Source organism: Triturus cristatus, chromosome 11, assembly GCF_964204655.1.
Source record: "Triturus cristatus chromosome 11, aTriCri1.1, whole genome shotgun sequence".
NCBI classification, from domain to species: Eukaryota; Metazoa; Chordata; class Amphibia; order Caudata; family Salamandridae; genus Triturus; species Triturus cristatus.
Genome location: NC_140594.1, coordinates 600148127 through 600220215, shown reverse-complemented (window position 1 = coordinate 600220215; position 72089 = coordinate 600148127).

Genomic DNA, 72089 nt, shown 5'->3' with positions numbered 1-72089 from the left:
TTGTTGCACTTACATTCCAGACGAGAGTAAAGATCTAAAGGTTTACATTAAAAATATTACTGAATTGCATGATGAACTTGTACCACTGGAGGTTGAAGATGTATGGACAAGAATGGGAAAGAAAATAGCTGCTATTAAAAATTTCTTAGCTAAAATAGGTAGTACTTTTATAGGTAAAATTTTGTTTCCATTAACATGTGTGATAGTTGCATTATTAGTGTTAAGATTAGGGTGTATGTGTTGTAGAAATAAGAAAACAAATAATAAAATAAAAAGAGATAAACTTAAGAGAAAAGGAAGAGATCCAGGAAAGGATTTAGAAGAGATAGCCTTAGATGAATGGAAAGAAAGTATGTATAAAAAAGCAAAAAGAGATGAATATGGAGAAACTGAATTATGAGCTATGAGTAAGAAGTCATTTCAAATTTCCGTAAAAGGGTACTAAATTTGGGTGTTGTGTGGTGATAATATCACCAAAGGGGGGATTGCTGGAGTGAGGTTTTCCTTAAAATTCGTATACCTCCTCCATTTTATCGTGTTAAAATTAAAACGAATAACTAATTAATATTGATAGTATTAATGGTTTGCTGTGTTTGAATGATCAACCTTACTAATTAGAAAATACACGTAGGAATCGCATTGGCATGGCTTGATTGATACGTAAACTAATTTTGTACGCATACTAATGTTAGATATTTAGAATTTGCATGTTATATGTTGTTTTTGTGATGTGATTTGTGAATTGTGCTTTTAATGTGAGTATAAACCGCAATGCGTGTTGCTTTTGCTAGATAAATACACACACATAAAGGGTTTAGTGAGGGAATAACATTTTAATAGTCACTTCCATGTATTAATTACGTTTTGTGTTTCTTTGCTTAAGTTGACTTTTCTGGAGTGGCCACAAAATGGCTGCCATCCCTATTTGACCGACAGACGATATACAGAAGTCACTGGGTGAAGTGCGCCTGCGCTAAAAGATGAGCAACAATGACCTCGTCCTGACCCCAGGCAGACTGTACCCGTGAAGGTCACACCGGGATGGGTGCCAATCTTCAGACAAACCAACAATACAGGACTGGCAAGAGAGACTGTGGCAATATAATAGACCATTGTGGGCAGAAGGAAGAGGCAGTGGTACTACAACCATACATGCCAACAGACCCGATTCAGCCAGGAAACGTCCAATGTTTTTAAGCTCACATGGGCTTTATTTGATCTGTCTCCTGTCTACAATCACCTCGTTTTCAATGTAACTCAAAGGGGAAAATTAATACCCCAGTTTTTTTTCAAAATCTCCCTCTTACCAAGTTCAAAATGTTAGCAAGTATGGTACATTGAATCATGGAAGGCAGGAGGAATTGGGGCAGGGACATGGACTCGGATAACAGAGGACAGGAGGGACATGGAGAGGTGCACCAAACTGACCCTACAGGGCAGGTATCAGGGTTTGCAGCAGCACAATACACCACACAGGGCATATGTGGCATATGTGAGTATAAACCGCAATGCGTGTTGCTTTTGCTAGATAAATACACACACATAAAGGGTTTAGTGAGGGAATAACATTTTAATAGTCACTTCCATGTATTAATTACGTTTTGTGTTTCTTTGCTTAAGTTGACTTTTCTGGAGTGGCCACAAAATGGCTGCCATCCCTATGTGACGGACAGACGATATACCAAAGTCACTGGGTGAAGTGCGTCTGCGCTAAAAGATGAGCAACAATGACCTCGTCCTGACCCCAGGCAGACTGTACCCGTGAAGGTCGCACCGGGATGGGTGCCAATCTTCAGACAATGGACTTCCTTAAACTAAAAACTGTTATAATTGATGACACCATGGACACAAACCCGTATGAGAACCAAAATGCCCTGAATGGACAAGTAACTGTTGCAAATTATTAGTAAATTACATCTAAAGAAACATCTAGTGTATGGGAATCAGGAAGAATGATCCTGGTTCCACCAATCAAATTTGTGTAAAAACATGTATTGTAACATTTTGTTGTTGATTTATTATAAAAGACGTAGAATAGAGAGGGTCAGTGCGCTTTTTACCCGATTTCCTGACGGTATGCTGACGGAGAGGACGGTGACACTGCTGGACAGCTGCTTACCAGAGACTTTGGCGGACTGATCAGATGCTCAATTAATTTACGAACTAATTGATCGATTTATGAGCATAGAGACAAAAGATCTGAACTTGACATAGAGGACGTCATTTAGCCAGATTAGGTAAATATGCGAATCAAAATATTAAGTGCTTTATGATTTTCTTATGCGTTATTTAGATAAACATTTCAATTCATCATAAGATCTGTGTCAGGTTATTATTTTAGAAGTGTATTGATGTATACTGTTTAGAAGAATTAAGTGTTGCTCTACCCAGCAACTCAGCTGATCCATGGTCTATCCATGGGAGGAACTACTAGGTTAAAGGTTTAGATCCTGGTGAGGTAGGGAAGAATAGGTGAACTTATTACTCATCAGGGATTTGTGTATTTCCTCCCATTCCAGCGTATGGAATAAAAGGATCCCCTCTCGAGTACCATAGATCTAAAGAAGAATGAATGAATGGTGTTATGGGCCCCACCAGTGAATGAGTGAATGAATGTGGTTGAAGAGATCTGTGGTCTGTGACGTAGAGAGGGTTTTGGTATTCAGCGCTGGAGCAGTTTTTCTGGTAGCAGAATGATGGTTTAGCTATTGTTTTGGGTTTAGTGACGTTTGCTTGTAAATAGCTTATTGATTATTGATTGGTATTGGTTTATGTACTAACACTCTATGTTGAGTCGCGGTGAGTTATATGTTGTTTGCATGGCTTCTGGGATGTAGGAAGTCGGAAGTTTGTAACAGTTCCGTAGTAGAGCAGAGGTAACCGCTGCTCTCGGGAAAGACGGAATTGTTGTTGCCCTGTAAGTACACAGGGGAAACGTGTGACAAGTGAAGTTGAACGGCGCATTGTCTGGGTTCGATTCGGCAGCATCGTCGTGTGTTGCTATTAGAAATATTCTCGGTGTGAGAGAAGTGTGTATGATAGCGAAGGTTACCTGTGAAATTTTGGTCTTTAAGTATCAGGAAACTGATTGGCATACCGATAACGCTTATCACTGAAAAGGTAGTAGGTGTTCTCTGAGCTTGTTAGAAGGACAAAGTAGAGGGAAGCGCTGCTTTGTTAACGTGTGTCATAATTCTGTAGTAGGACAGACTGTTCGCTGTTCTCGGGAAAGACAGGATTCTGTGCGTATGTACTACATTTTCTTGTATTAATGAGTGTGAATGTAAAGGCATTCGGGTTGATTGCGAAACTCTAGCTTTATTTCTAAAATACCAGAGAAGCAATTAGCTAATGCTTGCTAGAAGGGTGAAGTAGAAGGATGTGCTACTTTATCAACGGAAGTAACGATTCCGTAGTAGGGCAGAGGTAAGCGCTGTTCTCGAGAAAGACGGAATTCTCGTGAGAAAGGTCTTTTGCTGTTCTTCTGTTAGCGAATCAGACAATGGAGATGTTTTTGTGTTGTTACTAACAGAATTGTAGAAATTGATACAAAAACTTACTGCGTGGATTTTGTAAAGGAGGGATAGACGAGAGCAGAGCAGAGCTGTCACAGCGGCTGCTGATGTCAGAACGACCACGCTGTGATTGGACAGTAGGTTGGAGGCGTAAAACACTCCGGATTGGTGCGATAGTGTAAAGCCGCGCTAGGAGTGGGGGAATACAGATTGACGTAAAACGCTCCCTGATTTGTGAGTTAGTGTGAGTCGCGCTGAGATTGGAGGATTGTGATAGTGACGTAGATGCTCCAGATTGGTGCGTTAGTAAGAATCGCGCTGTGAGTTGACGGAATAGCGGTACCATTGTAAGAAGACTAAACGGTACACGGAAATTGAGAAAATGTATTACCAACCACTAGAAAAGAAGAAATCGTGGTTTGGGAAAATTAAGAAGTGGTTCATGAAAGATAAACCAGTTGAGACTAGGGAAGGACAGTTACTTACTCCACCGAAAACACCCGCATCTATAATGATTGCGAAATGTTGGTATCATACTTGTATTTGGTTAGATAATTGGGTAAAATACACCAAGGACGATGGAGTCCTGGCGTTTCCAGAACATGGTTACTTTAATTTGGCTGTTTTGAGAAATCTCCGAGACAAAATGATGGACTTAGAACCAAGACCTAGACCGACGCAGTTTGAGGCATTGACGGAATGGGAAGACGAAATGCATGAACGAGAAAGGCAGAGAAGTGATAGGGGTTAATACCGATACATGTTCGGTAGACCATACGGACATGAGACACATGACGACCGGATGAAAAGGTGGCGGAATGCAAGTATGACTGAGGGTATGTTTCCTGTGAGAATGGTAGGAGAGAATGAAGGGAGAAAATGCACAGAGAAAAGGCGTAATGTGGATTTGAGTGGGTATGAAGCGAATGAATCGGAAGATGATGTTCTTGATGATGTGTTTTACAAAAACCCACCACCGTATCGACCAGAACCAGAAGCATTGTCACCAAGTGCCCCAATGAGAGAAACATTACGGACAATTAAAACAGAGACTATGTCACCAGAATTAGGGAAAAGTAACTCCGCAAGAGAAATAGAAAAACAGACAGAAAGTAGGGTAAATGGTGAAAATTCAGTAGAACTGGCCAAAACTACCCTAGAATTAACCGAGAAAATAAGAGAATTGACCAAAAATCTAGAAGCTGTAACAGTTCCAGTAACGATAGGTCCAGTAATGCCCATATTTGAGAAACAAAAAGATACTGAACATTGTTTGACAGTGCCGTACAGAAGCCAAAATCTAATTGAAAATACAGAACGGAGTCAAATTGAGAATCCGTGGGGACCGACAATAAATATGTTTGAACCAAGTGTTTCAAATAATCCATTTGTAAATCAAATTTATGCTGAAAAGAGTAGAATGACAGGGGAAACATTATTAGAACCACAACAGGCTCCAGAACAAAATAATGTAGATTACCCAGTAGGGCCCTCTGTAGAAGAATTAAGCGAATGGCTCAGAGGGCTACAGAGAAAGGATCAAGAATCCCAGTCAATAGATGTGGCCAAATTACGAATGGTATTAGAAGAATTAATAGTAGGAACTATCCCTACTGAAAAATTGAAAAACTATCAGGATGAGGAATTGTTGTTTCTCTGCAAGAGTGCAACGTGGAGAGCGAAAAACTTGCATGAAAGATTAGAGGAAATTGCAAACTAAATGGGAATAGATTTTGACAAAGTAAAAGCACTACAAAAATCGTATTGAGTTGATTTCACTGAAAAGGATATAGAGAACATGAATACTACAGGAAGGATAAGTCAGATTAAGGACATAATCGGTTTGTTGAGAAAATGAGGAGATGTGGACAGATGGAGAAGTAAGTGGTGTAAAAGACGCGATAATACTACAGAAAAGACAGCTTCAGTATTTCCCGTTAGAGAGAAAGAAAAGGTAACGACAGAATACCCCATGAGAGAGATTCCAGGAGGAGGGTATGTACATGTTCCATGGACAAGACAGGACATTTTGTCTTTCACAAATGATTTCCCTTCGACTACGCGAAAAGCCCGTCGAGTGGTACCGGCAGCTAGACAGATTTGTAAAATTGTCAAAGGTATTATGGATAGATTTGAATAGTCTATTTGATATAATAGTACCAGCAGATTTGTGGACAGAATGCAAGCTGATGATAAATTGGCCCACTCGGGAGTATCCTAGGGACCCTAAGACAGGAGCTCCCGAACCAGAAGTAATGAAGAAATATGAGCAGGTTATGGCATTTCTGAAAAATAAGGTACTTCCTAAAGAGACCGATTGGGTAAAAATTGACAGAACCCATCAGGAAAGCAAGGAGTCAGTACATGCATATTATGAGAGGCTAATTCAGGCTTTTAAACAGTTCAGTGGAGATGAGAACCTGAGTGATAAAGATTTGAATCATTTCGTATACAGATTTGTATATGGTTTACGCCCAGAAATTGGTGACATGATAAAGCAGCATACAGTTGATTGGCAAAATAAGAAAATAGATGAAGTTTTGAGACATGCAAAATATTTCAGCGATGAGATTGAGGCAAAACAGCGAAAACTGAAAGAAAAGGCAATGTGGGCACAAGTAAAGGTAGCAGAAAGGCAGGAAGCACAATTGGTCGAACAAGCAAATAACCCAGGAACTAAACCGAGATTTGGCTCAGGAAAAGGGAAAGGTAATATAGAAGAAGCTAAAGAGAAATTCCCATGTCACAATTGCGGTGAGTTAGGGCATTGGAAATCCGAGTGTAAAAACCCTCCAAATACTAATATTGAAAATCGATCGCTGAATCCACAGGTGCGGAAAGAGGTGGGTGGTCAACTGCAGCAACAGCAGCAGGTGGTTACCTCTCAGAATCAGGTGCCAAAACCACCTTTTCCACAGAACAGAAACTCACAGAAGTATAGTAATGAATCGGGTTTCTACAATGAAGAACAGGTAAATAAACCATCACGTGCTCGCACTGTTGCCCAGTATTGGCTGCAACACGATGAGAGTGATTCAGAAATGGGTTATTGACGGTGCCGAAGGGAGGAAGAAGAGTGCGTACTTGGCTCAACTCTAGAAGTAGACCAGACAGGACCATTTGTAGATGGGAAGATTAATGATGAAAACATTACTTTCCTAGTGGACACTGGCGCTACTCAATCTACTGTTAGATCAGCTGATGTTAAGAATCTTCCTCTTTCGGATGAAACGATCCAAGTAGTTGGTGTATCTAACCAACAGTTAAAAACATACCTTACAGAACCTGTAAAGGTTAGTATAGGGAAATTTTCTGAAATGCACCGATTTGTGGTGTGTGACACCAGTCCTGTGAACTTGCTAGGTAGGGACCTGTTGTGCAAGATGAATTGCACTATATTTTGTACTCCAGATGGAATAGCTTTTGAAACACCAGATGAGGATGTATTGTATAAAATGACCATAGCTAACAGGGAATGTGAGAATATTGGAACATATGCAGTATTTAATCCAGATGAACTGCCTAAAGAATTTAAACTGTCTGTAAAAACAGAGGTTTGGGATTTCACTGGAGAAGATGTAGGGCTAATGAGAAATGTAGACCCAGTAAAAATTACTGTAAAAGAAGGAGTAAGTTATCCGAACATTCCTCAGTATAGATTGACACCTGAAATAATTGAAGAAGTAACTCCAATAATTGAGAAAATGATCAAGCAGGGAATTCTGAGAGAGATAATGAGCAGTCCATGTATCTCACCCATAATGGGCCTGAAAAAGCCAAATGGGAAGTTCAGAATAGTGCAAGACCTGAGAAAGGTGAACAAAATCGTTGTGCCATGTTGTCCCATTGTACCAAATCCATCAGTGATTTTGTATCAGATTCCCCATGATGCAGAATGGTATACAGTGATTGATTTATGCCATGCGTTCTTTTCCATCCCATTGCATCACGACAGTCAGCAGATTTTTGCATTTCGGTTTGGAGACCGTAGTTTGGCATGGTGCCGAATCCCACAGGGGTATACAGAAAGCCCCTCAATATTTAATCAATTATTGAAAAAGTCATTGGAAAGTCTGCAAATGCCCGAGAGTTCAGTACTAGTACAGTGCATCGACGACCTCCTTGTGGCGTCGAAAACTCATGAAGCTTGTGAAGTAGACACTATAGCCTTACTAAATCACCTGGCAGATGGAGGACTAAAAGTGTCCCCAGCCAAACTGCAGTATTGTAAGAAAGAAGTACAGTATTTGGGACATAACATTGAAAAAGGATTGAGGAAAATAACAATAGACAGAATCAGAATCATAAAAGGAATGAGAGTCCCCATGACTCAAAGAGAAGTGAGAATGTTTCTGGGAATGGTAGGGTACTGCCGCCAGTGGATCAGCAACTTTTCGCTGATTGCAAAACCTCTGGTACGGCTAACAAGGAGTGATGTAAAAGATCCCCTTGAATTGAATAAGGAAGAATTAGCAACATTCAAACAAATGAAAGATGGATTGTGTGAAGCCCCAGCATTGGGTATGCCTGATTATGAAAAAGAATTTGAGTTATATTGCAGTGAAAGAAATGGATGTGCACTTTCTGTGTTAATCCAGAAGCATGGAAGATTGAGGAGACCGATTACATATTATTCATCGATGCTTGATCCAGTAGCCGTAGGCTTATCTGGTTGTCTGAAAGCAGTAGCTGAAACATGTCGAAGCTTGGAGCAGAGTGAAGGAATCGTGATGGGATATCCTTTGAAAGTGTTTGTACCTCAAGATGTGGCGATTTTTTTAACAAGGAGTCGTACTCAGTACATGACACATAGTCGGCTGACTAAGTATGAGAAAGTCATATTAGGTGCAACTAATGTGAGCCTTGCGAGATGTGTGAATGTGAATCCAGCAACGTTATTACCTGATGCTGAGAATGTGGAAGTGAGAGATGAACCAGATCATGATTATTTGGATGTGCTTGAGTATTGTACGAAACAGCGACCAGACATAAAAGATGTACCTTTGGCAGAAAATGATTATGTAATGTTTGTTGATGGGTCATGTTTGAGAACAGGAGAAGGAGTGCTGAGTGCAGCATATGCAGTGTGCACGGTTGCGGCAGTGTTGGAAGCATCTTATTTAAAAGGAGTAAAATCTGCTCAAGTAGCAGAATTAGTGGCTTTGACTCGAGCATGCAAAATTGGGAAAGGTGTGAGAGTGACTGTGATAACTGACAGCCAGTATGGCTTCGGAGTTGTCCACGATTTTGGCCAATTGTGGCTACAAGGAGGTTTCCTAACCTCAAGTGGAACTCCTATAAAGAATGCTGAAGTGGTTGGAAAATTGATTGAGGCGGTACAGCTGCCTAAACAATTGGCTGTGGTGAAATGTGCTGCCCACAACCAAGGTGAGGATTACGTTACTGTCGGCAACAGATATGCCAATGATATGGCACAGTACTGTGCCAGAAATCAGTATTCAGTCAATCGGGCAAAGGAGAGAGAAATGACTTCCTATTCCTTAATGTTTACTAACGTTGTAGGGACATGGGAAGAAGTGAGACAATTGCAGGAGGAAGCAGGAGATGAGGAAACAAGGCAGTGGGTAAAAGCAGGATGTGAACCAAGGGAAAAGGATCAGGTGTGGGTCTATCGAGATGGAAGACCAGTCCTGCCAGATAGCATGTTGTCTACCATGGCACGGATGTATCATGGCCAGGGACACATAGGGAGAGATGCTATGATCAGGTCATTCTAACAGACCTGGTACAACCCAAAATTCAGAATTATATCAGAGAGTCTATGTCAGAGATGTCTAATTTGTCAGCAATACAATCCTGGAAGAAAGACAGTGGTGAGCCTAGGAACTATAGGCCGAGAAGGAGTGCCTTTTACCAGAATGCAGTTAGATTTCATTGAGATGCCAACATGTAACAGATTGAGGTATGTTCTGGTCATGACCTGCCTATTCTCCAGGTGGGTAGAAGCATACCCGACAAGGAGAAATGATGGATTGACAGTAGCAAAGCTGCTTTTGAGAGAATTCATCCCCAGGTTCGGGTTCCCAGTGACCCTTGAACCAGACAGAGGAGGGCATTTCTATAATGAGATCGTAAAATTGGTCAGTGAAGCATTGAATGTACAACAGAAACTGCACTGTGCCTACCGACCAGAGGCTTCTGGTGTGGTTGAGCAAATGAATAATACAATCGAAAACAGAATTGGAAAAATGTGTTTAGCCACAGGAATGAAATGGCCTGATGTCTTGCCTCTAGTTTTGATGACCATACGTGCAACCCCAGATAGAACTACAGGGTTAAGTCCTCATGAAATAATCATGGGACGTGCAATGAGGCATGCTTACATACCAGTCAACAAACTGATGACGATTTCTGATGACATGGTGCTGGAATACTGTAAAGGCTTGGCTGACGCAGTTCATTCTGTGTTTCATCAGGTTGGAGCGGATGCCACCACCCTTGAAAAGAAGCCAGCCCATGATCTGAGCCCAGGAGATTGGGTGAGGATAAAGGTCCAAAGAAGAAGAAACTGTTTGGTTCCCAGGTGGGGAAAACCAAGACAAGTCATTCTGACCACGACAACAGCTGTAAAGTGTGCTGGACTGAAAAACTGGATCCATGCCAGCCATACTCTGAGAATACCAAATCCAGGTTGCAAGGAGAGAGAGTATTATGATGAATCAGAGTCAAGTACTGAATCAGACAACAAGATAATCCTGAAAGGGGAGAAAACGAACCAAAACAGATTCTAGTTCCCAGAAGTGTCTCTCTGAGAAGAAGACTGCAGATTTCGGACAGCTCAGATTCTGAAGACGAGCAAAGAAAGAAAGGTCCTATAAAAGAACCTAAAAAGAAGGAAGGAAAAGACAAAGAGGAAGCAGTAAAAGAAATTCAAAGAAAGCAAGTCCCAGATGAAAAACTGAGAGACATTCCACCTGAAATAATAGAATTGAGTGAAGAAGGGACAGATACAGAGAGAGAGGGACAGATTGCGGAAGACCCCAGAGGAGGTGTAGGGAACTGCAACATCCAGCTAGGTGAAGGGACAAGTAGTCAGCAGGAAGATTGCGTTTTGGAGACCCAAGGAGGGAAAGAAGTAGGGAAACCAGAACAAGTGGTGGATAAAGAGACTTGTGAAAAGGAAAAGCAAGTTGGGACAGAGTCAGAAGAGAGTGAGAACGAAATACCTGAAGGTCGAGTTCTGAGAAAGAGAGCTTGGAGAAAGGAAAAGAATGAAAAGAATGTCAAAGAAAGTAAATTGAAAAGAACTGTAAAACCAGAAGTTTGGCCGAACAAAATAAAGAGACTAAGATATCGATTGTCTCGAGTGAAATCACCAAGAGCTGAACAGGTGAATGAAGTCACGAGTCAGGGAAAATCAAAGGAGGAGGAAACAGTTGTAACCAAAGAGTCCGGAAGGACAAGAAAGCCTAACCAGAAGTATAAGTTGCCGGAATGGACGTATGTGGCCCTGCCTGAAGAACCCCAAGAGGCAGACAGTCAAGGAGATCCAGAGGAGGCTTTACTGAAAGTGGTTAAAGAAGAAGAAGAATCAGAAATCCTGAGAGTTCCCTTGTCCGATATTGGAGAGGAAGAAGCGGAGATTCAGGAAATTCTGTATCCTGATTGGGAGAAGGAGGCAAAGGACGATGAGATGCCAAACTGAATAAACAGAGAAGCTGTTGATGTGGAAAACGATAATAAAAGAGAAGAAGTAGAAACTAGTGGAACCAAGTAGAAGCTTAGAAGCTTTGGGTTAGAAACTGGTCATAAAGTAGAAGAGGCTAAGTCAAAAGACACGGTCTATTTTAGTAAAGATGGCTAACATAGATGGTAGTAAAAGTAGATGTACATTCATGAAAAGATGGTGTAAAACATGTTGCTGTTGTACAGGATTATTAATGCTTTTATGGAGCATTCTAGCTCTTGTAATATCATTTAAAGTCACAATAGATACAATAGAAGGACATGGTCAAAACAAAACTAACATAGGTAAAATTTCAAAGGTAGTACTGACTGTAGAAACAAACATTCATTTGCATAAAGATAGGTATATTAACGATTTCTCTAATAATGTATTTTCAAAATTATTGTATGAATATGTAAAGACTATGGATGTAAGGGACTGCTACGTCTGTATGCAGTTACCTGCTTCTGTGGCAGAGGGAGTGACTTATCATCACCTTCCAGCTACTTATGGAATAACATGTAGTGTAATAGCTAGTTTAATTTATCAGATAGGGAAATTAGAGTATTATTTTTCAGATGTAGATAACATTTTTGCATTAGTGCCTGCTAATAATAAGCTAAATAAGGTAAAAACTGCTAAAGTTTTAGGTGAATTTTTCTTAGAGACTAGTGAACTAACATTAGAAGCTGTGTTTTAATATAATTTGACATGCAGTTTGCAGAAAGAAGAAAAGACATTTTTGAATATGGTTGAGGAAAGAAGGCATAAGATGCACAAAAAGGCATCAGAAGGAAAGGTTGAGAAAACGGCTTGGGACATAGAAATGGAGAAACATCTGACAAAAGGAGAGTCAACACCAACAATAGCTTTAGATAGGCCTCAGAAAGGAACATTTTGTATAAGAAGGAATCAAACTGCATATGATAATCTTTTTGTAGGTAATAGTGAGTGCCATGATACATACCGAATCATGGGTGGATGGGGATTTAAAGGTGGAAGAGATCCAGTATTTCCTGGAATTTATTTTATTTGTGGGAACAGGGCATATTATCGTTTGCCAGACCATTGGTATGGCACATGTTATGTAAGCCTGGTATTTCCAAAAATCTTTCACATGGACAGAGAAGAGGGTGTAAATAGTTTAAATAGTCATTTAGTGCGTAGAAAGAGAGAATCTTGGGCAGAAATTGTAGGTGACATATTTTGTGCATTGATACCAGCAGTGGGAATAACTCTGAACGCAAATAAAATTAGAAGATTATCTACAGTAGTGGATCGCTTGTCAACAAGCACTGCTAATGGATTCTTATTGGTTAATACTGAAATGGTTGCCATGCGTGCTATGGTAATGCAAAATCGACTTGCTCTTGACATCCTATTGGCAAAAGAGGGTGGAGTCTGTGGAATGCTGAAAGTTCAACATTGTTGCACTTACATTCCAGACGAGAGTAAAGATCTAAAGGTTTACATTAAAAATATTACTGAATTGCATGATGAACTTGTACCACTGGAGGTTGAAGATGTATGGACAAGAATGGGAAAGAAAATAGCTGCTATTAAAAATTTCTTAGCTAAAATAGGTAGTACTTTTATAGGTAAAATTTTGTTTCCATTAACATGTGTGATAGTTGCATTATTAGTGTTAAGATTAGGGTGTATGTGTTGTAGAAATAAGAAAACAAATAATAAAATAAAAAGAGATAAACTTAAGAGAAAAGGAAGAGATCCAGGAAAGGATTTAGAAGAGATAGCCTTAGATGAATGGAAAGAAAGTATGTATAAAAAAGCAAAAAGAGATGAATATGGAGAAACTGAATTATGAGCTAAGAGTAAGAAGTCATTTCAAATTTCCGTAAAAGGGTACTAAATTTGGGTGTTGTGTGGTGATAATATCACCAAAGGGGGGATTGCTGGAGTGAGGTTTTCCTTAAAATTCGTATACCTCCTCCATTTTATCGTGTTAAAATTAAAACGAATAACTAATTAATATTGATAGTATTAATGGTTTGCTGTGTTTGAATGATCAACATTACTAATTAGAAAATACACGTAGGAATCGCATTGGCATGGCTTGATTGATACGTAAACTAATTTCGTACGCATACTAATGTTAGATATTTAGAATTTGCATGTTATATGTTGTTTTTTTGATGTGATTTGTGAATTGTGCTTTTAATGTGAGTATAAACCGCAATGCGTGTTGCTTTTGCTAGATAAATACACACACATAAAGGGTTTAGTGAGGGAATAACATTTTAATAGTCACTTCCATGTATTAATTACGTTTTGTGTTTCTTTGCTTAAGTTGACTTTTCTGGAGTGGCCACAAAATGGCTGCCATCCCTATTTGACGGACAGACGATATACAGAAGTCACTGGGTGAAGTGCGCCTGCGCTAAAAGATGAGCAACAATGACCTCGTCCTGACCCCAGGCAGACTGTACCCGTGAAGGTCGCACCGGGATGGGTGCCAATCTTCAGACAATGGACTTCCTTAAACTAAAAACTGTTATAATTGATGACACCATGGACACAAACCCGTATGAGAACCAAAATCCCCTGAATGGACAAGTAACTGTTGCAAATTATTAGCAAATTGGGAATTACATCTAAAGAAACATCTAGTGTATGGGAATCAGGAAGAAGGATCCTGGTTCCACCAATCAAATTTGTTTAAAAACATGTATTGTAACATTTTGTTGTTGATTTATTATAAAAGACATAGAATAGAGAGGGTCAGTGCGCTTTTTACCCGATTTCCTGACGGTATGCTGACGGAGAGGACGGTGACACTGCTGGACAGCTGCTTACCAGAGACTTTGGCGGACTGATCAGATGCTCAATTAATTTACAAACTAATTGATCGATTTATGAGCATAGAGACAAAAGATCTGAACTTGACATAGAGGACATCATTTAGCCAGATTAGGTAAATATGCGAATCAAAATATTGAATGCTTTATGATTTTCTTATGCGTTATTTAGATAAACATTTCAATTCATCATAAGATCTGTGTCGGGTTATTATTTTAGAAGTGTATTGATGTATACTGTTTAGAAGAATTAAGTGTTGCTCTACCCAGCAACTCAGCTGATCCATGGTCTATCTATGGGAGGAACTACTAGGTTAAAGGTTTAGATCCTGGTGAGGTAGGGAAGAATAGGTGAACTTATTACTCATCAGGGTTTTGTGTATTTCCTCCCATTCCAGCATATGGAATAAAAGGATCCCCTCTTGAGTACCATAGATCTAAAGAAGAATGAATGAATGGTGTTATGGGCCCCACCAGTGAATGAGTGAATGAATGTGGTTGAAGAGATCTGTGGTCTGTGACGTAGAAGGGGATTTGGTATTCAGCGCTGGAGCATCACCTCCACCCTGCCTGTCCACATTCCATGCCCCTATCCCCTTCCTCCTGTCCTCCATGGTCCATTTTACTGCCACACCCTTCTGCCCTCCCTGGTCTGTTGTGCTGCAACTGCTCCTCCTGCCTGCCCCGTGTGGTCTGTTGTGAGGCTACTTCCCCTGAACTCTCTTGTCTGTGCCCAGGTCCTGACCCTCCCTTCTATCCTCCATGGTCCTTTGTGCATGCCCCTGCACCCTCCTTCTTGCCCATCATAGCCATTGTGCTGCCACTAACCCTCCCTCTTTCCATGCATGGTCTTCTGTGCTGCCACAGCCCCTCCCACCTTCCCTGTGTGGTCAGCTAGCTGCCCCTGACCCCCTACCACCTTCCCTCCATGGTCTGTGTGTATGCCATCATAGTCTCACTGTTGCTCTCCATGGTGTGTCTTGCTTCTAGTGCCCATCCTGCCTGACCTCCATGGTCATCTTGCTGCTCCTGCCATGCCCCCTTGACCCCAGCCCTCTGTTTCCATGTGCAGATCGCTATTCCCTCCGTCCTGTCTTATCTGTTCCATTGTAAGGCCCCTGATCCGTCCCTCCTGCCCTTTATGGTCTGTTATGCTGCAGCTTTCTATCCTGTCTGTCCATTATGGTCAGCTCGCTACCATTGCCTCTTTCCCCTCTGTCCTCTCCCTATTGCTTTCTATGGATTGTTGTGCTGCATGCCCTGTGTGGTGTATTGTGCTGCTGCAAACCCTGATACCTGCCCTGTAGGGTCAGTTTGGTGCACCTCTCCATGTCCCTCCTGTCCTCTGTTTTCCGAGTCCATGTCCCTGCCCCAATTCCTCCTGCCTTCCATGATTCAATGTACCATACTTGCTAACATTTTGAACTTGGTAAGAGGGAGATTTTGAAAAAAAACTGGGGTATTCATTTTCCCCTTTGAGTTACATTGAAAAAGAGGTGATTGTAGACAGGAGACAGATCAAATAAAGCCCATTTGAGCTTAAAAACATTGGACGTTTCCTGGCTGCATCGGGTCTGTTGGCATGTATGGTTTTACTACCACTGCCTCTTCCTTCTGCCCACAATGGTCTATTATATTGCCACAGCCTCTCTTGCCAGTCCTGTATTGTTGGTTTGTTGCCCCTGCCCCCTTTCCACTGCCCTCCATAGTTTGTTGTGCTGCCACTGCCCTTCCTGCCTGCCCAGTGTGGTCAAATTGTTGCCTCTGCACCCTCCTACCTGCCTTCAATTTTCAGAGTCTGTGCACCTGGCCTCTGCCTCTCAACAGTATCCTAATGAACAACTAGATTGCTAACATTCTATATTTATTACAAAAGTGTGAAACGTCTGATGTCATCTTGATGTAATCAAAACTGTAATACCTAGAACATTTCCTTGAGAAATTACATATATGAGAGGGTCTTATTTGCATCAACATTATGGTTAGTTCTCTAAAAAACTAAAATGAGGACATATTTTCTGAGTTTTCAAATAGCGAGAAAGCACTTTTAAATTATTTGTTATCTTTACTTTTTTTATCCAGTTGACCACTTGATTAAATGTTGCACTTAGGGGAGAGAGGATATGGTGTTACTTCCAGAGCTGCAGACGTTGCAACTGGGGAACCAGGTTGGAGTTTCTGCTTCAGCTCGACATTCTGTGATTCTGGTCAAATCACTTAATCTCCCCATTTCTACAACCAAAAGGAATTTGTTCTTTTATGATGTAACCAATGCTCATGTAAAGCAATCCAATACCTGACAAGTCTGCACTATATAAAACTGCAAATACACAAAAAATAAAAAGTGTTTTGCACACTTCTGTCATTGGGCTACATGTGGGCTACATCTGGGTGATATTTGTGCTGCATTTGGGCTCTTTTGTCTCTGGTGGCCATCTTGGTAGATTTATTTGTTATGAAGTTTCCTAATTTCCTCATTTACTGCAGTCTCCTCAGTAGGAAATGCTTTCAGTTTTTTACTTTGATTCCATCAAGGAGGTGTTCAGATATGTGACACATTTGCCATAAATTCTGAATGTTAGCACTCTAGTTGCTCATTAGATCACTGTAGTAAAGCTACTGCTCACCAGGGAAGTGTGCTGCTGGTATTCAAAGTGCATGTTTCAGTCTGCATTTCAGAATTTTTTAATGAAATATGAGAGGATTTGAGAAGTTACTCAAAATGTGCCCTAATTTTTCTTTCTGCAGCACTAATCATTCATACTTTCTATGGCAAAATGAACCCCCTCATTTTGTTCCTTTTTAAATTAAATGTTTTAAGAGTGTCAGGGTCAAGATGACGTATCCTGAAGTGCTTGCACAGGAACAGAGATGCTAGTTCCCAACACCCTCTACACGGCAGCCAGAGTTCCAGAAACGTTCACCTGGACTCCGAAACTACCCCGCAGGGGGGAAGGGGAAGTGGATAAAATAATAAACAAAGAAGAGACTGGTCCTGAAACTCCGGTTCCTCACTATTCTCCTCGGCTTCTTCTTATTTCTGTTGTCAGCTCTGGTTAATGAGAACCTTGAAACAAACACGACACTATTACTTTCTACTCCCTTCGACTTCTAACACTCTCTATGTGTTTAACACCTACCCTGGGTTTCAAGCACTGTGCCCCTCTTCTGTATATCTGTCTTGTTGAGTGGTGTTTTCTTTCCTTTTCAATTCTTTTCTGTGGGTCTGGTCACTTCTTGCCGACTCTCTTTCCTACAAAACATCTTTCTATTAATTCTTTCTCTTTCCCCTTGCCTTTTCTATTTGTTTCTTTCTTAACTTAAAAAATAATTATTTTTTAGGCTTACTTCTGGAGTGGGAATATTCTTGCTTGTCCTCTTCTTCTGTGTTTAGTCAAGCTGAGTTATGCTTTCTCTCTATTCGGTTCTAGTACTAAACTTGTCTTTACTTAACTTTTCCTTATTTCTAGGTATCTTGTACTAGTGAACGGTGTTGAGTGTATTTTGTATTATTTTCTTCATCTCTATTTGACTGCACATAAATCTTTCTACTAAAGGGGGTGAATTTCTGATTACTTGAGTAATCAGATAAGTTCTCTATGCAATCTTTCCTGTCAAATACTTTTCTCATTCATCTCTCATGTCTCTCAAATGTACTTAGCTTCGGTCTTCTTTTTTCTGTCACCAGATGGCGCCAAAAGACCTCCGACTATCTGCTCGGGATACTCGAAGATGCATTGAAAGTCTTCTCGAGGGTTGAAGAGAATTTCGTCGTCTTAACTGTCTCTGTAAATCTTCCTGATAATTCTCTTCAGGGGGTTTCTTGGAGCGTAAAAAGGTTTCTGACTTGGAAATCTATTCTGTGAAACCTGGCGCAACTAACTAACTCTAATTCTATTCTCTCTGACTTTTTCCTCAGGAACTCTAATGTCAAGATGCTACTCTCTGAATCTCCTCAGTGAAGTGCGTCGTCCTCTAGGAGCGCGCGCCTCTCAAAGCCTCGGAACACCTGTGGGGAGAAAGACTAGACTGCCGCTTCTGCTTCCAGAGCGGCCGCCATCTTGGAATTCCTCTTTCTTTGTAGTTCAGTCCATGAATGGTTCTTTGCCCTTCTGTTCAATTCTGGGCAGCAGAAAGACCCCAACGTTGCCCCCATTACCGCCTCTTCGTCCTCTGGTGGCCTGACAGTACCCCCCAACAAAGGAGGTCCTCTCATTCCTGGTTTGGTAGGGAATCTTTGATGGAATGATTTCACCAATCTAGGAGCATGAACATCTGACTGTAGTTCCCAAGATCGTTCCTCGGGCCCATAGCCTTTCCAATCTATCAAGTAATAAAGCCTTCCTTTAACTACTTTGGAATCCAGAACTTCTTTCACTTCGTACTCAACCCCTGATTCTAACTGAATGGGTTTTGGAGTCAATTCCCTGCGTAAGCCTGCTGATGCCTTTTTTAACAGGGAAACATGAAAAACAGGATGAATTTTCAATTTAGGAGGTAATTTTAACTGGTAGTTAACTGGTGAGGTTTTCTCTTCTATCAGATATGGTCCTATGAATCTGGGCTGAAATTTCCTGTTTCCTTTTAGTCTGAGATTCTTTGTGCTTAACCAGACTCTATCTCCTTTTTCTAGGGAAGGACCCTCTCGTCTCTTTTTATCTGCATATTGCTTGTATTTCTGTTTTGCCTGTTCTAAATTTTGTTTAGCAGTTTGATGAACTCTACCCAGATGGGTCACCAGATCTTTCACTGCTGGAACGGAAATATCCGTTTGTCTAATAGTTGCATTTGGGTGTCTCCCATAGTTTAAATAAAATGGGGAATAACCTGTCGAGACATTTTTGGCGTTGTTATGTGCGAATTCTGCCGCCCATAACAACTCTGACCACTCTCCTTCTTGCTTCAGAAGGAACAACCTCAAATACTGCTCTAACTCCTGATTCGCTCTCTCAGTTTGCCCGTCTGTCTCCGGATGATAGCTAGTCGAATACTTGGCTTCAATTCCCAATCCACCCACAAAGGCCTTCCAAAAATGAGATACAAATTGTGTTCCCCTATCAGAAATAATGACCTTGGGGACCCCATGTATCTTTACAATTTGTGTAGTGAAGTGGTGGGCTAACTGTTTGGCTGTTGGAATTTCTTTTAGGGCCATAAAGTGCGCCATCTTAGAAAATGCATCTACGAACACTAGAATTGTATTATAACCTAAACTTGAAGGTAAATCCACTATTAGATCTAGTGTAACTGTATGCCATGGGTATGGTGGAGTGGGTAGAGGTTGCAACAACCCCTTGGGGGCCTGCCGTTCCGATTTTCCCTGTGCGCAGATCTCACAAGTTCTGACGTACTCCTCAATGTCTCTGGTCATATGCGGCCACCAATAATGTCTCTTGATCAGCTCTTCTGTTTTCGTTTCTCCTTTGTGCCCTGCCAAAAGATTGTCGTGACATTCAGCCATCACCTGATTCCGTAACTCCGGGGTTGGCAAGTAGAGAGCTTCCTTAAAGTAAGGCAACTGTTGCTGAATGTTTCTTTCCTTGTCTTCCTCTACCCATTCCTGTATTTCCTCTGGGCTCATTCGTTTGAGGATCTGCTCCTTTAAGTCAGAAGATATTGTAGCTCCAATTATTTTGTCTTCCGGAATTATTGTTTGATCTTTGATTTGATTCTTCTGGTCATTTGTTCCCAATCTGGATAGAGCGTCCGCCTTGCCATTCTGGGCTCCTGGTCTATAGGTAATGACAAAATCATAGTCCGCGAAGTACAATGACCAACGGAGTTGTCTTGGTGTTAGCGTCCGGGCAGACTTCAAAAATTTCAAATTTCTGTGGTCGGTGAAGACTGTCACTTGATGCTGAGCCCCCATGAGATAGTGTCGCCACTCTTTAAATGCGTCCTTAATTGCCAGTAACTCTTTTTCTGTTATGGTGTAATTTATCTCTGCAGGTGTTAGTTTTCGTGATCTATAGGCGACTGGATGTAGTTGGCCGGTTACCTTATGCCGTTGGGATAATACCCCTCCCACTGCCAGATCTGAGGCGTCCGTTTCCACGTAAAAAGGTTCAGTAGGGTCAGCATGCAGGAGTATCGGTGCGGTCGTGAAGTCTCTTTTTAGGAGTTGAAAGGCTCTCTCTGTTTCTTCCGTCCATTCGAAACGCACTCCTTTTCTCAGCAGACGCGTCAAGGGTAATATTTTCCGTGAAAATTCGCTTATGAATCTTCGATAGAAGTTCGCGAACCCGATGAAACTCTGAACCTCCTTTACACACTCTGGGGATTTCCAATCTACCACAGCCTTGACCTTCTGCTCGTCCATTTTCATTCCAGCCGGGGATAAAACAAACCCCAAAAATTCCACTTGGGAGACCCCGAATGCACATTTCTCCAATTTTACAAACAATTTGTTTTCTCTAAGCTTCTGTAGCACTTTCCTTACGTGTTCCTGATGTTGACTTGAGTCAGACGAATAGATTAAGATGTCGTCGATGTACACTATTGCGCATTGGTCTATGTACTCACTGAGAACATCGTTGATGAAATGCTGGAAGGCAGCCGGGGCGTTGCACAGACCGTAAGGCATAACTTGATATTCGAACAGCCCAAATCGAGTCCTGAAGGCTGTCTTCCATTCATCCCCCTCGCGTATTCTCACAAGATGGTAGGCTCCTCTAAGATCTAGTTTTGTATAGATCTGCGCTCCCTTCAACTGATCCAATAAAACAGAAATCAGAGGAAGCGGGTATCTGTTCTTTTTGGTGATCTTATTGATTGCGCGATAGTCTATACAAGTTCTGAGATCTCCCTCCTGCTTTTTGGGCACAAAGAAAAGCGGCGAAGATACGGGTGACTGGGATGGACGAATGAATCCATTCGCTAGATATTTATCCAAGTATTCCTTCAAGTGGTGATGTTCCTTTTCTGTCAACGCGTATACCCGACTGCAGGGGAGATTGCAACCTGGCTCTAGATCTATTTTACAATCATAAACCCGGTGGGGTGGCAATTGTTCCGCTTCTGTTTCGTCAAAAACATCGGCAAAATCTTCATATTCCGGCGGAATCTTCTGGGAGTCTATCGCACAGACAGACATCTCCGCTGTGCACAAGGCCTGAGCAGGATTACACTCTCTGGTTCCTTCTTTTGTTTCAAAACAATTTTTTTGACAATATTCGGAATCCATCACTATGGTTCTTGTGCTCCAGTTTATTGTTGGGTTATGCTCCGTGAGCCATGGAAGGCCCAAAATAAGTTGAAACTGTGGTGCGTCAATTAGATTGAATTGAATCCGTTCTTCGTGTCCATCACAGTGAATCAATTGTACCTGTTCTGTATGACTCACTATTGGTCCAGATGAGAGATTCGTCCCATCTACTGCCCGAACCGGTTCACTCTTGGGTTTCAAGATAGCTCGTAACCCCACCTTGGCAGCAAATTTTATATCACAGAAGTTTCCGGTGGCTCCGGAATCTATCATCACTGAAACTTCTGTCAACGTTTCTTGCCGGAACTTGAGTACCATGGATAGAATTAGATGTGGAGCTGAAGACTGTAGAGTGTTAGCCACTTGATGTTCTGTTGGAGTTGACTTCTGATTAGCATCCACCGGTCCAACTCCCGCTACTGGTGGTGCTGCGAGTTTTCCTTCGGCTTAAAGGGGGTCTTCGGTTTTCTTGGACAACCCTTTACAAAATGCCCACTGGAGCCACAATACATACAAAGATTTCCTGCCCTTCTTTTCTCTTTCTCTTCTTTGGTTAGAGGACCTCTTATCGTTCCAATTTGCATGGGCTCCGAACCTTGTTGTCCGTCCACAGCCTTACTCCCTTCTGGCCGAACCCGATCAAATCTCGGAGCTACTGGCCTGAATTCTTTCCTTTTTTCTCCTCTTCTCTCTCCTTGACGAAAGTCTATTTCTAAGACCAGGTCCACTAATTCCGAGATCTCTGTGGGTCTATTAGGTATCTGTGCCAACACATCTTTAAGTTCATCTCTTAGACCTCTATAAAAAACTGCAGCTCTCTTGCTTTCTGGCCAGTCCGTTTCTACGACTAATTTATTGAATTGGGCCAAATATGCTACTAGATCTCGGTTTCCCTGTCTCAGGTCCAATAATTCATTGTCTACTGCTTGAGATATCCTCCGCCTGTCGAAAATTCGAAGAAATTCTTGTTTGAAGTCTTCATAGTTTTGTAACAGTGGATCATCCCGGGAAACCAGAGGCATTGACCAGGACGCTGCATCTCCGCTCAAGTACGACAGAACAAAGGCCACCCTAGACTGCGCATCTGGGAAAATGGAAGGGCGACACATAAAGTGCAAGGAACACTGTGTGATGAATAGCTGTGCCTTTTGTGGGTCCCCACTAAAGCGCTCCGGAGGAGCCAACGGAATAACTGGGGACAATGAATGGATCACTTGTGTAGTTATTCTATTTGGGTCTTCAGTGGATGAGTCTAAGGCGTTCCTCCCTGAGCCGAATGGCTGCTTAACCCGTTGAACTAACTCCGCTGTCTCTTTTCTCGAGTTAATCACCTCCTGCCTCAGGTTTTGGTTGTCTTCTCTCACTGCCACCAACTCCTTTTGAATGGTCTCTAGCACTACTCCCAAGGTCTGTAAGTTTATTCCTTCTGCCATCTCTGTCCGGGTGCAAGTTTACCACTTGGGCACTTCACTCTGTCAGGGTCAAGATGACGTATCCTGAAGTGCTTGCACAGGAACAGAGATGCTAGTTCCCAACACCCTCTACACGGCAGCCAGAGTTCCAGAAACGTTCACCTGGACTCCGAAACTACCCCGCAGGGGGGAAGGGGAAGTGGATAAAATAATAAACAAAGAAGAGACTGGTCCTGAAACTCCGGTTCCTCACTATTCTCCTCGGCTTCTTCTTATTTCTGTTGTCAGCTCTGGTTAATGAGAACCTTGAAACAAACACGACACTATTACTTTCTACTCCCTTCGACTTCTAACACTCTCTATGTGTTTAACACCTACCCTGGGTTTCAAGCACTGTGCCCCTCTTCTGTATATCTGTCTTGTTGTGTGGTGTTTTCTTTCCTTTTCAATTCTTTTCTGTGGGTCTGGTCACTTCTTGCCGACTCTCTTTCCTACAAAACATCTTTCTATTAATTCTTTCTCTTTCCCCTTGCCTTTTCTATTTGTTTCTTTCTTAACTTAAAAAATAATTATTTTTTAGGCTTACTTCTGGAGTGGGAATATTCTTGCTTGTCCTCTTCTTCTGTGTTTAGTCAAGCTGAGTTATGCTTTCTCTCTATTCGGTTCTAGTACTAAACTTGTCTTTACTTAACTTTTCCTTATTTCTAGGTATCTTGTACTAGTGAACGGTGTTGAGTGTATTTTGTATTATTTTCTTCATCTCTATTTGACTGCACATAAATCTTTCTACTAAAGGGGGTGAATTTCTGATTACTTGAGTAATCAGATAAGTTCTCTATGCAATCTTTCCTGTCAAATACTTTTCTCATTCATCTCTCATGTCTCTCAAATGTACTTAGCTTCGGTCTTCTTTTTTCTGTCACCAGATGGCGCCAAAAGACCTCCGACTATCTGCTCGGGATACTCGAAGATGCATTGAAAGTCTTCTCGAGGGTTGAAGAGAATTTCGTCGTCTTAACTGTCTCTGTAAATCTTCCTGATAATTCTCTTCAGGGGGTTTCTTGGAGCGTAAAAAGGTTTCTGACTTGGAAATCTATTCTGTGAAACCTGGCGCAACTAACTAACTCTAATTCTATTCTCTCTGACTTTTTCCTCAGGAACTCTAATGTCAAGATGCTACTCTCTGAATCTCCTCAGTGAAGTGCGTCGTCCTCTAGGAGCGCGCGCCTCTCAAAGCCTCGGAACACCTGTGGGGAGAAAGACTAGACTGCCGCTTCTGCTTCCAGAGCGGCCGCCATCTTGGAATTCCTCTTTCTTTGTAGTTCAGTCCATGAATGGTTCTTTGCCCTTCTGTTCAATTCTGGGCAGCAGAAAGACCCCAACGTTGCCCCCATTACCGCCTCTTCGTCCTCTGGTGGCCTGACAAAGAGTTACCACTTTATTCCAATCAAGATGGCTTCAGGTGTGCAATACGTTTGTCATAAGTAGGACTGTTAGCGCTCCGGCTGTTCTTTAGCACACTCTGGGAAGCTGCAGTAGAACACAAAGGAATCAACTGACAGTCTCTGCCCTTGTTGGATGTACATGTTTTACTGAGAAGGTCAGACTTCATTCTCACATGACTGAGAGAGATAATGTGAATTTACAGAAAATATGCTCTCAGTTTAGCTTATAGATCACCTTCCAAACCTCTGTTGAAAAGCATGAGAAAATAGTTTTCTCTCAAACATGATTCATGATATCCCAGCAGGAGGCTTTTTCACATGGTAAAATCACCTTAGAACACACCACAATTCCTAAAATGAGTATGGTACCATCAACAAATGATTTATAATGTAACTAAAGTCTTAAAACCTTCTATTAACTGCAATGCTTTTTAATGAGGTGCTATCATGTATATTGGTCGCAAGATGGCTGCCAACACTTCTTGGATGAAGTACTGACAGCCAATCAGATCTCACGATGAGATGTGTGGTTAGGCTCCGCCCAGATATATATATATAGGACCCCCCTTTTTTCTCGGCCCTCGCTTGACGAATAACCCCGAGACTTTCAGGGTAGGAGCGGATCAGTGTGCCCCACCAGTTTCGAAAATTTCGCGAAGATTCATCAACCGGCGCCAAAATTATTCCAAATAGAATGTTGCGGAATTCCTATGGATTATAGGTCCTAACTATAACTACCTACTGGCGACTGCCAGTAGGTTATATATATATATATATATATATATATATATATATATATATATATATATATATATATATATATATTATCTACTGGCGGTCGCCAGTAGATAGTTATAGTTAGGACCGTCTTTCCATAGGAAATCTCAAAATTCTATTTTGTATAACTTTGGCGCCGGTTGACGAATCTTCGCGAAATTTTCAAAACTAATGGGGCGCTCCGCTCAGCTCCTACCCTGAAAGTCTCGGGGTGATTCCTCAAGCGGGGGCCGAGAAAAAACACGTTTTCCCCATGCATTTTTCCATAGGACCTTTAGTCGAAGGTACAGCCCGAATGGCTGAACAGAATTACTTGAAATTTGGCAGAGAGGTAGTCCTCAGGTCAGGGAAGGGCCTTTTGCTGGTCTGGTGTCAATCTGTTGAGTATTTCCTGAGAAAATAGCATTTAACAGCATATAAATATCTATACACGCGCACCGTTCTGATTGGTTGTTAGATGTCAGTCAACATTCGAATCGGTCGAAATCAGGAAGTGTCGGCCGCCATTTTGTCTCTCGCACTGAAAAGGACAGGGGGAAAAAAGGTGGAAAACGTGAAAAGGGGGCAGGGAAGAGAGTTCCTGACCCCCTAGCCTTTGTCAGGGGGTCACAGAAGGACCCCCATGGATGAAATAAACATTTTTTTTTTAATAAAAATCGCGGGGTGCGCGCACGGTGCGCGAAGCCCACCGTGCGCGCACGGTGCACGCATGGTGAAAAACCTGAAAAATATATATATATTAATAAATACATAACTTAGCATTTAAAAAACCGTACAAATTCACTTAAAAAACCATAGGTTTCACACACGTAATAGTTAGGAATTAGCATTTAAAAAACCTTGCAAATTCACTTAATAAACCATAGGTTTCACACAGGTTATAGTTAGGTGGACATTTCACTCGTAAAAAAACAATGAAATTCCCCCGTTATAGTTAGTTCTGATAACTATAACTCGCACGACCACCACTCTATCACAAGGATGATGTCATCAGTGATGTCATGAATGATGCCACTGACCATGTCATGAGTGATGTAATATGTGACGTCATGAGCAGTGGATTGCGGGCGCGCGAGTTATAGTTATCTGAACTAACTATAACGGGGGAATTTCATTGTTTTTTTACGAGTGAAATGTCCACCTAACTATAACCTGTGTGAAACCTATGGTTTTTTAAGTGAATTTATGTATATATATATATATATATATATATATATATATATATATATATAGAGAGAGAGAGAGAGAGAGAGAGAGAAGAAGACCACTTAATTAAAAGTAGACCAAGGACACAGCGGGGATTTCTTGAGGAACCCTTTATTCACTTTCATGGCGCAGCATAATGCATTTCTGCTTTCTTAGCCTTCCTCAGACGCCGTTCACCACCAGCTTGCACCTTCTCCCTCCTCAGTTAGATCTTCGGCCCTTCCTTTAATGAGGGAGCAGCTGACCCTGTTAACTCAATGCAGCCGTGGTCAAATGTGAGACCACAGCTCCCAGCATGCAACAGGATGGTAAATACCGTAACAGGGTAAGTTACGCTTCCAGTGAGCGCTGGAATTGCCTTGTGAGGGGGGCCATGTAGTGGCGGGTGCCGTCCGTATTCGCGTCTTCTGGGTTCCATCGGGTCCCCAATGCCCAAGCCACAATCACAGTTCAGGCCGGGCCTTGGTGAGAGACTACAATGAGCCCTCCCCCTCTGAAGTCACAGGCTGCCTCCTGGCAGCAGCCGCTTGCATGGCCTGTTCTCGCGGCGGTCCCGGGATAATCAATCACTTGATTCACACAAAGTTCGTTGCCAGCTGAAACCCAGGACTCTTCACTGGACGGGTCCTTGTAACGTGCTCCTGACAGACACGGTAATGTAGAGAAGAAGGCCACTTAATTAAAAGTAGACCAAGGACACAGCGGGGATTTCTTCAGGAACCCTTTATTCACTTTCATGACACAGCGTAATGCATTTCGGCTTTCTTAGCCTTCCTCAGACGCCGTTCACCACCAGCTTGCACCTTCTCCTTCCTCAGTTAGATCTTTGGCCCTTCCTTTAATCTTTAATGAGGGAACAGCTGACCCTGTTAACGCAATGCAGCCGTGGTCAACTGTGAGACCACAGCTACCAGCATGCAGCAGGCTGGTAAATACCGTAACAGGGTAAGTTACGCTTCCAGTGAGCGCTGGAATTGCCTTGTGAGGGGGGGCCATGTAGTGGCGGGTGCCATCCGTATTTGCGTATTCAGGGTTCCCTCGGGTCCCCAACGCCCAAGCCACATATATATCCTACTGGTGGTCACCAGTAGGTAGTTATAGTTAGGACCAAAGTTTCCGTAGGAAAAGCGTATTTTGTTTTGCAAATAACTTTGGCACAGCTTGTTGAATTTTCACGGCATTGTCAAAACACTTCCTCTTTTTGTTTCAGCTGCTGTGTTGAAGGTAAGGGGTGATCCGTCAAGTGGGGGATGAGAAAAAAAGGGGGGCCCACAACATGTTTTCCCCAATGGTATGTCTACAGGGACCTTTTCTTATTCTGAACACGACTACAGCCCGAACCGCTGAGCGGGATTTCAACAAATTTGGCAAAAAGCTAGACATTGGTCCGGAAAGCGGTCTTTTTGCAATTTTGTGTAAATCTGTTCTGTAGTTTCAAAGATATTTAAGTTTAAAAAATATAGATATCTAGTTGCCCAACAGCCTACTGAGACCCTACTGAAATTTGATTGGCTGTCAACACCTTCAACCAGGAAGTGTTTGCAGCCATCTTGAGACTCGACTTGAAGCCGAGTCCCACAAAAAAAGTACCAAAAAAAACTAAATACCCTGCTCCCCCAAATATGGTGGGGGTTCCCATAGGGACCCTGCTGGGGGATACAAGCATTGTTTTATTTAATTATGTCGTGAACGCGGTTGGATCCATGGATTCTCCTCAACATTTTAAAAAGGGGCACAGGCTCCCATGCCTCTTTTGAAAGATGCCCCCAGGGGGGTCAAATCCCGGGGACAAGTTTATAAAAATATGCAGGGGGTGCACATGCAACATCCCTGCAGGCCGGGAACTGCCACGTCCCCATGGCTATATCATAAATTAGTGTGGGTGCAGCCTGTATCGCCACCTCAGCGGCGCTGCAGACCGCCACCTCCCTGGGGCTTTATGTATTATTGAACTTGGGATAGTATGGGCAGTTAAGAATATAGTGGATGTACACAAAGCAGTGTACAGTATCTTGTTTTACCATTGCACGCGTCCTAATGGTGTTGCTGGGAAGACCTCTTTTGAAATTATGAGAGGTCAGCTTCCAGCATTTGCGATTTGCCCAGCATGGTTAAAAAGTTGGCAAGGTTAAAAAGTTAGCAATTTCGTAGATCTGAATGTTGATACTAAAGTTAAAGCTTCTCAAATGAAAATGAAAACGGTGGTTTGATTTTGAACATAAGGTTAATGTGCCTGAGTGTAACATTCAAGTTGGAGATTGGGTGCATGTTAAGGAACCTAATAATGTACAAAAAGAATTGCCAAAATACAAGAACCTGTTATGGTTGAAGCAGTAAGTGGTTGTGAAGTCAGAATCAGGGGTCATGATTGGTGGAATTTGAATGGGGTAGTAAAAGTTAATAGTGGGAATGCTGAAAAAGTGTATCACACGACGGGAAGTAATGATGAAGGAATTCAAGGTATGTCTGATGAGAGAATCCCATCATCTAAACATCATGGAAATGTTCCGGAGTATGGCAGAGGGAAAAGAAAAACCAGAAAAACAGCAAGGTTTTATACTTAGACCGATCACTATCTTTTTGCAGATATTATTGTTGAGTTTGACTTATATAATCAATATGTATATAACTTTGATTCTTGTATTTTATATTGTGAGTCAGTAGGTTATGGAGTTTATGGAAGGGGGAGGATGTTGTGGTAATGCGTACACGTAGATGTGTTCTATGTTCTATAGTTCTATGTTCTGGAACAGAATGTTATATTTGGATCTGAGAGGCTGTTGGTTCCTGGTGTTGCTTAACTTGAACGTGAATAAATATTCTTCCACAACGATTCTATGGTAATTTGCATTCACAATACTCTTGACCTTCGCCCCAAGAAAATGGTAGAAAAAGAATCAGTGTCCATCCTCAGCAAGGAGGACATGTTCATTGTAATTCAAGAGGCAGAATATATTTTAAAAATGTAAGTACTCCAGGGAGATGTATTTTTCTCCCAGTTACTCTTCAGTCAATGTCATGTTCTGTAAATTAATCTAGCTATTACCTTTTACAAAAATGCACTTTGAAAATTTGAGAAATGTATTTCAAGAGAGCCTGAGTAGCAGTGAAATGTAAATATAGAAAATAATTGAGTGCCATTCATGACGTTATTTTGTCTTGCAGTTTTTTTGAAATTTAGTTAAAAAAGGAAATAAGGAAGCAGTGGTAAACATATGTAATAGTTGACATATGATATTGATATGACAGTAGTGATAGGTTTGATTACTCAATTTAAGCAGGGCACTGAGGGCCAAATTTAGGAAAAGTGTACCTTATCTTTTAGGGCACAGATTGTGTAAATAAAAGTCAAACTTGCTTGTTAGCAAAGTTTTTTTTCATTTGCAAATCACACTGCATGTGTGCATAAGAGTGACACAAAGGTATAGGAACGGCTAGTATCAGCATGACTTGCCTTTGCTATATTCACATGGCTGGAGCGAGCCAACTGATACTAATGCACTCTCTCCTCTTATATGCTTGGAAGGCCAATCTAAAACATAGGGGTGGTATTGCACTTGAGGCCTGGCCTTTCCAATGACCATTGTCAATCAGAAACTGCAGGCACTAAAACTGAGACCACACATTATGACAGGCACTTTTGCCACATAAAAATTCGTAACTCTAGTTTTGTGAATCAGCCTCTGCTGTCCCAGTTCACTGCTTTCGTCTTCTATATAATCGTCAGGAATACTAACACAGTTGGTTCAATAGAGGCAAATGAACTCTACAACAGCTCCCACAATTTACTGCTTTGTTAAATGAAGTAAACAAAAAAGTGATGGTGAAATGTTTGAATCGACCTTAGCCACTTGGATTTAATCAGAGCTGCTTCCCAGTCCATTTTTCTTTTGCCTACCTTGCCACCTCAGATTAGACCCAGCCATTTGCAAATCAGCCTTGGTCCAGCTCAGTTCCCATCAGACTGCCAAGTTGTTGCTCGGATATGAATTTACCTTAAAAACATGAAAAGACAAGAGGCGTTTGGCAAAACAGGAACAAGTTGGTGCAAGTAAATGCAGTGGGCAGGAGAGCATCAACAGAGTTATGTCTGAATACAGCCTCTATGTACAGAAGTTTTGGCCGTAATTATATACAGTTCTTGAGGTACAGTAAAATGATTACACTTTCTTGTAGCATGTAGATCTGGGCCTAGTCATGAATCATAAATATAACCATCTAAGAAGGACACAAGTGGTTCTCGAACTCATGGAGAGCTAGTGTGGGCCAGTGTGTACGTGTCCAGATGTATGGCATGGGGAGCGTGTGATCACTGAGTGTGGTGTGCATTTTGTGTTCTGATTGGCTGAGTGTTCCTAACTACACATGGCATCTGACTTTGTGGTATTTTGGGAATACGTGAAATGTGTTTTATTGGGGCTAATCTCCTCAGACCTGTTTGTGGTGTAACTGCCTATCTGTGGTACCAATCTGGATTTTCCCTCTTTGCTCGTTTGTCTTTGGGCTAAGTGTAACCCCACCTCTGAGCTGTCAATTGGTAGACTTGGGTTTGGGTCACAAGGCCTGTCTAACCACGTATCTCTGCCTTGGGGTTGATGGGGAGGTCCTCTTGTGTGAAATCAACAGCAATGATACAAGTTTGTTATTACGTGTACAAATAGCATGGCAGTCATTGATATCACATTTACCAACATTCTCATTATTAAGCATACATTTTTCATAACATACATCAACATTGTTTCTACTTGTATTGATGTTGCTATGAGTGCATAGATTATGGCGTACATTGACATTGCATTTACTGGTATTGACATTGTTATACGTGCATTTATCATGGCGTACATTGACATTGCATTCACCGATATTAACAAAGTCACAGCCTATCTCAACCGGAACACAAGCAACCCAAGATTGTTTTTGCTTTAGGTGGGGCTCTTCAGTTGGGTCTAGCTTGGTTTCAGTGGCACAGTGAGTATGGAACCCATGTCTTGGGATACCTGAGCCCTGCAAAAACAACAGTTGATGGACAGAATGCAGAACAATGTCATACATTCACCCCAGTACAGAGATCTGGGACTAAATACATCGGGTTTTTTGCTCACCATGCCACTCCAGTTTGAACACAGCCATATACAAATCAGTCTTGACCCTGTGCCTCATGGGAACAGTCCAGCCCGAACTGCCATACCTGAGCCCTGTCACTACGAGGGAAATACCTCTGTACGCCTGTCGACTTAGGCAAGGTAGAGTAAAGCACAGTGCAATTGTCACTGTCTAGTGTGTGGATCCTTTACTTGGCCTGCGTACGTTGAAGGGTTACAGAGGGATTTCCCTTGTAGTGACAGGGCCCTCATGCACCAGCAATACAAACCAGCGGAATTGCACTTTTGAGCTAGATTTAGTCCTAGGTCTAGTGTGTCCCAGTTCCAGCACCCGACCTTTGAAGGGTGACTCCAGTGCTGTACACTCACAGGGTTAGCCTTGTCTCAAGAGGCTCACCAGCAGTACCAATATCAACATATTGCTCTTAAAGCGAGCGTGCCATGTGAGATATATCTACTTACGAGTCACTTATTACCACACCCCAAGAATAGGTTATATTCATCATACCTCTGACCCATGGTACCACGTTGGTTTCATAACTCTGGTCCTTCCCAACCATGAAATTCACAATTTGGCCACTGTACCATCTTGCCATTGCCTGTACTGTTGAGATCTCAATACTGTAAATGAAGTTGAAATGTCATTGACAAATTGCTGCACAAACATCTTTGCATTTGGATGCCCTGACCAATTAAATATATGAAAGTTGTGTGCTTTACATGAATACACATTTTTATGTACTTGAACGTATTATATATTCTCTTCTTTTTTGGTGTGTTCTCACCGAGAGCTCAATACACTCTTCACTTGTAATGTAAAATCTTTATTGTATGACACACTCTTCACTTGTCCTTGTGTGTGTATATAGATGCACCTAATATTTAGATAATCACATGAATAAACTGTTTTTCTTTCACTGGTATGCATTAAATCAGTTTTCCTCAGGGTGTTCAAGGCTTGACAACACTTTATCCATTCACATTGATTCTGCACCCTGATTTTATTGCCAAACATTACTGCAATTCAAAATGAGCTCGAGGTGAACCATTGCTCCTATATATATATTTGGAAAAGAAGTTGAGACAATAAACAAGTCATCTAAATAGGAGAGTAATTGTGCACCGTGTAAATGTAAATGAGTAACAACAGGGGCCAATAGCTTTGTAAACACCGTCTGGTATGTAGAGAGGTCGAAGGGAAGCAGTTTGAAATGGTAATAAGAATATGCTACTGCAAACCTCAGGTAACGTTGGAATTTCGCATGAATTAGGTCATAAAAATAGGAGTCCTGCACGTCCAGACTCATTAAAAAGTCCAGTTGGTAACCAAAGATATGATCATTTTGCAATGTCACCATCATTAATTATATTTTTGTGACATATTTGTTTGCATTCTTGAGATTCAACACAGGTTGGAATTTTCCTCCTGCATTTGCGACTTAAAAGAGGGCTGAAAAGAAGCCGTGAAACTGCTGAGATCAGCACCGACATTTTTGCTCCCTCCTGTAACAGAGCACGAATGTTTAATTCGATTGCTTGTTTTTTCAGATCGGACCCCAGCATCTGAACAAAGAATGGTTCTGTGAGGGCTGGGCTAATTCTATCAAGTAGCCGTCTTCCACAATCTAGAGAACACACTTGCCCGAAATTAACTTTCGCCAGTGATTGGTAAAGTCTTTTATTTTTCCCTCAAACATACTGCAGTGAATGGCATTGCTTTGAGGGTTGCTGCTGCTATTGTAGCTGTTTTTTCCTTGTATCATTTAATGTGGATTATTGTTTAGATATTTGTTTTAATACAATGTGAATTATTGTTTAAATTGTATGCATAATTGTTTACAACTATTTTTTAAAGAACTATGGGGCATATCAACAACAACCGGCGATAATTATCGCAAAGCGCACTTAGAGCTAGGATAATTATCGCCGGCTAGTGTGAATTTTTATCGCTGAGATAGCGTGCTATTAGCAACGCTTATCTCAATAGCGATAAAAATCTACACGCTAACAGGCTAACGTGAGATTATCGCTGGAAACCCAGCGATAATCACACGTTACCTTGTTGATAGGGACAGGCAAACTTAGCCATGATATCCTCCTTCCATAGGATATCATGGCTAAGTCTGAAAATTAGCAGACGTAAAAAAGCAGCGTTAACCGCGGTTAGCGCTGCTTTTTTTGTCTCTAACAGGGTTAGCGACATTTTTGATAATAGGAAAAATGTCGCTTAGCGACATTTCTCCTATTATTTTACTCTGGAACGCCCCCTTTGCATCTCATTAGAGATGCAAGGGGAAGCGTAGAGTAAAAGGGTGCTAACATGCAATTTTGCGTGTTAGCACCCTGTTGTTGATAGGACGCTAGTTTTATCTCTGCTTTTTTGGCTTTTAAAGCCCAAAAAGCAGAGATAAAGCCCTGGTTGATATGCCCCTAGGATTGATGTGTAAATGGTGATGAGACTTTGGAATTTTACGCAAAAAAACCCACTAAATAAGGCAAATCCATCTCCATTAGATTTTTAGATTTTAGATTTTAATAAAATATATACAAAATTGTGCTTTTGGAATATGTCACATGTTTTAATATGAACTCAATGTAATAAATCGGTTTGAACAAATGTTTTTGTTATATTAGTTATTTACAGGAAAGGGTTTGGTTCAGTGGTTACTATTTGATTGACACTACTTCTATAAATTGAAGCACAGAGGGGAATTTTGTTTTGTTGTGCGTAGCTGTTTTTTCCTGCCCCTGCAGCTCCCTGACCAAGATTCCGGCCTCAAAATCAATCAATTGAGCCGGACTATACTAACACTTTCAAGACTTAGTCAAATTGAGTCTTAAAAGAAGTGCACTTTGAATGCTTATCTGTCCTTTGATAAGTTTTTCTGTTTGAGAACTGCCAACAGTGACACAGTATACTTTTCTGCCCTGAAGAAACCTGTAACGAGATGAAACGCATTGGCTTCGTTTGTTTATAGCTTCTGATGAAGAACCCGATTAAAAAAGCCAAACACAAGCAAAAGACCTACTAGTCTTATTGTCTCCTGCTGTTACTTTACTTTTTATTTTCTTATGTATACTCCGTTTTGTTGCTTCTCAACTGTGTTTAAATATATCTACAGTTTGAATGTCATTTTGGTTGCATTTGTGACTTCATTGGCTGATTCACAGCAACAGTTTTATAGCAATCGTTTTTGAATTTGTCAGTAAAAAATATATGGTGACATCTAAGATTCTTGATGGTAAGTTGCACAGTCCTTGATGTTAACACTTTGTTGTAGCAAATGTCTTTTTGCTGTTGCAAATGGTGTGTTACTAAACACAATTGTACACAGTCACACATTGCTGCATGGTTCCTGAACTGAATGTACTGTTTTCCCTTGGGTGACCTACTCACTTTAGGTCATTTTGGACAGTGTCCTGTCCTGAACTGTCCAATGAGACCAGGGCATCCTGGATGTCATAGTCTTGGCTTGCTTCCATTGAGCTAACTAGACAAAAACACATGAAAACAATGATATGTAGATAAAAGGTTCTGGACCACAAACAGTGTCAGTAATGGCTCGGAGTGAGATGGCCTCCATAGTTTTCCCTGACTTTCTGTGTTATTTTTTTGTTTAGGTGCATTTTCTGTCTGTGTTTAATGGTAGAATGAGATTATTTTTCCATTGAGCATTCGGGCGGAAGCATCCATATTTCATAGTCTTTCCACAAAGTAGCAGCACAATCATATAGGGCCAGATGTATCACACATTTTTCTAGTTGCAAACGTCCCGATTCGCAGAATTGGGCCATGTGCGACTGAGAAAATGCATTTTGACATATATCATTTCCAAATTGCGATTTGGTAACATGTTACCGAATCGCAGTTTAGAATTGCGAATACATACCGATTTGGTATTAGGAAGGGGTGTGTTTATGGCGTCCGTTTCTAATACCGAATCGCTGTGGTATGTAAGAATGTTTAGTGACCCAAATGCGGTGGCTAAAAATTTGCATTTTACCACCTACTTCAAATAGGTGGTAACCCATTCACAAACAGAAAGTGGTCCCTAAGGGACCCCTTCCCCTATGTGAATATTCGTAAAAACGTTTTTTTAAGAGCAGGCAGTGGTCCCACAGGCCACTGGCAACTCTTAAAAATGAAAAGAAAACTTTTCATTTTTCATTTTTAAACACAACCAGTTTTTCTTTGAGGAAAATGGGCTGCATTTAAAAACAAATATTGCTTTATTTTCAAAGCAATCACAGACATGGTGGTCTGCTGACCCTAGCAGGTCACCATCGCTGTGATTTTAACAATTCCTAATGTTTTGCAAATTGCGACCTACCTCGCTAATATTCATGAGTTAGGTCGATTTGCGACCCATTAGGAATCGCTACATGGAACTCTATGAGTTTCATACATTAGGAATAGCGATTGCCTAGCAGAAATTTGCAGAAAATTTCTATTCCTAATATTAATACATCCGGCCCCTAGACTTGCACTATTTCTCAAGTACCCAGAAAAGATAATGCGGTCCACATGCCATTGAGTAAATAACAAAGTGGCGCAACAAATAACATTTCAAATTTTAATTCAAAATCAGATTTATTGAAAGATTGTTCAAATCACATCAACAATATTGGCATTGTAAATGTATTATTTTTTTTTTTTTTACCAAATTGATCCTAGCTGAAAGAAACATTGGTTTATGCACAGAAACTAAAAGTTATATTAAGATCAATCAAATCCATATTGGAAATATTGGCATCAGAAACATTTGATGGGCTTCAAGAAATATACTCTATATCAGGGGTACTCATAGTACGGCCCGCGGGCTGCCAGCGGCCCGGCAAGCCTTCCGTGGCGGCCCGCGGACCTTCCAGGCAACATACCTCTGTTTTTTTATATCACCGGTTGCAGCAGCGCGGAGCTATGGGGGCCGGGCGATTCTTTTAAAAAACATTCACTTGTTAATAAGGCTTTGTTGTATTTCACCTCTTCTTAGCGCCCCTGCATCTTCACTCTGATTGAGTGGAGATGCAGGGGCGCTTTTGAGTGGAGATGCAAGGGCGCTAAGAAGAGGTGAAATTCAACAAAGCCTCATTAACAAGTGAATGGTCTTTAAAAGACCTGTGAAGTACTTGGGTGCGGCGGCTGTGTGTGTTCCAGTGAAGCTGTCTCAGCGCGGGGTGAGGTGACAGGGACAGCAGGCTGAGGTGAGGGGGGGCAGCAGCTAGTGAGAGCAGTTGGGGAGTTTACAGGGGAAGGAAGACAGAGTGCGACAGAGGGAGGGAGAGAGAGAGGGAGAGGGGGAAGACAGAGAGCGGGAGACAGAGAGGGAGAGACAGAGAGAGAGGGAGACAGACAAGGAGACAGAGGGAGAGGAAGGGAGAGGGAGGGAGGGAGAACAGAGGGAGAGGGAGGGAGGGAGACGCAGAGAGAGGGAGACAAGCAGAGTGAGTGAGACAGAGGGAGACAGAGAGAGAGACAGAGAGAGAGAGGGAGGGAGACAGAGAGGGAGGGAGACAGAGAGGGACGGAGACAGAGAGAAAGGGAGAAAAACTGATTGAGAGAGAGAGAGAGAGAGGGAGGGAGGGAGACGGGGAGAGGGAGGGAGACAGAGAGAGAGAGAGGGAGGGAGAGAGAGGGAGGGAGAGAGACAGAGAGAGAGGGAGGGAGGGAGACAGAGAGGGGGAGGGAGGGAGACAGAGAAGGAGGGAGACAAACACAGTGAGTGAGACAGAGGGAGAGAGAGAGAGAGATAGAGGGAGGGAGAGAGAGAGGGAGGGAGAGGGAGGGAGACAGGGAGAGGGAAGGAGAGAGAGGGAGAGGGAGGGAGACAGAGAGAGAGGGAGACAAACAGAGTGAGTGAGACAGAGGGAGGGAGGGAGACAGAGAGAAAGGGAGGGAGAGTGGGGGAGGGAGACGGAGAGAGAGGGAGGGAGGGAGACCGAGAGAGAGGGAGACAAACAGAGTGAGTGAGACAGAGGGAGGGAGGTTGACAGAGAGAGAGGGAGGCAAACAAGAGGGAGGGAGACAGAGGGAGGGAGACAGAGGGAAAAAGAGAGAGAGGGAGACAGAGAGAGAGGGAGACAGAGAGAGGGAGGGAGACAGAGAGAGAGGGAGACAGAGAGAGTGAGTGAGACAGAGGGAGGGAGGGAGACAGAGAGAGAGGGAGGGAGACAGAGGGAGGGAGACAAGAGGGAGGGAGACAAGAGGGAGGGAGAGAGACGGAGACAGAGGGAGGGAGACAGAGAGAGGGAGGGAGGGTGAGGGAGACACAGAGTGAGGGTGACATAGAGTGAGGGAGACACAGAGTGAGGGAGGCACAGAGGGAGGGAGACACAGAGGGGGGGGACAGAGAGAGAGAGGGAGGGAGGGAGACAGAGAGAAAGGGAGAGAGAGGGAGGGAGACGGAGAGAGGGAGAGGGAAGGAGAGAGGGAGAGGGAGGGAGAGAGAGGGAGACAGAGAAAGGGAGACAGAGAGAGGGAGGCAGAGAGAGAGGGAGACAGAGAGAGAGAGAGAGACAGAGAGAGAGAGACAGAGACAGGGAGACAGAGAGAGAGGGAGACAGAGAAAGAGGGAGACAAACATAGTGAGGGAGACAAACAGAGTGAGGGATGTGGTAAATAAAATACCGGACTGAATTTCATACGGAATCTTAAAATAAAGTGAATAGCTCAAAATAACAAGAGGCAGAATCCGTGGTATAAGAGGTTTTCTAAATGGGCTTTATTCCATTCAAAATGGCCGACTCGAGTCGCGGCCTTCAGGTTCCGTCACCACGAGGGTTCAGGAAGTGAAGTACAATATTTTATTGACAGACATGTATTTTTATAATAAGTACATTACAATGAAACGAATGTAGAAGGCGTAACATTTGATAAGAAAAGTGACAAAACAGGTACGTAATCGAAACTAGGCGTAATAAGGAATAAAAGAAACATGATTGGTTTGCATTATCAGACATAGGTGGATCTATAAGATAATACTTAGCATAGATGCGCGCGCAGCAGTATGACGTATAATTGACGTGCAACTAGGGGGTGAAGGGGACTTGACATTTAGCTCTACATGTGGAGACGAGAAGTCTGAGGGGTCAAGTCAACCTAATCCCAAATCATATCTACCATCCTATGTTTGGAGAACTATGTTATCCACAAGGAAGGACTCTCGGACAGAATCTATTCTATACTAACTGTGTGTGCGTGTACAAGCGTCTAAGTGTCTATATGAGATGTGAGGGGCAGAAAACTTTCCATGGCAGCAGGGCTATGAATCACTTGCAGGAGGACGGAAAGGCTGAGTCCTTTGCTTGTGAGCTAAAGGAAATGTTTACCTAAATCACTAGACAGGAATGCATCGGCTGAAGAGCAAAATAGATAATTCGAAGGTGAAATACAGCTTCTTGGCAGACAGGCGAAAACTGGCCGAGGCAGGCACCGTTAGCTGCACAGGGAGTAGGACAAAGTTCATGGATACAGATGCGAGCTCAAGCTGAAGCTGTCAGAGACAGAGAGCAGGGAAAGGCTTTGAGGACAGAATCGGGCCTACTTGCCTGAACTGTAAAAATGTAGTAACTTAGCCATATAAAGTCGGTGGCCTTTCATACCTAGGAATCGAATATCCAGCCCATTGATGGCGGATCTGACAGAGAACATGTCGACGGTAGACACACATATGTTTGCGTCTTAGAAACTGGAACTGGAGGGAACATACATGTACTTGTAACATGTATATAGATCCGTTGGGGTCCAAGATAGGGGACATAACTGATCAGGAAAATCCACATTTCCACATTCCCTCCTTGTCCCCTACTTGCCCTTCAAGAGATATCAATCTTCATCATTCCATCGATTTGCTCATGGAGCATCATTTCTTCTTCCTTCTTCTTCCGGTATTTTGAACGAGAACTGTGATATGGAATGCATGATGTGGCACACAGACCACAAATCGCTGGTCCACATTGCAGGCATAAACAACAACTGGAGAGCATAAGAAGGCCAATACCTAGGAAGGATAGAACTCTCCATCCCCAGGCTGATATCACACTCCAAAACCACCCGGACCACGTCCAAGTGCCTGGATTCTCGTGTATCTGGCTTACAATCTTATGAAGGCGTGTTATAGCTTTATATACAGATGGCGAATTTTCTGGTATGAATATGCAGCAGCTGGATCCGATGACCCTGCAAGCTCCGCCCCTATCGGCCAGGATGACGTCAAGGACAAGACGATTCTGGAGAACAACAATTCTCATCACTGATTGTTCCTCTGTCAGATTGCCTAGGGCGGCTATAGTCTCGTTTACTACAGCTTCAAGAGTCTTGGTTAGTCTACGTATCAGCTTACTATTTGATATAGTACCTATATAGGGAAAGATACCTTTATTGAAATCTACATACTTGTCCCATGCCGTCTCAGTATAATCGACAACTGGGAGATCTCTCCGCTCTCTTTTGTGTACTAAATGAACATGTCGATAATAATCAGGAGGAGCTAAGAAAACAGGTGGCAAAAGGAATGCGATGTAACAGGTACCATCCCAATCTAGAGGCAGAAGCATATATGCCGTCTGACCACATATAAAGTAAGAATGGCGAGAAGCTCTAAATGAAGATTTCCCTTGATCACTATATTCTACTGTAGTAACACATTGGCTATGGCCCATATGTATGGAACCAACTTTTCGTACACATAGATCACCCTTAGCTGGAAATACTGACATAGTGGGCAGAATTAGTTCAACTTCGGATTTGACATTCAAAATCATAAGATTAGGCGTAAAATTACCTAATTTATACACTTCATTTTCTAAATCAGTTCCTGTTCTACTGGGGTGACCCTCCTTATTAGGGTGACAGACTTTGAATAAAACTAGATTCAGATTTCCCCATATCCAATGTTGTTGATAAACTGCTGTGTCTGGGTCTATGGAATTTAATAAACTAAACCATGCTCCACAGGAGCCATTGTGTGTGAACGGATGTGGAAAGAAAGGCAGAACTCCTTTGTTATTCTGATAGGGAGGGAGTCGGCCACACACCCAACAATTGGTGGCATTACTAGTCTGATGGGAATGATGTAACATACTAATGAATGTGTTATTGCGCAGCGCAAGTCTATAGGACAACTCATGTGGGGGTAGGTCACTAAAAGAATGTTCATCAGTTATATTGAAAGCACGGTTAGAAACAGGATAATACATATGCAACAATATACTTGCAGTAACGATTAAAAAACTCAAGGAAAACAAAATTAATAAAGTCACAATACAGTGGTTACGCAGTAATTTACAATAAGCATGTCGTTTCATTATGATTCTGGACTCTACATGATTCAGACCTAAGGGATACATGTCGGGACAGATTCAACCGCTTCACCTTGGAGAGGACTTAAACAATCAAATCGTCCGACAGTTTAGATCTGGACCTGAGTTTCTGTTTATAGAGTTCGGTGCTACTGGCCTCAGCCAAAGGTAGCTTTGAGTCAATGGGGGAAGACACACGGGGAATACTGTTTGTGTCAGGAGGAAGTCCATGAAATTTTTTGATATGGCTGGTATGCACCCAGCCTTTCCTTCCTTCGATCTTCACAGCTGTTCTGGTCGTCAGCAGGACCAACTTAGGAAGTCTCCACCTTGGCTCCAGTTGGGTTTTCCGATCAAAATTCCTGACGAGGACATAATCGCCAGGAATTACATCATGAGGTTTCACCTCGGTGTTGTCGGGAAAAGCTGCGATTACCTGTGAACGACAAGATTGTAGTGCAGACATCAAGGAAGCCAGGTAATCTGTCAGCATATTACAGTCAACATCAGTTATTTTACGGGGTATAGGCGTCCCCCACATATTCGGTGGTCTACCAAAGATCACCTCATACGGGGATAGCCCTGTTCGAGAGTGTGCTACCATCCTCATGTAAAATAGCGCAACTGGTAAGGCTACTATCCAGTCCACACCCTTTTCCTGACATATTTTAGACAGTCTGATTTTTAAAAGTTGATTATGTCGTTCCACGAGACCTGCTGCCTCGGGGTGTCGGACACAGTGGAATTTCCACTGATATCCCAACAAGAGTGAGACATGTTTCATTAATTCGGATGAGAAAGGCTGGCCGTTATCTGAATATACAACACGTGGTAAACCGTACCGTGGGAAGAATTCTCGAACTAGCTGCTTGGCAGTAGTCGGGGCAGTGTAATCTGATACGGGATACGCCTCTGTCCAACGGGAGAGAGCGCAGACAACTACGAGAACATATTTGAATCCTCGACAACGTTCCATCTGAATATAATCCATCTGGAGGACTTCAAAAGGATGGTCAGGAGGCTGAAATCCACCCTGCTCTACGGGAACACTCTTTCCTGGATTAAACTGACAACATATCATACAGGTACGAACTTTTTGTTTAGCTGCTGCTCGTAAATGTTTGTTGAACCAAATGTGCTGAATGCTGTCTAGCATAGCCTTCTCTCCCAAATGTGCTGGACTGTGAACTGTAGCTATAATGGCTTGAACCATGGAATCAGGGAGAAACCATACAGATTTCTCCTTCGTCATCCATCCTTGATCTGTCTGGATCCCTCCTAGTTCCGTCCACTTCTTTATTTCTTCTGCTGTGGCATGTGTCTGTATGTCAATTACGTCAAGTGTGGGATCCTTAATTGTCATACACTGTGTTGGTGTCTGAACTATTGGCTTTGTCATGTCTAATGTGCGATTCTGAGCAGTCTGTTTAGCTGTTCTGTCAGCTAAATCATTTCCTTGAGAAATGGTATCAGTAACCTTCGTGTGTGCTTTACATTTCATAATCGATATAGCAGTGGGTAGATGTATTGCGTCTAACAAGGCATGAATGAGGGGTCCGTGCTGAATGTGGGCACCATGGGACGTTAAATAACCTCTCTCTCGCCATAGCACGCCGAAGTCGTGTACAACTCCGAATGCATAACGTGAGTCAGTGTATACATTAACTTTCTTATTTGTGGCTTGAATACAGGCTTGCGTTAGAGCAATAAGTTCTGCTGCTTGGGCTGACAGAGTATCTATACAATGTGTCTCAATAATTTCAGTGTCTGTTGTGACTGCATACGCGGCCACTAAATCTCCTGTACTTGTTCTCATGCATGATCCGTCTACATACAACGTCAGGTCTGGATCTAACAATGGAACGTCTGTCAAGTCATGTCTAGGTTTCGTCTTTATTTCAATGATTTCAACACAATCATGAGCTAGTGGGTCTGTTCCAATTACAGGTAATAGTGTAGCAGGATTCAATGTATTACACCGTCGGATCTCTATGTGTGGTTGAAACAATGTCAGTTCATAACCGGTAAGTCTTGCTATGGTCAAGTGTTGTGTTTGTGTTCGGTTCACAAGAACCTCTACTGCATGTGGTACTTGTACTGTCAATGGGTGTCCTAATACTATGGCATCGCTTTGTCTGATTGCTAAAGCTGTCGCTGCCACTGACTTCAGGCATGCAGGCAAAGCCTGAGCTACGGGATCTAATGTACTGGAAAAATAAGCACATGGCTTGCGTGATCCTGCTTGATCCTGAGTGAGTACTGACAAGGCAGTACCTTCGCGTTCTGTAACAAAGAGTGTAAAATGTTTGTTATAACATGGTGTTGCTAAAACAGGTGCTTGACATAAGGCTTTCTTTAGGCTTTCAAAAGCTTGTGTATGTTCCTGAGTCCAAGGGAGAACAGTCGATGTGGCTGCCTCCTGTGTGGTTAACTGAATGAGTGGTTTTGCTAGAAATGCGTACTGAGGGATCCACTGCCTACAATATGAAGTGAGGCCTATGAAAGCCCGCACCTCCTTCTGTGTCTGGGGTATTGACATGTTAGCAATTAACTGGATGCGATCTGGTGTAAGCTGCCTTCCCTCCTTGGACAGCGAGTGACCAAGATAAATAACTCGCTGAACACAGAATTGCAGCTTAGAAGGGGACACCTTGTGCCCCTTGTCGGCTAGGAAATGTAAAACTGTCAGAGAAGCTTTTTCACATTCTGGCTCGCTTCTCGCGGTGATCAGCAGATCATCGACATATTGAAGCAGTGCAGTATTGACTGGCATGTGGATACTGTCAAGTTCTCGTTTCAGTGCTTGGCTGTAGATGCTGGGGCTTTCTGTAAATCCTTGAGGTGCGCGTGAGAATTTAAAGCTGCGCCCATTTAAACTGAATCCGAACAAGTATTGGCTTTCCGGATCTATTGGGACGCTGAAAAAGGCATTCTTGAGATCAATTACAGTAAAAAATGTTGCTTCGGAATCAATTGCTGTCAACAATGATGATATATCAGGGACCACAGGGAATTGTGGTACAATACACTTGTTTAGTTCACGCAAATCAATAACCAATCGGTACACTGGTGGGGCAGTAGGATCAGTTCGTTTAAGAATCGGAATTATCGGTGAATTACATACATTGGAGTCTGTTTCTACAACTACTCCCTGGGCAATTAGCTCATCAATGATTTTCAGCAAAGCCACTACAGCATCATGCGGTAACTTGTATTGTCGCATTCGTGGTAGTACCACTCCTGCTTTCAATGTAACTCGATAGGGTGTAATGTTCATGCAGCCAACATCCGTAGGGCCTTGTGCCCATAGATGTACTGGTAAAGTCTGTAGTCGGAGATCCATGTCTCTAGACACATAGTGACCTTTAAAATCACGCAAAAACAACCTTACTCCTTCCGGAGAACAACATATTATGGCTCCTAGTGCTTTCAGAGTTTTAATTCCTAACAGATTTTCTGGGCATGATTTAGTAAGCAATAAATCTGTAGTTCGTGTCAAAGGTCCTATCGTAAGTGGTAGAGGCTGTGATACTTCATTAACAATAGGTTTTCCCGAAAAACCAAGGGAAACATTTTGAGAGCCTGAGAGGGGTGCCCCTGGAACTTCACTTCGTTTTATAGTTGTTCGACTTGCCCCTGTATCGAGTAAGAATTTTCTATCTTGACCTAATAATTCACTATGTACATAAGGTCCTTCTTGATCTACCGGAATCTCGATAAGCGGTAAGTCAACTTCCCTCTCTAGGCTGGTTCATGCGTAACGCTGATACTCAGGGTATTCATACTGTGCAGTCTGATACATTTGTCGTGTTGTGGTTTGTGTGGCAGTAGCAGGCAACGGTGGTGCAGCTGGCACAAACTGTATGGGTTGCTGTGAGGCTGGCATGGACTGTTGCTGAACTGGCATGGACTGTCCATGCTGCATAGCTCCTTGTTCATTCTGATCTTGTCTAACTAATCGTGGTCTCTCCTTTGCAATACCTGTAGCTATATTACGTTTCAGGACTGGACAATCGTGTACATAATGGCCTAGTTGTTTACAGTAATTGCAGGTTCCTTTTACAGGAACTGCAGAATCACCAGAATGTGTCACACCCTTTTTGTGACCCTCTGCTGGTACTGTCTGAGAAACTAGCATTTTCATTTTTGTATCCTTCATGCGTCTATGTTCGTGTTCTTGTTCATCCCTAATTCTATTGTGATGATACTGTAACATTTGTAGCATTTGCGACGGAGTGTTACTTTGCCAGGTACTCTCGAATTTCAATATTCTATTCTTCACTGGGGGCAATGCATTTTCCACTAATTTTGTCACAAATAGATGTGGATATGAGTCACTACTTGCTTTTATACCACTATTTATACCAAAACATTTTTCAAATCGAGCATAATAATCGCTTGTGTCTTCATCTTGCTTTTGTTTGCAGGCTGTGATTGCACCCCAATCTTCCTTTTTTGTAGTTAATAAACGTGGCAGTACCTGTACTAGTAAACCTGGTAACAGTTTAACTTTATCCCCGAGCCCTGAACCTGCAGTTCGGGTCCTTTCTTCCTCTGCTAATGCTGTCCAGTCTATCTTTTGGTCTCCCACTTCCCACTCTTTTTCTTTCAGTTTTTCATAAATGCCAGCAGGCAAAAGCACCTTTAATATCGTCATAATATCAGGAAAGGTGTACTCTCCCATCAGTAACATGTCTTTAATTTCTCGGTGGAAACCCGCTGGGTCTTTGTCATGACTAGGTACTACTTTCTTCATTTCTAATAATTCCATTTTTGATATGGGTGTGTAAACAAATACTCGGTGAGACAAGTTTATTTATTCTAGCACCTCCCGTGGCCCCATCTGGGGCGTCGGGTGTGAAAGGGTTCGTCGAACGTGACACAGCAACTATGGGTGTCGATACCTCTGTAGAGTCGACTGCGGAGACAGATGCGGAAACAGATGTGCTTGCCGAAGCTTGCGTCGGGACTTGCTGTTGCACGGGGACAGATACCTGATCCTGACGTTGAACCCCTCTGCCAGATGGTCTATGTGGTGCGGCGTTAGCATACTCGGGAGCTGCGTCATCTAGATATGAGGAAAGAAAAACATCTTCTGCGGTTCTGGGAAGCCCCTTTGGATGTACCTTAATTGGAAATAATGGGGGTGGCAAGTCTTTTGGTATCTCTGGAGCAGCCTTAGGTAATCCTTCGGCTAGTAGGGGATACATACCATTCATAAGAGCATTTCTTTGTCTATTTACTTGTTCTGATTTCACTCGGATACCTTCCTCAATTAATAGATTTTCTTGAACTTTATTTGAACTTTCTTTACTCCTCTCTTCTTGTCTACGTGCTTTTTCTGTTCGTCTATGAGATTCTTTACGCCATAACTCGACAGCGTCTTTCTGTGACTGTCTGACCTTTCTTTTCCATAACTCCTCCTCCACTTTCATGATGCACTCTGCATCCCAGGTTCCCGCTGCGGGCCACCTTTGACTTTCCGGTAATCCCTTGGTATAATCTACCCATAGATCAAGAAACAATATGGCATCTAAGCCATGCTTATGGTACATGAAATGTCCTGGAGTGTCTCTAGGAGGAATAGGAACTGCTTCTTCAAGCACCCCTTTTCTGGTAGTAATCTGTCTTAACTTCGAGAAGAGCGGCATATTGACAACTGATCTGATACTTACTCTTGAACTTACTTAATACGAGAAACACAATAATGAACAGTGAACAATGAACAGTCATTCATACCACAATATGCAAGACATTTTCTGAATACTTTAAACATTAAACATTAAACATTTAATAATGGTCGACAATGATGACAGTCTGCCTAACTAATCACCACGCTGAATTCTTGACAATAACTGAATACTTCGGAATACTTGATATACTGCTAAACAGTACATATACACTGCTAAACAGTGCAGACCGGATTTGTGTACCCAAATCCGTTTTGACCGGCACAACCTATGTGCGCGTCAACACGCCTCCCCGGCGATGGTACTCACCGAGTAGCTCCTTGAAACGGAAGGCCTCAGAGAATGGACAGGACTCGATAACTGCGGACAGCGGACCCTCTGGACATCGGGATTTCGGAAAACCTGGTGGGCCTCTGTATACCTCGGATCTTGCTCTCTCAGCTAGGCTCTGGTCGGGATACTTCGCACTTCTCACCGCCTCGTCTGGGTTGATCGCAGCCTCAGTCGCCCCCGCTTGACCGGAGGGAGCTTACAGGAAATCCTGCTGGTACGCGTTTATGGTCCGTCCAGCTGTGGCAGGAGACCGGGCCTGCAACGCACCGCCGGCGCGTGAGATGAGAAAGTGTCCCTATTCGGGCGCCATTATGTGGTAAATAAAATACCGGACTGAATTTCATACGGAATCTTAAAATAAAGTGAATAGCTCAAAATAACAAGAGGCAGAATCCGTGGTATAAGAGGTTTTCTAAATGGGCTTTATTCCATTCAAAATGGCCGACTCGAGTCGCGGCCTTCAGGTTCCGTCACCACGAGGGTTCAGGAAGTGAAGTACAATATTTTATTGACAGACATGTATTTTTATAATAAGTACATTACAATGAAACGAATGTAGAAGGCGTAACATTTGATAAGAAAAGTGACAAAACAGGTACGTAATCGAAACTAGGCGTAATAAGGAATAAAAGAAACATGATTGGTTTGCATTATCAGACATAGGTGGATCTATAAGATAATACTTAGCATAGATGCGCGCGCAGCAGTATGACGTATAATTGACGTGCAACTAGGGGGTGAAGGGGACTTGACATTTAGCTCTACATGTGGAGACGAGAAGTCTGAGGGGTCAAGTCAACCTAATCCCAAATCATATCTACCATCCTATGTTTGGAGAACTATGTTATCCACAAGGAAGGACTCTCGGACAGAATCTATTCTATACTAACTGTGTGTGCGTGTACAAGCGTCTAAGTGTCTATATGAGATGTGAGGGGCAGAAAACTTTCCATGGCAGCAGGGCTATGAATCACTTGCAGGAGGACGGAAAGGCTGAGTCCTTTGCTTGTGAGCTAAAGGAAATGTTTACCTAAATCACTAGACAGGAATGCATCGGCTGAAGAGCAAAATAGATAATTCGAAGGTGAAATACAGCTTCTTGGCAGACAGGCGAAAACTGGCCGAGGCAGGCACCGTTAGCTGCACAGGGAGTAGGACAAAGTTCATGGATACAGATGCGAGCTCAAGCTGAAGCTGTCAGAGACAGAGAGCAGGGAAAGGCTTTGAGGACAGAATCGGGCCTACTTGCCTGAACTGTAAAAATGTAGTAACTTAGCCATATAAAGTCGGTGGCCTTTCATACCTAGGAATCGAATATCCAGCCCATTGATGGCGGATCTGACAGAGAACATGTCGACGGTAGACACACATATGTTTGCGTCTTAGAAACTGGAACTGGAGGGAACATACATGTACTTGTAACATGTATATAGATCCGTTGGGGTCCAAGATAGGGGACATAACTGATCAGGAAAATCCACATTTCCACAGGGAGACAAACAGAGTGAGGGAGACACACAGAGTGAGGGAGACAGAGGGAGGGAGGGAGACAGAGAGAGGGAGGGAGACCAGAGGGGGAGGGAGACAAGAGGGAGGGAGACAAGAGGGAGGGAGACAAGAGGGAGACAGAGAGAGGGAGGGAGGGAGACAGAGACAGACAAGAGCGAGACAGACAAGAGCGAGACAGACAAGAGCGAGACAGACAAGAGGGAAGGAGACAAGAGGGAGGGAGACAAGAGGGAGGGAGAGAGACGGAGACAGAGGGAGGGACACTGAGAGAGGGAGGGAGGGAGAGGGTGAGGGAGACAGAGTGAGGGAGACACAGAGTGAGGGAGACACAGAGTAAGGGAGACAGAGAGAGAGAGGGAGGGAGACAGAGAGGGAGGGAGACAGAGAGAAAGGGAGAAAGCAAGAGAGAGGGGGAGGGAGACAGAGAGGGAGAGGGAAGGAGAGAGAGGGAGAGGGAGGGAGAGAGAGGGAGAGAGAGGGAGACAGAGAGAGGGAGACAGAGACAGCGAGAGGGAGACAGAGAGAGAGGGAGACAGAGAGAGGGAGACAGAGAGAGAGGGAGACAGAGAGAGGGAGGCAGAGAGAGAGGGAGACAGAGAGAGAAGGAGACAAACAGAGTGAGTGAGACAAACAGAGTGAAGGAGACAGAGGGAGGGAGGGAGACAGAGGGAGGGAGACAGAGGGAGGGAGGGAGACAAGAGGGAGGGAGACCCAGAGGGAGGGAGACAAGAGGGAGGGAGACGGGAGGGAGACAGAGAGAGGGAGGGAGGGAGACAGAGAGAGGGAGGGAGAGAGAGGGAGGGAGACAGAGAGAGAGGGAGACACAGAGTGAGTGAGACAGAGTGAGTGAAACAGAGGGAGACGGAGACAGAGGAAGGGAGACAGCGAGGGAGACAGATAGAGAGAGGGAGGGAGACAGAGAAAGGGAGAGAGAGAGAGGGAGGGAGAAAGGGAGAGGGAAGGAGAGAGAGGGAGAGGGAAGGAGAGAGAGGGAGAGGGAGGGAGACAGAGAGAGAGGGAGACAAACAGAGTGAGTGAGACAGAGGGAGGGAGGGAAACAGAGAGGGAGGGAGACAGAGGGAGGGAGACAGAGGGAGGGAGACAAGAGGGAGGGAGACATACAGAGGGAGGGAGGGAGAGACTGAGACAGAGAGAGGGAGGGAGACAGAGAGGGGGAGGGAGACAGAGAGAGAGAGGGAGACACAGAGTGAGTGAGACAGAGGGAGACAGAGGGGGGGAGACAGGGAGGGAGACAGAGAGAGACAGAGTGGGGGAGAGAGAGAGAGAGAGAGAGAGATAGATAGATAGATAGATAGATAGATAGATAGATAGATAGATAGATAGATAGATAGATAGATAGATAGATAGATAGATAGATAGATAGATAGATAGATAGATAGATAGATAGATAGATAGATAGATAGATAGGTGTGAATGCCAAGTCTGGTGGCTCAGGCCTGTGTTCAACCTCATGGTCACAGTTTTTTTTGTTGCTCTAGCCCCGCCCCCTCCCCCACTGCCCCCGCCCCCATCGGTACGGCCCTCGGCCACAAACCACACTGTAAATTTGGCCCCCGAGAGAAAGTTTGTGAGTACCCATGCTCTATATAATATACAATCTTAATAGAAATCCTCAAACACTATTTATTACATTTCACTGTGCACTGGCTCAGTAATAAATGGTGAATTTGCTAAAAATATTATGTTTTACCTAGCTGAGAGTCAAGCACTCTACAGCGTCTTTTCTCTGTTTCACTGTGTATATGGTGAATTTCTTGTAATAGAGCAATCTGTAACCCCCCTCTTCCGCAGGTACCGGTGTATATTATGTCTTTTGCATCAGTCCCCATCCCTTGGATATTTCATGTCATAAATTTCAGCGTGTGATGTGTAGGCATCATTCAAAAATAATCAGCCCCAGACTCTGTTTCCCTCCCAAATCCAGTCTGCCCCCAATCACCCAGACTTTATATAGCACCACTCCTGCAACAAAACATACCCAAATCATAAAAAGAACAAGCAATTGCAATGCAATAGGTCTCGCATTGTTAAAGTTTGAGCTATTGGCATTGCTAATAATAATGCAACACCAATAGCTCAAACTTTAATAATGCGAGACCTATTGCACTGCAAACTCGGATTGTCTATTTTTTTAATGACTTTTTTCTCCTAGCGTTTTTCTTTTAAAAAATTCACATGTCCTATCTGTCAATTTTTTTTAAACGAAATTTCTTGAGAAGGCGGTGTAGATACTCCTTGCAGTTCTGCAATTTGTAGTGCTCTGCATCTTCTGAGAGGGCAGGATGGTTGTATAATTGTCTGGTTGCTTTGGAGACCTCTATGACATAAGGGATGCTTGATTGGTGGGCTGGATGGCTCCTTTGAGGATGTGAAATATATTGGGTTATGGTTAGTGGATGGGCCACTGGGTGGCGGTGAGAAGTTTGAGAGGGTTTTTTTAGGGGTGCAGTCATGAAGATATTGGAGGTGTTTGCTCACGTGTTTACACTTCATAGGCTAGCTCCCTTACTACTGACAGTTTGTAAGTGTTCCCAGTTAGTTAAAAAGGGGGGAGGGTAAGGTACATATGATGCTTTGTCCATGATTACATAACTTGTTTAAGTGGTGAAGCCACAATTCAATTAAGGATCCCCGGGTAGTATTGTCAACAATAAGACTGTTGCTTGTGCTGTGACAGGAGGGATAGCGGGAATCACCTGTGAAGGGTGGAGAGAAGTGATGAAAAGAGATGAGAGACAGAGCTTATATGAGGATTCAATGGTCTGTGGTTATTTGAGAGCCATTGAGAGCGAAAGATAGGGCCCCTGGGATGAAGTGTGGCCCCAGTAAGAGAGAGCTGCTGTGGAGAATGAAGGGCAGAGTGAGGAGCGAGGGGAGGGCAGAGAGGCTACCATGAGTGGAGGGAGAGGAGCCTGTGACGAACTGAGCTACGGGGAATGAGTGAGATGGGGAGGGAGAGCACCCACGCTTTGAATTCTAGAGGAAGATGGTATGTGGTGAGTGAGGAGACGGTTTGAGAAGGAAAGTTTGTGTTGAGTGGGAAGAAATAATGAAGAGAGACTGAGAACCCATGAGGAAGAGGGAATGAGAGTCTGTGAGGAGGTGAACGAGAGTCTGTGAGAAGGGAATGGAAGTCTGCGAGGAGAGAAAGAGAGTCTGTGGGGAGAGACTGATAGCCCATAATTAGGCTTTCCTGATTTCAGTTTCTATTTTTGGTAAATTCTGGTGGGGGTTTTTCAGTGTTTTCAAGTGATTTCAATACCTTAAAAAAACAGTGGTTATCAGTGGTTTCACATTGTCACGCCGTTAGAAACTACAGAAACAGTGTTTTTCCGGTTTTTACAGAATGTTTTGCTTTTATTATTGCTTGCTTTCTGCACTGATAGAGCATGGTATATAGACAGTGTAAGTATAGTGTATATGAGGTCCAAATAGATTTTTGAAAATTAAACTTATTGTAGTACACCATACAATACTTCTTCAGTGAGTCTTTGGTCATGTATGCTCGATCTTTCCTTCACATGTAAACTTCTGTGAAAAGGCCCTCTCAACATTGGCACTTGAGATGGGCAAAGCCAAAACAGCCAGTACACAATTTGTTAACTCTGGCCACTGACATAGCTTTCCATGCCAATACTGGTTCACATGAAGATTACGATTCTCGGGCAGGTTCTGCAACATTTGCGCTGATCTGGGCGCTTATGCCCTCAGAGTTATCGAAGCAGTACCACAGTGAGGTTTCATTGACTTCAAATGCCATTGGTGGTGAAGGGACATTTCTATGCATCATTGCAAGTAATTTCTCATACATTGTAAAATAAAAGTTCCTGAATTGCTCTTCACTATTGCTTTGCTTACCAAGCGGCAAGCACTAAAGGTGTCGCCCAGCCTACTCTCAAGGAGATGTTTCACATCTACATTAATTATGCAGAACACTTGGCAGACAAGGGTGTTTTCCGACTTTAGTTTTTCAATTATGTTCACTACAGCAGTTATGTTTTCCTGTAAAAATCTAAGAATGCAGTATAGTGTACTTTTTCACATCACTATCAATATGTGACCAAAGATCGTCACATTTCTTGCCTTTGGCATCCTCACTCAGCAAACATTCTGTAAACAGTTGCCACATGGATAATATAGCATTCATAGCCCCTTGGACTGAGAACCATCAGCTAAGGGACACAGTTAGGATGACTCTTTCTTTGATGCCACACAAAGCACAAAATGATAAATATTTACGTTTTAGTTCTTGTGCAAAAGAAAACAGTGCACCGGAATGGACTAAAAAGTCAACAGCAATACTCATTAACTCTGAAGATTGTAAGGATGCTTTCAGCATACCATCTAACAAGTGGCAAGGATCCCTTACAGGGAAGCACTTCAACTCAGGTATCAATTTTGAGAGGTCATCACAAAACTTTTTCATATACGTAGCTGAATCACTGCAAATACAAACAATATCACTCCAATCTTTGTTGAACTTGGAAAGAACTTTTTTTGCAGAGCATTCCAAGTGACACTGTGTGCCATGTTTTCTAAAAGTCTGGTGTCATGTTTTAACCACTTTCCCAAATGCTTGGTGATAGCACTCTTTTAACATATGCTTGTCACTATACCTTGCATTGAATGTTTAAAGACTGAGGTGTTGGCAATTCACCTACTATCAATACTGACTCACTAGAAAGTGGGAACTGATGTATTAAGGGTTTTTACCCATTCTCATTGGGTAAATTGGATGACACATATTAGGACAGATTCTTGTGAAACTAGCCATTTTACCTATCAGTGAAAGAGCCAAACACAGCCAAAATATCAAATATGATTTAGATATTTCCTGATTCTCTACAGATTATAAAATAATTAAACAAGACCTAAAACATGCTTCTAAAACCTGCATCTTTAGACCAAAGACCACAAAACTGACAACAAATAAAAGAAAGAAGAAACAATATTTTAGTGGCATCCCTAAACAACAAAACTCAAGCAGAATAATGCTAGTCCAGACTTTCTTACTGCTAGCTTGTATAACAAAGTTACATTGTATTGGCCCCTTCAGGAAGAAAGAAAATGACTCTTTCACTCTCTTTTTCCTTTCTTTGAATTGCATTTAGTTTGTGGTTGTGCAGGTGTTTTTTCAGTGTTTACATGTTTTCACTGGTGAGGGCTATTTCTCTTTCAGTGGGGTTTTATCAGTTATTATAGGTTTAAACCAAAAAAGCGGACAGCCTACCCATAATGAAGTGAAAATGAGAGTCTGTGAGTAGAGACTGATAGCCCGCAATGAAAAGAGAATGAGTGCCAGAGAAGGAGAGAGGTTGAGTGCCCGTGAGGAAGAAAGACAGCAAGCCTGCGATAAATGAAAGGGAAGATGTGTTAATATATTTGCCACCTTGGTACTAAGTATTTAAAGCAGGCATTACAGGCTGGCTGTGCCAGGGGAGGGGCATCTGGCTGCTCCTGTAGAAGGACAAGCCCGGGGACAGCACGGGGAACTCAATGGTAGCAGCATAAAGCATCTGATGCGGCCTCCAGCTTTCGGTTTCAATCAATCAATCAATCATGGTATTTGTAAAGCACGATACTCACCCGTGAGGGTCTCAAGGCGCTGAGAGGGGGGGGGGGGGGTTTCGCTACTGCTCGAAGAGCCAGGTCTTGAGGAGTCTTCTGAAGGTGAGTAGGTCTTCGGTCTGCCGCAGGTGGGTAGGTAGGGTGTTCCAGGTCTTGGCGGCGAGGTAGGAGAAGGATCTGCCGCCGGAGGTTGTTCGTTGGATGCGGGGGACGGCGGCGAGTGCGAGGCTGGCGGAGCGGAGCTGGCGGGTGGGGGTGTGGAAGCTGAGTATGCTGTTCAGGTAGGCTGGTCCGGTGTTGTGGAGTGCTTTGTGTGCGTGGGTGAGGAGTTTGAAGGTGATCCTCTTGTCGATGGTTAGCCAGTGTAGGTTTGCCAGGTGGGGGGTGATGTGGCTGCGGCAGGGGACGTTGACGATCAGTCGGGCAGAGGCATTTTGGATGCGCTGTAGTCGTCGTAGGTGTGTGGCTGGGATTCCGGCATAGAGTGCGTTGCCGTAGTCCAGCCTGCTGCTGACGAGGGCCTGTGTCACCGTTCTTCATGTTTTGGTCGGGATCCACTTGTAGATCCTGCGAAGCGTGAGGAGGGTGTTGTAGCAGGAGGAGGAGACGGTGTTGACCTGTTTGGACATGGAGAGGGAGGAGTTGAGGATGAATCCTAGATTGCGTGCGTGGTCGGTGGGTGTCGGTGCTGTCCCGAGAGTGGTCGGCCACCAGGAGTCGTCCCAGGCTGAGGGGTTGGGTCCGAGGATGAGGACCTCTGTCTTGTCCGAGTTCAGTTTCAGCCGGCTGCTCCTCATCCAGTCGGTGATGGCCTTCATTCCGTCGTGGATGTTGGTTTTGGTGGTGCGTGGGTCCTTGGTGAGGGAGAGGATGAGCTGAGTGTTGTCAGCATAGGAGATGATGTTGAGGTTGTGGTGGCGGGCCACTTGTGCGAGGGGGGCCATGTAGATGTTGAACAGCGTTGGGCTGAGGGAGGAGCCCTTGGGGACGCCGCAGATGATGTTGGTGGCTTTGGATCGGAAGGGTGGGAGGCGGACGCTCTGGGATCTGCCGGAGAGGAAGGATGTGGTCCAGTCGAGGGCCTTCTCTTGGATACCGGCTTTTTGGAGGCGTGTTTTTAGAGTGCGATGGCAGACCGTGTCGAAGGCGGCCGAGAGGTCCAGGAGTATGAGGGCTGATGTTTCGCCATTGTCTAATTGGTGCCTGATGTCGTCTGTGGCGGCGATGAGGGCAGTCTCGGTGCTGTGGTTTCACCTGAATCCGGATTGGGACGGGTCCAGTATGTTGTTGTCTTCGAGGTGGCGGGTCAGTTGCATGTTGACGATTTTCTCGATGACCTTCGCCGGGAACGGGAGCAGGGAGATGGGCCGGAAGTTCTTGAGGTCCTTGGGGTCCACCTTGGGCTTCTTGAGGAGGGCGTTGATTTCGGCGTGCTTCCAGCTTTCCGGGAATGTTGCTGTTTCGAAGGAGATGTTGATGACCTTCCGTAGTTGGGGGGCGATGGCTGCGTCTGCCTTGTTGAATATGTGGTGTGGGCACGGGTCTGTCAGAGATCCTGAGTGGATGGAGTTCATGACCTTGCGTGTCTCGTCGTCGCTGATGTTGGACCAGGAGGTAAGGCGGTCGGTGTTGTTGGTGTTCGGAGGAGGGGTGGAGTCTGGCGTGGTCAGGTCGGTCGTGGTGTTGAAACTGTCGTGGATGTCAGCGATCTTGCGGTGGAAGAAGATGGCCAGTGAGTTGCACAGTTCCTGTGAGGGCGGGATGTCGTTGGTGTTGGCGCTGGGGTTGGATAGTTCTTTAACGATGCGGAAGAGTTCTTTGCTGTCGTGTGCATTGTTCTACAGGCGGTCTTTGAAGGAGGACCTCTTGGCTGATCTGATGAGGTGGTGGTGTCTGTGGGTGGCGTCCTTGTGGGCTGCGTGGTTGTCTGGTGTATGTTCGTGGAGCCATTTCTTCTCCAGTTTCTGGCATGCGCGCTTGGAGGCCAGGAGCTCGTCGGTGAACCAGGTGGCTCTCTTGCTGGCGAGGCAGTTGGAGGGTTTCTTCAGTGGGGCGAGGGTGTTGGCACAGTCATCGATCCACTGTCTGAGGTTGCGGGCTGCGGCGTCTGGGTTTGTGGGGTCGGTGGGTGGGTTCTGGGAGAGGGTGGTGAGCAGCTGGTCTTTGGTGACTTTGCTCCAGCCGCGGCGAGGAAGCTGTTGGGTGCGGTGGTGCGTGGTTGGTTTTTTGAAGGTGAAGTGAATGCAGCGGTGGTCGGTCCAGTGGGGTTCGGTGGTGTGGTCAAAGGTGACGTGGGTGCTTGTGGAGAAGATGGCGTCCAGCGTGTGGTCGGCGGCGTGGGTGGGTCGAGTGACGAGTTGTCTGAGGCCGAGGTTGGCGAGGTTGCCGATCAGCGTGGTGGAGTTGACGTCGTTGTTGTTCTCGAGGTGGAAGTTCAGGTCCCCGAGGAGGATGTAGTCCGTGGAGGCGAGTGCGTGAGTGCTGGCGAGGTCAGCGATGGAGTCGCTGAACTGGGCCCAGGGTCCGGGGGGTCAGTAGACGAGCGTTCCTCTGAGGGTGGTGTTGGGGTCGGTGTGGATCCGGAAGTGCAGGTGTTCGGCAGCGTTGAGGGTGTCATCTGTGTGGGTGGTGACCTTGAGAGTGGACTTGTGGACGATGGCAATTCCTCCTCCGATGCCGTTGGCGCAGTCCCTGCGGGTGATCTTGTAGCCGTCTGAGATGGCAATGGCGATGTCTGGTGCAGAGGAGTCATTCCACCACGTCTCGGTCAGGAAGGCTACGTCCGGGGCAGTGGCGTCGAGCAGGTCCCAGAGCTCAATGGCATGTCTGTGTGCGGAGCGGGTGTTGAGGAGTATACAGCGGAGGTGGTTGGGTCTGGTCCTTGATGGTTTGGAACATTACTTCTCTGTTACTGAAATATACGGTTTCCTGTGCACTCCCTTCCAAAGTACAAGGACTGGTCCCGTTGGATTGTTGCTGCTAACAGCAGACCCATGAGCTCTCAGTGGAACACCTCAAAAATGCGGGACCCAGTGCCAAGCTTCAAGGCAAGAAGTTGGCACCCAGTCTGTCTAGACACTGCATATTAATGCCACGGGCAAAGGCTTTGAGTAGAACCCGGGCGCTGTCAGAGCTGTGCGCCTCACCTGGGGGACCCCACACTGGGGAGCTTATTTACAAGCCCCTTGCGTGCCTATTTTAACATGGGGTCAAAGTGACGTACGGGCTTCGCAAGGGGTGTGTGTGGGGTCCCCAGGGTGAGGCGCACAGCTCTGACTGCTTTCGGGCTAAAAGTGACGCACTGGCTGCGCAAGAGGCGTGTAAATAAGCCTCTGGGTGTCTAGCCACACCCTTGAGCTGCCCGAAAGCCGAGGCCAGTACATAAAATGAGGAAAAATTGAGACCCCTGTGGTCCCAAGACGGTGACACCGGTGGTGCTCTGATGATGGGGAGGGGCAGATCAGAGTTGCCTTCACTAATGTCCGCTACAATTACTTTCTCGCTGGTTAGGGAGAGCAGGAGACTGCCCCCGCCAGCAGCCTTCTCCACAGTGGGGCCAGTGGAGTCATTATGAGAGTGGGGCTGTGTGTTGCTGACAGACATACAATAATATTTTGGGGTACATGATAGGCAGTGGGAGAAGCACGGGGTACTACATGGAGTGAATGCAAAACCTGAGGCACTCACAGAGAGCGCACAAGGAGTTTGAGACACCCGGTCACGATGAGGAGCTTGAGGCACTCAAGATAAAAGATAAATAACGTAACACTTGTTACATGCACACATGGCGATGGATACATACATGTGTGAAGAGTCTTAGTCACACAGACAGCGTGAGAAGCTGGGGGCAGAGACAAGCAATTAGAGAATACTCAGGGTCAGAGGTAACCACTGGAGGACCCCTGGTGCGCACACTCTGTGAGGAGTCCGGGTCACACGAACACTGTGAAGACTTTGGCGCACACCGTCTAAAGAGCTCTTGGGGGACATGGGCAGAATGTAAGGAACATTGGCATTGCTATCAATAGTGCAGCAGGTGTAGTGACACCGGGCTATGAGGAGCCCTCTTCAACTAAATTAGTGGCCGTCTTTCACTACCAGTTTTTGCATTTTATACAGGGTTTTTCTTTTTAGCTAGCTCGACTCGAAGGTATCGGAGCGCTTTTGGGAGTACCAGTTAAACTACACAATTATGTTATTTATTGCTTTAGGGCACAGGACGGCCTTGCCACGCCACTGATAAGAATTCTAGCATTGACATCGAGGTCGTTACGCTACAACCCTTCTGCAACCCCCAAAGCCATCACCTCTTCAAACACTAACGCCAAAGCGCCTGGAGGCGGTTAAGCTCACGCCACATGCTGCACGAAAAGCACAATGTGTTTCGGAATGTAAGCGCACCACTTTATGCTGTTCAGCGCTACATAATGAGTCAAGCAACTATTTAGCGCTTAAGGAGTCTGAAATAGGTTTTCATGGGTTGAAGAACTAATGCAAATTTTAGAGTACCAAGAAGTCCGCGCATCGGTCACTGGTTCCTCGGAGTTCATCATGAGGTTATAAATAATGATTCTAAGAACCTAGCGCCAAAAAAATGAAATTAAATTAAGACTCACCACTCAGGAGCCTGGCAGCCTTGCAGGAGATGCACACAGCTAAGAGAAGAGATGCCAATGTCGTGAGCAGCTCCATTTTGGCATAGTGTGACCCGGCTAGGTGTGAAGAAGAGTCTGGGGTTTGCCTGGGACACCCTAGGGGGCAGTGGGGTGGCAGAGGGTGCCAGTCTCAGGCAGCCTGGTGCCCCGGCGTAGGCCTGGCAGCAAAGAGCAGTCAAACGTATTTTTCATCCAGCGCAGACAGGAGCAGGAGGATGAGACAGGGCCGGTGCAGGCTCTGTCCCCTTCTGAGTTATTGGCAGCGCTGAGCACATTGCGGCAGTAACCCCCCATCTCCCACCAGCTACTTCAGATTGATCGATTTTGATATTAATTAATGCGCTGCTGGGGAGGAGGAACTCCAGCTGCAGAGTGGAGTTACCAGTCTGAAGGGGGGGGCAACGGAGCTGGATAGCCAGGACAGTGGGCACACAAGCCAGTCAGCGCCAGTCTCCGAGTTGTCTCATTCCTGGTGTCAGCCTCCGCCAAACCATTGCCATGCCCTCCTTTTCGGTGGCAATTGAACAACTGGTCTCGTGACTTCGCCACAGCTAGTCCCCCAGCACCCAGAGGCAATTTGGCAGTACAAAGCGCCTTCTAAAGTTTTTTTATAAAAAGAACTATTGCAGGAAATGTCATTTTGTGCTCCAAGTGGAGCATATTTGCTTCAGCACGGCAGAATAATGTAAAAAAAAAAAAACACGCCCGCGAGTGGTGCGCGCGTGCGTGCGCGCGCCACAGCGAGCCATCTGTTTTCAATTATCACGCCCATGTCTGGGCACGATAATTGAAACCACATGGGCTTTGGTGCGGGTAACAGACACCAATAGGCCATGGGCAGAGCAATGCGCCCGCCTTTGGCCTATTGCGTGCTCTGTTTAAAAACAACACGCAATCAAAGCCCAATAGCTGAAGCCAAAAGGAAAAGCACACGCACGAGCGTGTGCGATTCCAGGCTCCATTTTGAAACAGGGCTGCGCACTGCATCACTAGGCCCGAGACCTACAAGCCAGGTAGATCCAAACTCCCATTCTCCAGGGCAGCTTGGCAATGGCCAGCCACCCAAACTGCAAACTGTACATCTGATTCAGCAGAAGGTTCCAACCTAGACTAGGTGTGGACTTTTATTTGGGTCAGGCTATTGATCTCGGGTCGTGAAGATTCTGCCAGCCTGTGCTGGCCTAAACATCAATAATCCTGGGCCTCAGGGCCCACTGCATCTGTGGCATGTGCCAGTCCATAACTGTGTCGCTTTCCAGCTAACATCCACTTAGAGATCTCCTGCTGACCTGGAGGTAGCCTGCGGAAGTAGTACACCATCTGCTTGAACCAAATCTGTTTCAGATTCCACAGTCCTTTTCCCTGACCCAGATTCTTTAAGTTTTACGATATTGGCCACTGTTTGGAGAGCAGCCGCCCTCTGGTTCTCAGTTTAGGATGGGCTCGGTCTCTTAGGGGGTCTCTGTTTGGGCCTCTTTCGAGACTGCTTCCTGGCAGAAAGATCTCGATCTCCTGCAGCAGTGTCCAACTTTGAGGACGGACCCCCTGATTTATAGACTTCAAGCCACTCCCAGGCCATGTCAGGATTATTACAGAAGTGTGCCTTCCCATCCAGAGTTATGCGTAGTCTAGCTGGGAACATTAGAGAGTATTGCAGGCCATTGTCCCTTGTACCTTCTTTACTTCTGTGAATGATGCTTGTCGCCACTGCACCTCAGTGGTGTAATCAGGGAAAATGGATACCTTACTGTTATCGATCACAAAGAAGCCTGCAACTCTTGCTCTCTGTAGTAGGGTATCTCTGGCTCTGAAGTGCAGGAGTTTTGCTACTACTGGACGCTGCGAATGCCCCGGTGCCTATGGACAGGCAGGGAGCCGGTGGGCCCTCTCTAGTGTGTAGAAAGCAGAGAGCCCCTCTGGTGGCACCACCGTGCGGTTCAAGTTTCCAGGAAGGTCAGCATGTCTGTAGCTTCCATCCCTTCCGGTATGCCAACCACCCTGATGTTATTCCTCCTGTTGTGCCCTTCGGCATCCTCTGCTCTGCGTTCTTGGGTGCGGAACCTGTCCATGAGTTCCTCTACTGTACGAGCCAGTGCCTGATGCGCAGGTTGGAACTGTGCAATGGAGGTTTCCGCGTTCCCAACTCTCTCCGCCAGTTTACGGTGTTCAGTGCGAAGCAGCCCTAGGCCCATGGATACCGTTCTACTATCCTGGTGGAGAGTCGATTTGGTGTCGGCTATGGCCTGTAGTATCTTGGTCTGTTGTTGCTGAACTGGATTGGTACCCCCTGGGGTCTCTGGGTGTTGGTTAGGGGCGTCCTCTCTCCAATCCAATGTTATTCCAGTCGCTATTTCCCTGGGTTTTCCCATCTGTAGCAGCTTATGGTCCCCAGGTGTTTCAGCAGCTATCAACTTCGGAATGAACACAGAAATGCCAGGCCACCCGTGCGTCATTGTATCTAGTCACCACCTCACTCAGACAGTATCACAAAAAGTGTCGGACCTGTAGCCTGTGGGGAAAAAAGCTCCCCAGGCCAGCGAGGGGTGGCTCAGTAGGGCAAGCAAGGCTTAGGCAATTCCAAGTTATCAAGGCCCAAAATAGCGACACCCAAAATATCCCCATACAAAAATATCGTGACCAAAATATCGATGTCAAAAATATCTACATCCTATACTTATAATGGTAAGTACATAAATATCGAACAAAAATATTGATGTCATAAATATAGTTATACAAAATATTGTTTTTTATATTTTACCTACTGGTGGTCGCCAGTAGGTAGTTATAGTTAGAACCTAGTTTCCATAGGAAAATCATTTTTTGATTTGCTAATGACTTTGGCGTCGTTTGATGAATGTTTGCCAAATTCTCCCAAAAAAAGGTCTATCCAGGTCAGCTCCTATCCTGAAAGTTTGGGGGTGATTCTTTAAGCGGGGGCCGAGAAAAAAGGGGGGTCTCAAAAAGTGTTTTCTCCATGGTAATTTCCATAGGAAATTTTATTACAGGCTACAGCCCGAACTGCTGAACGGAATTACACAAAATTTGCAAAAAAGGTAGAGCTTGGTTCAGAAAGCGACCTTTTTTAGGTCTCGCCTGACCCAGCGCATGCGCTGGCCTGGCGAGACTTATTGAGAGGGATCCAAAAAGTGCTACCAGGCCAGCCTAGAGCTACAGTGCATGTGCGCGGGCGCGCGCGCCGCGCTTTACTGCGATTACTTTCACTTTCGCGGCATAGCCAATAGGTCTCGCTTTTGGGACCTTTTAAGTATTTAGTTATGCAACTGTTGCATTGCTAAACACTTCTAAGGTCCCAAAGGCGAGACCTATTGGCTATGCCAATGCTTGTTTTAAATGGTGTAATATCTGGGGCAGCGGTGGGTTCGCGCACCCTACCGACCACACGCTTCACTGTGATTAGGTGCCACGACCACAAGCTTCACTGTGATTGGGTGCCAGTACTCCAAACCAGGAAGTGTTGGCAGCCATCTTGTGACTCTGTAGAACCAAGTTACAAGAAAACAGTAAAAAAAAGATTAAAAGAGAAGAAAAGGGGGCAGGGTCGAAGGACCCTGACCCCCTAGTCCTGCTCATGGGGGTCCCACAAGGACCCCCAGGCCTAAAAATTATTTTCTTTTTTAGCGAAAAAATGTCAGAATGCACGCTGGGTGCGTGAATCTGGACAATTTTTTTTATTTTGAATGAAGCGGGGGCTCCCCCACTTCATTTAAATGAGCCCCGGGTGGGCCAGGTTCCGGGGGCAATCCTATAATTATATTGGAGGGCCTTCGGGGCCTTCGCAGTTCCAGGGACTGCCACCGCTTATGTAAATTAGGAGTGGGAGGGTACACGGCCCTCTCGCAGCCCCAGGGATCGCCACCTCACCGGGGCTTGTTTTGTAATTGTTCGGGGGCCTCCAAGGCCCCCCAAGTCCCGGGGATCACCACCATCCGGGGCTCCCGAAGCCCCGGGGACCACCTCTTCCCCGTGGCTTTGAAAATAGAGAGAGGGGGGCCGTGGGTCCCCCTCCTGGAGCTTTTGATGGCCCTGGGGATCGCCAACCCCCAGGGCCGGCTCCTGCAATGTAACAGGGTGTGGTTTGCTTCGTTGAAGTGAGAGGAGGAAAACATCGTCTCGCTTCAATAAAGGAAGGATAATTGCTTTTGTGCAAGGGAAGCTGCATGTTAGCAGCTCCTGTTGCCCAAAAGCAATGCCTGCTTTCACGGGAGTCGGGGAGCCGGCGGGACCGTGGGGACATTGGGGCTCCCCTCACGGTCCCTAACAGAGAGGCTACGCCCTGGGGGATGGGGTCCCCGGGGCCAGAAGTGGCCTGGGAGGGGGGCCACAAATGTGATAGCAACCTTCCAAAATCTGGAACGTAACAAATCGGCTGATGTCGCACAATTATAAAAATCAAGATGCATGTTAGGTTGGACAAATGAGAATAATTCATCTATGGATTTATATATAAAACATTTTATTTAAACAAAAACAACAAAATAAAAGTAGGTACAGCCATGGCGTCATCCCATGATAATCTGTGAATCACAGCCTACAAGACAAAAAGCAAGATAAAATTGTGCATCACGCGCCCATCAAAGGAGAGAGAGAGAGAGAGAGAAAGAAAGAGAGAAAGAGTGAGAGAGGAAGAGAGAGAGAAAGAGTGAGAGAGAGAGGAAGAGAGAGAAAAAAAGAGAAAGAGTTTGAGAGAGAGAAAGGAAGAGATGGAGAGGGAGAGGAAGTACGACACTGGACAAAATCCACACAGCTCACCTTTCTCCCACCAGTGTGTCTCTAACCACGTGCCCTCAAGCTCACTCATCTGAAACATAGTATTGAATCAGTAATGACAGAATACATACAACTGCACATGTCTTCATCGCTGTGCCGCCCCTGCGCACCCAGGTTGCTGCATCCCATCCACTCCCGCTGCCCAGAGGTGTCTGCTTGCCCCTGCGCATCCAGGCTGCTACACACCATGCACTCCCAACAGCCAGAGGAGTCTGCCAACCCCTGCGCACCCAGGCTACTGCACACCATCCACTCCCACCACCCAGAGGTGTCTGTCCGCCCCTGCGCAACCAGGCTGCTGCACACCATCCACTCCCACCGCCCAGAGGTGATTGCTCGCCGCTGTGCAAACAAGCCTCTCTGCTCACCTTCCGCCACAGGCATGTGTCCAAGAAGGCCCATGACGTGAAGATCGCACATTTTATTCTGGGTCTTGATATAGCAATGGCCGAGAACATATCAATGCACCGCGCCGAGGAGTGTGTGGCGAACACAAGCGGTCCAGTCGAGCTCAAAATTCAAATTGGGTCTTGATTGCCAGGATGGTGTATCGAGGCCACACATCATCGCAGGCTGCACACTTGCTCAGCTCTGGTGGCACTAACTCAGTGGAACTCAAGTCATCGCCACATGGCAGGAGGCCCGTGTCAGGAAGAGAGAGAAAAAGAGAGAAAGAGAGAGAGAGAGGAAGAGAGAGAGAAAGAGAGAAACAGTGTGAGAGAGAGGAAGAAAGAGAGAAAGAGAGAAAGAGTGTGGGAGAGAGAAAGGAAGAGATGGAAAGGGGGAGTGAGTGCCGACACTCCAGACAAAATCCTCACAGCTCACCTTCCCAGCATCGGTGTGTCTCCAACCACATGCCGGGACATAATGCAGCCCTCAAGCTCACTCATCTGAAACATAGTATAGAAACAGTAATGGCAGAATACATACAACTGCATGCGCCTTCATCGCTGTCCCGCCCCTGCGCACCCAGGCTGCTGCACACCATCCACTCCCACCGCCCAGAGGTGTCTGCCTGTCCCTGTGCACCCAGACCTCACTGCTCACCTTTCAACACCTGCGTGTAGAAAAGAGGGCCCACCATGTGCCGCTGCAAGCCCAAAGCCTGGGGTCCGCAAACAGGGCACCCTCCACATCATGCAGCCCCGCTCCGCAGGCCACCAGGTCTCACATTTGGTGCTGCATCTTGATTTTACCATGGCAGAGGACATACCAGTGCATCATCATCGCAGGTTGCACACATGCTCAGCTCTTGTGGTGCCACTAACTCTATGACCAGCGAGGCCACGCCACGTGGCGGTAGGCCCCCACTATTTGATGGCTGAGGCCTACACTGTGGTCCAGCAGGGCACACAAATCCTGAGCTGTCCGGACCACCGGGACAGGGCATCATCGCAGGCGGCACACCAGCTCAGCACTTACGGTGCCCATACCTCAGTGCACCGAAAGTCAACGTCCCATGGTGGTGTGCCTGTGCCGACCACAGTGCATCCGGGGCCAGGAAATCTGAAATGGAAATGGCGTAGAGCACGTGCACCCGGTCTTTTTTATTGGTAGGGTCACGTGTCCTGTAACGCCTGTGGTTGATGGGTGTGGTGTGGGTGTAAACCAGCCATGAGGGAGTGGCTGTGGTGTACTGACAACTAGACCTGTGACCAGCAGATGACTGCAATGAAAACCTGGGCCATGTAGCGTTGTCATCTCTCCCTGTAAGCATAAGTGGACTGGGCTGGCCTGTTGTATGCAAGTCCTGCGTGAGGCTGTGAAGAATGACTCCGGAGCTATGGGTGTGATTCCATCCTGTATGAGGAATCAACTGATGCGGGTGTCTCTGTTGTAGTGCTGCCGCCACCCGGGCCGCAAGCGCCAATGTGTCACCTTGTGACCCAAGTCCCAGAACATGGCCAACATAGAAGGTAGGGGGAATCACTGACCATACATTCATCCATACTTCCACACATGAAAGATCATACACATGACATGTGTGTGGATATAAATGTTTATTGCATATTCAGTATAGTGTTATAGCTGCAGAAATACAGGGCCATGCAAAGCCCAAATTTAAGTTTTTGGCACATGGAGAGCAGCCAATTAGAGCCAAACTCGTGCTCGGGGGTTAGGCTCCGCCAACATATGTATTTATCCAATCACTCTGCCAATCCCCAAGCACTTATAAATTCACTATACACTCTCCTTGCAGTACTCTAATGAGCCAGACTCTACCTATGTACTTATACAATGACCGAGACAAAGTTACATAACCAAAGTTTTCACCACTGCCAGAGGTAACATGGTTGCATATGCTGTCCACAGCACAGTGTATTGTGGTAGGGCCCAGGGGCAGCATCATACATACATAATGAACACATGGACACAGTTAGATAGATAGTGGAACTGGGTACGGGCACGTGCGCTCGGCTCCTTTTGATTACCAGGGTCACATGTCCAGTGACGTCTGTGCTGGATGCGTGTGGGGTGAGTGTAAGCCAGCCCTCAGGGAATGATTAGTGCTGGCAACAAGTACAACAGTAATTATCGGATCACACACAGAGATTCAATCATAAAGGGTCTATGACTTGTGCTACACTAAGTTAGGGGCACTAGATGTGAAATAATACACAAAAGATTCTATCGTAAAGGGTCCATGACTTGTGGTGCACTGAGATAGGGGCATCAGAAGCATTCAGCATGTGCACAGCCAGCGATGATGCGTGGTCCGGGAGGGCCGCACTGATGTCTGTTGCCTACTGGACTGCGTCATCTGCAATCGCAACTCAATCTGAATTGTGAGCCCTGCTGTCCGCAGTGTAGATCGAAGGCAGTAGTCAGCACAGACATCGAGGAATGCTTTCTGTCATGTCCTCTTGACAAAATCCGAGAACATAGAGTACAATTTTGTCTGCAATTAATAAATCAAGACTGAATTAAAATTGTGAGCTCTGCTGACTGCAGTGTAGGCGTATGGAACAAAGGATGAAATATGTATAGACTACATTGTCGAAATATGTAGGTTTCAGGGACGTTATAGTTAGTTGCCTACTGGACTCTGAAATGAATGAATCAAGACTGAATTTGAATTGTGAGCCCTGCTGACCACACTGTACGCTGGAGGCAGCAGTCAGCAAAGGCCCACAGCCACGTGGCGTTGACTTGAGCTGCACAGATTGGGAGCATTTGCTCTTCTTAACCGATTATAGTCTCTTACACAATTTGCATCGGTAATAATCTTGAATTGTGAGCCCTGCTGACAGTAGTATAGGCCGGAGGCAGCAGTCAGGAAGGGCCCACAGCCACATGACGTTGACTTGAGCTGCACAGAGTTAGTGGTACCTGAAGCGCTCAGCGTGTGCACAGCCAGTGATGATGCGTGGTCCGGGCGGGCTGCATTGGTAGCAATGTCTGTTGCCTACTGGACTGCGTCATTTGCAATCGCCACTCTATCTGAACTGTCAGCCCTGTTGACTGCAGGGTAGGCTGGAGGCAGCGGTGAGCAAGGGCCAACAGTCACATGGCGTTCACTTGAGCTGTACAGTAAGTGGCACCTGAAGCACTCAGCGTGTGTGTAGCCAGCGAAGATGCGTGGTCCAGGCGGGTCGTAATGGGAGCAATGTCTGTTGCCTACTGGACTGCGTCATCTACAATCGCGACTCGATCTGAATTGTGAGCCCTGCTGTCCACAGTGTAGATCGAAGGCAGTAGTCAGCACAGACATCGAGGAATGCTTTTTGTCACTTCCTCTTGACAAAATGCAAGGACATAGAGTACAGCTCACTCTGCAATTAATAAATCAAAACTGAATTCGAACTGTGACCTCTGCTGTCCGCAGTGTAGACTGCCATTCAGAGTTCCTTTGGACTTGCAAGATGAATTTGTTCATTGTACTAAAGCTATAACTAATATAAAACAAGTTCTTGAAGCAAGGATACTAAAAGGATTTTATGTAGGTTTAAGGGATGTTATAGTTAGTTTGTGTACTGGACTCTGCAATTAATAAATCAAGACTCAATTTTATTTGTGAGCCCTGATGACCGCAGTGGAGGCCAGAGGCAGCGGTCAGCAAGGGCCCACAGCCATGTGGCATTGAGTTGAACTGCACAGTTAGTGGCACCAGAAACATTCAGCGTGTGCGTAGCCTGCGATGATGCGTGGTCTGGGGGGTCCGCACTGGGAGCAATGTCTCTTGCCTACTGGACTGCGTCATCTGCAATCGCGACTCGATCTGAATTGTGAGCCCTGCTGTCCGCAGTGTAGATCAAAGGCAGTAGTCAGCACAGACATCGAGGAATGCTTTTTGTCAATCCCTCTTGACAAAATCAGAGGACATAGAGTACAATTCTCTCTGCAATTAATAAATCATGTCTCAATATAAATTGTGAGCTCTGCTGACCGCAGTGTAGGTAACAAAAGATGAAATATGTATGGAGTACATTGTCGAAATGTGTAGGTTTAGGGGACATTATAGGTAATTGCCTACTGGACTCTCAAATTAAGGAATCAAGACTGAATTTGAGTTGTGAGCACCGCTCACCGCAGTGTAGGCCGGAGGCAGCGGTCAGGAAGGGGCCACATTAGTGGCACAGGAAGAATTTAGCGTGTGCGCAGCCTGCGATGATGCGTGGTCCGGGCAGGCCGCACTGGTAGCAATGTCTTTTGTCTAATAAATTCTGCCTTAATAAGGCTACGTGGCGATGACTTATGGTACACAGAGTTAGTGGTACCTGAAGCACTCTTGCCTACTGGACTGTGTCATCTGCAATCGCGAGTCGATCTGAATTGTGAGCCCTGTTGTCCACAGTGTAGATGGAAGGCAGTAGTCAGCGGAGACATGGAGGAATGCTTTTTGTCACTTCCTCTAGACAAAATCCGAGGACATAGAGTACAATTCTCTCTGCAATTAATAAATCATGTCTCAATGTAAATTGTGAGCCCTGCTGACTGCAGTGTAGGTAACAAAAGATGAAATATGTATGGAATACATTGTCGAAATGTGTAGGTTTTAGGGACGTTAGAGTTAATTGCCTACTGGACCCTCAAATTAATGAATCAAGACTGAATTTGAGTTGTGAACACCGCTCACCGCAGTGTAGGCCAGAGGCAGCGGTCAGGAAGGGCCCACAGGCATGTGGCATAGAGTTGAGCTGCACAGTTAGTGGCACAGGAAGAATTCAGCGTGTGCACAGCCTGCGATGATGCGTGGTCCGGGCATGCCGCACTGGTAGCAATGTCTTTTGCCTGATGAATTCTGCGTCAATAAGGCCACGTGGCAGTGACTTGTGGTGCACTGAGTTAGTGGTACCTGAAGCACTCAGTGTGTGCGCAGCCAGTAATGATGCGTGTCCGGGCAGGCCGCACCGGGAGCAATGTCTCTTGCCTACTGGACTGCGTCATCTGCAATTACGCATCGATCTGAATTGTGAGCCCTGCTGTCCGAAGTGTTCATTGAAGGCAGTAGTCTGTACAGACATAACTCTGTGGTGCTGTGCCACTGGGTACGCAGGGGGCTTGTGTCGAAGAGGCCCGTGGTCACGGCAGCGGCCTCGTGGCAGGATGAGGGCCACCACTCTGGCAGACACGTTGGCATTCCCAGAAGTGAACCACGCCCAGATCCCCAGCCTATTTATTCACACTTCAACGCTGGAGTGTCGTACGTTGGACCAGTCCACTCCGCTTCAAGTTCCGCTTACAGGGGGGGGGACACACCTACATGACTGAGATCTTCCCGACTGCCTGAGGTAACATGGTTGCATCCACTGTTCACAACAGTACAAGCACTAGCAGTATATGTACACATGGAGAGGTCTGTGCTCTGCATAGTGAGGTCTGTCCAGCACATTACCACTACACTTGGCATTGTGTGCATTGTTATTGATGAGTGACTTGCATCCTTCACACATACTTCATTCCCACATCTACCAACATTCAGCTATTGTGTGCCTGAGGGAAGGCTCGCTGTTCTGCGTGGCCTCGGTGGTATTAGGGGAGTCCTGGGGTGGTGGCGGTGGGTGTTGTGGCTTTCTTGGGTGTCGGAGCTGCATGATCAGTAGCTCTATGACATGTGTTGGTCTTCAGATGTGGTTCTGGACTGGGCTCCCTTTTACACTGTAGGTAGTCGTCCTGCTTTACACCGGTTAAATTCCTATTGCTAACGCGGCTTATCGCCTGTTTTTGGATAGCACCACAGATTTCGCTGGTCGTTGACAATTTTGGGAAGTGGTGTTTTCGTGTTATTTTTGCACGGGAACAAATATTCTGCATATCATTAGCGTTAGTTGTCGCTCTCATTTGTGCCGATTTTTTTTGTGGAAGCTATCGCTGGAAAACTGGCGATATTGGCTGTTTTCACCAGGTTGAGAATGGGACGATAATTTAAAATCACTGAAAAAACCATAGGTTTAATGAACAATATAATTAGAAATTAGCATTTTAAAAACCTTTGAAATTCACTGAAAAAACTATAGGTTTTAGGGACGTTATAGTTAGAAATTAGCATTTAAAAAACCTTAGAAATTCACTGAAAAAACCATAGGTTTCATTGACGTTATAGTTAGTTGGACATTTCACTCATGCAAAACTCGAGAAATTCGGCCGTTATAGTTAGTAGAGCTAACTATAACTCGCGCCCCAGCAATGCACTGCTGATGACGTCACATATTACATCACTCATAACATGGTCAGTGACATCACTCATGACATCCCTGAAACCTAAGGTTTTTTCAGGAAAAAAAAAATATATATCCTTGCTTACTTGAAGGGGGTTCGATCATATATATATATATATATATATTCACTGAAAAAACCATAGGTTTCAGGGGTGTTATAGTTAGCTGGACTTTTCACTTGTACAAAACCATTGAAATTCCCCCGTTATAGTTAGTTCAGCTAACTATAACTCGCGCGCCCGCAATGCACTGCTGATGACGTCACATATTACATCACTCATGACATGGTCAGTGACATCACTGATGACATCACTGATGACATCTCAAATGACATCACTGATGACATCACTGATGACATCACTGATGACATCATCCAGTGAATGTCTGTTTTTCTGAAAATTAAATATGTTTTATATATGTATATCTCAAGGTCGATGGAAGAATAAATGGGTATATAAGTGTCTAAATGGATGATTTGTTTTTGAAAAATTGATTGTGTAACTGACTGATTAAGTGTATCATAGTGAATACATGGCTTAGTGAGTAACGTTTAAATATGTAAATATCTGTATCAGTCTCTCACTTTGTGTATAAGTGGCTGCATGGGTTGGTGAGTAGCTACATGGGTGTCTATATAGGTTATTAGTTGGTTTTTTGAGTATCAGTCTGAGTGTCTGCATGGTTCGGTGGGGGGTATTACGTAGTGCATAGGTGCATGAATGAGTGACTCACTGTTTGTATGTGTTGAAGACAGCATGTGTGCAGGACTGTATGGGTGGATGAGTGTATGTATGGGTGTGTTAGTGAGTGAATGACTGTCTCAATAGTGTCTTTATGAGTAACTACATATGTTTTAAACTAGTATATGTGACTATTGGTGTATATAAGTGAGTATATGTGAGAGTGAGAGATTGAAAGCATTCCTGTATGAATAAGTATGTGTTTCTATAAGTGATTGTTTAAAAGACTAAGTATGTGTAAGTTTCCGTAGAAGTAAGTGTGGTGGTGTGTGTATAACTGTATATGCAAGTAAATGTATGTTTGATTCTTTATTAGCATGAGTGACTATGTGTGTGAGTAACTCTATGGATGAGTGGCATTGTGTAACAGGATGTATAGGTGTATGAGTACATATGATGAGTGAGTACATGTATGAGTGACTGTATAGGACTGTTGGTGAATGAGTGGATGTGTATGTGGATCTTAGAATTACTGAAGAGGTTGTTGTAACTGGTATTGGTATGTCCATTGTTTTGAAAATTTTAGTCTCTATTTTTGAATGTGTGTATCAAAGGTTATATTAGTGTGAGAGGAGGTCTGCCACTCTATCACAAGGATGATGTCATCAGTGATGTCATCAGTGATGTCATTTGAGATGTCATCAGTGATGTCATGAGTGATGTCACTGACCATGTCATGAGTGATGTAATATGTGACGTCATCAGCAGTGCATTGCGGGCGCGCGAGTTATAGTTAGCTGAACTAACTTTAACGGGGGAATTTCAATGGTTTTGTACAAGTGAAAAGTCCAGCTAACTATAACACCCCTGAAACCTTTGGTTTTTTCAGTGAATTTCTGAGGTTTTTTAAATGCTAATTCCTAACTATAACGTGCCTGAAACCTATGGTTTCTTCTGTGAATTTCAAAGGTTTTTTAAATGCTAATTTCTAACTATGCCTACAGAGATAGGACATGTGAAGAAAGAAGAAAAAATGCACAGAAAGAAAAAAAAGAAGTGCAGAAAGAGGCAACAGAAGTCCTCAAAGACGAAGAAAAGTGCAGGAAGAAGGATAACGTGCAGAAAGAACAAAAAGAAGAGCAGAAAGAATCCTTGTTGCAAAATCATCCTGTACCCTCAACTTTTTCAGACGGATACTGGTGGTAACTGAGTCTGACTAACCAGTCCTAGAGCCAGTGCTATGTTAAAAGACACCTAGAATACAGTGAAAACACCTACATACACTAGGGAACATTATGCGTTGGGGTCCCCCTGTGATTACCATGACCTCCTCAGTAAGCCCCTAGTATATAATAGGGCAGGGGGATTAAAACTACCTTTTAAAACAGACCACAGGGCGTTTTTGCACATGTTAACTCAGGCCCCGTCCCCTCCCTTCTCCACTGTGTAAACGCGCACTGTGGCTGTTCTAAGTTGAGAGATTAAGTCCCCTTGAATCCTAAGGGTCCCTAGGGTCAAACTAGACCACTAGGTACCTCCAGTAAGCGCCACAGAGCTGCGTTGCAGAGAGGTGTAAAAAGGGGCTTGGCCTCAGAACACCTGTCTGCAGCGCAGCTCCCTGGCGCATACTGGAGATGCCTGTTGGGCTAGTTGGCCCTCAGGGACCTTCAGTATTGAAGAGGAATTAATTCCCCAACTTACAACTCGCCAGGGGGCGCGTTTGCA